The sequence below is a fragment of the Piliocolobus tephrosceles genome, chromosome 4 (genome assembly GCF_002776525.5).
Source record: "Piliocolobus tephrosceles isolate RC106 chromosome 4, ASM277652v3, whole genome shotgun sequence".
Lineage (NCBI taxonomy): Eukaryota > Metazoa > Chordata > Mammalia > Primates > Cercopithecidae > Piliocolobus > Piliocolobus tephrosceles.
The window spans coordinates 116,875,499-116,947,324 of NC_045437.1; the positions used below are offsets into that span (position 1 = coordinate 116,875,499).

The window sequence follows — 71,826 nt, forward strand, 5'->3', positions numbered from 1 at the left end:
AAAGAACTAATAAGTTGTTGGCCAAGCATGGTGGCTCATGCCTGTAACCCTAGCACTTTGGGAGGATGAGGCAGGAAGATCACTTGAGGCCAGGAGTTCAAGACCAGCTGGGCCAACATAGTAAAACCTCATCTCTATTGAAAAAAAAAAAAAAGATTGGCCAGGTATGGTGGCATGCTCCTACAATCCCAGCTACTCAGGAGGCTGAGGCAGAAGAATTGCTTGAACCTGGGAGGCAGAAGTTGTAATGAGCTGAGATTGTGCCAATGCACTCCAGCCTGGGCAATAGAGTGAGACTCTCTAAAAAAAAAAAAAAAAAAAACTAATAGCTTTTTAATACAGGTATGTCCCAAATATTGCAAAGGGCATACTTGCATTAAAAACAATTCATTATCAGCCAATCAAATTAAACTGGGCAACGTGTTTTCTCTGGCAAGCCTCAGTGGGTGAATACTTACCAGCTCATGAAACAAGCTGGACCCAGGAGCTCAGGTGATATCACGAGCCCTCCCCCACTCCCATCTCTGGGCTTTGCTTCAGTAGCCTCAGGGAGGCTTATCCCCTGTGAGGGTAAAAATAGCCATCGGCTGCCCCTGTTCCTGAGGACCGGTTACAGAAGGCTTCCTCCCTCCTTCTCTCCTTCCCACCCTGTGCCCACACGGAGCCCTATCCCTGCCTCAGGGATGACCCTCGTTTACTAAGCTGCAGCTTGCTGTTTGGGCAGCTCTTCAGAGGCCGCCTCTGATCTGGCCATCCACAGCTAGCTCTCCACACCTGAGTCACTTGCCTCCAGATTTTAGTTTCCTAATCTGTGGGGTTAGAGGACTTGACCTGCCAGGGGTCACAAACTCAAACGACACTAGAGTTTAGGCCAGGACTTTAAATAAATAGGCTCCTGGAGACAGCAGCCTCATCTAAAGGGAGCATGTACAACTCAGCTCTTGTTCTTTGCTGTCAAGCAGGAAAGTAGACCCAGGATTGCTTCAGATTCTCCCAAAGAACTCGATATCTGGATATTTAAGGAAAAAACTTTCCAATTTTGAGTGGTGGTCCCCCATTGCAATCTAGAGCTGGGCTTCTCAGAGGGGTTGCTGGAAACTGTAAGCTGTGGAATACCCCAGGGTGCTATTTAAAATGTGGGTTCTCTGGCTCCACCCAGAACCTCTGGAATCAGCACCCAGAAATCTGCCTTTTAGCAGGCACCTTCAGATGAGGCTTAAGCCCATTAAAATGTGAGAACTACAAATCCTGGATTTTCTATTTTAATAAGGTTGGCCCTTCATTGGCATCCATTACAATGGGGACAGGAGAACCTCTCCTTTAGCATTTTCTCCCCAACCATTCCGCACTCCACTCCAGTGCAACCTCAGAGCTTAGCAGGTGAAGGAACTAGGGCTTTCTGGAGCAGGAGCACCTGCCACCTGCACAACCCAGAGGGAAGGGACTTCGATCCCCATTTTATTCATAGATGAGAAACCTGAGGCTCCAAGAGGGGAGGTGACTTGCCCAAAGTCACAAAGCTATCAGTGGAGGAGTTCAAATCCCAGTCCATGAGACATCAGATCCCCCGGGGAGCTTTCCACCAAGCCAAACTGTCTCTCCCCAAGTGGAAACAGAAGAAAGGCAATCATCATGTTGAGAGAACACTATTGGTTCAGAGATCCTCTCTCCCGAAGTCAGCTGATAGCATGACTAGTGCAGAGTGGCTGATCACCTGTGATAGAGGAGGGGGAACTCAGCAGTGTCCTGAGAAGGAAACAGGGGAGGCAAGGCAACTTTGATAAAAGCAGATGGCTCCCAGGGACAGGACAAGGGCTGCAGCAAACATCAGTTCCGATGCACTCCCATGTCCATTCAGTGCCCACGGCATCTCCCAGAAACATGCTCACCACCCGGCAAGTTTGGCTTGAGTTAAGTGTTGCAACTGTGAAGTCTTAAATCACAGGGAGATCAGGCATTCGGCAGCTGGGGGGTCCCGCTGCACTTCGCTGTGGTCTCTATCCCTGGCTACCATTAGGTCAATCAGTGCATCTGGCCATGGTTTAGCGAGGTGCAGATTTGGAGTGAACATTCGCTGAGTACCTCCTGTATGCTCTGTGCTTTGCTAGGCACAAATGACTGGAATTTGGTGTGCTGTGTTCCAATAGAACACATAAGGCATGCTGCCCCCAAAGTGCTATGGGAATAGACAGGAGAGAGGTGACCTTCACATGGGAAGGATGCAGGGCAAACTTGTGAAGGAGGTGGCCTTGGAGCTGGGATGGCAAAGATGTGTTGGAACTGAGCCACACAGAAATGAGAAGTTTAGGGCATTCTCTGTGGCATAAACTGTGTGTCAAAGGCATGGAACTGATTCTAGCCCCCATCAATTCTGCCTCCTTGACACTTCCTGTCTGTCCCGGAAGCCTAGCACATCCCAAATCTCAGTTATTTACACAAATGCCTCCTGGTGTTTGCTATATTCACATACAAACTGTGCTCTTATTTGTTTCACATTTTTCTTTAAGTCGGCTCACCAATTTTTATTTTATAGAATTTATGTGAAGAAGAATCTCTCACAACAGTAATTGGAAAATAGGTTGCACTTGCTATAAATAGATGGCCACCATAAAAATAAGAACACCGAAAGCAAAAGAATGCTACTGAAATGCAGCCAGATTTCTGCTGCCCTGGAGAGATGCTGAGTCTGCAGCCTGTTCTTTCTCCGGTAAAGAGAATCACGAGTGTTAAGAGGCATTAGGGACACCCCAGCACTGTCATGAGACTCTCCTCGATCTAATCAGAAAGATAGAGAGAGGACTGAATAAGAGAACTACTTTCTTCAGTGCTCTATCTGTGTCCCTGAAGAAACTCTAGATACTGATAGTATTCCCCATCCCCTTTTTGGTTAACTGAGTCTTGGCTGAAACCTGAGACCAACTACATGTGTACCTCCATGGTTTCCCTTATACTATTGGCTTACAACTGTGACCTGGGAGACCTTAAGCTCCACGGCTCACGGTTACCTAAGGGCTGCCATGGTGGGTGAGCACTGAGCGTAATAGTAATAACAATGACCAAGGACCGCCACAACAGCAGCATCCACCAAGCACCATAGCAGGTAGCACTCACTGAGTTCCTACGGTGCTTCAGACACTGTAATCAGCCTTTGCCCGTATTACATTATTTCGTCGTCGCAATGGTGCCATGCCCATTTTTCCAGATGAGGAAACTGAAGAGAGGCACAGAATGGTCAAATATTTGCCCAGGAGCAATTCTGTCCTCCATATGTCTTGAATTCCTATACGTGACTTCATTTGTTTACTCGTTCTTTCATTCAAACATTCATTCAACAGATATGCCTTCTGTTTCCTTTGATTTCACTAGAAACAATACTGATTTCAGCTTAAAATGAAACTTGAAGTCCCTGCTGTCTCCAGCTTCCTGCAGGCTTTGACTCTCACCCCTCCGTTCCAGGCCTTCTCAGATGGCTTCCAGTTGTCCTCTGTGAGCTTTGCCATGGTGCGGCTTCCAGATCTCCCACTGGGACCCAGGCACCCATTCCTCTGGATTCTGGGAATGTTGGCTGCTGGTGACTCTTCACTGAGTCCTTCTCTGGGGTTGGCACTAGGCTGAAGAGGACTGCATGGCCTTAGGTTCTGGCCCCACCCCAGGGGGCAGCCACAGTCGTGACTGATATGTGTGGGGGAAAACAATGCAGACCCCTTGCCCCTATTCAAGCCAACTCCATGGGGTCACCTAGGCTCCTGAGCTCCCAGGGGACCAGCTGAGGCCTCAATGGCAGCTGCGTCACTGTCCAACTGCTCCCTCTGCTCAGCCTTGCCCCTGCATCCCCTCACAGGTAAGCTTCTCCTGCCTACTCCCCCAAACACCATCCATCTCAGTCTGCTTCCTGGGAAACTCAACCTAAGACCCCTTCCGAAGGCACTCATCACATTCAGAGCTGCCACCTGCTCATCTCCCAGCAGCCCTTCCCAACTGAGACCCCAGCGGAGTAAGCCTGGGAACCTCAGACCTTCACAAAGGGCCTTGTGGCACGAAAGCCCCAGGGTTACCTCAACCTCCACAAGCTCAGAAACCTTGAAGGTTGTTGGGCTTCTTTATTTATACGTTTTACTACATTAGCTAATTAGCTTTCTTCCCAGGCCCCATTACTGTTCCCTCAAGTGCATCGTGGCCTCAGCTCTAATGACAGGCAGCCACTCAGCCCAGCCAGGGAAGACATTCTCTTTCAGGCCTACAGGGATCAGTCAGGAAGGAGAGAGGAAGGAGAGGGGAGATTGGATTACGGGGTGTCAGGCAAGGGTCACTGCTCCCCCCCACCTCTTTCTGCCTTCCAGCAAGGACAGCGAGATCAGCATTTCCCTTCATGCAGTGGGGCGCCCTTCCTGAGCCAAGAGAAGAAGGTCCACGTGGTGAGTGGTCTGCCTTTGCTTGATTCTGAAATGGTCCTTCTAAAACAGAGCCCACATCTGCCCCAGACTTGACCTCTAATATTTCTTAAGTTTAATTGCAAATTACTGTCTCAGCAATTCTGTAGGCTTCCCAATCTGGCCTGAGCCCAGAGAAAAAAGCAGAAAACAAACAGAATTAGAACCTGCAGGCTGCAGAAGCAATTCGGGATGTGGACATGAGGCTCACAGTAATCATACTTAGCGTGAACCAGGCAGGAGAACTCAGCCTACAGAAGCTCCCAGGTCACCAAGTGCTGTCCCTACTTAGAACCACACTCTTAAAAATTATTAAAGACCTTAAAGTACTTTTGCTTCTATTTACTACATAAGAAATTAAAGCTGAAGAATTGCACAGATATTTATTTCTTTGGTAATTTAGAAAATGTAACAAGTCCATTCCATGTTAACATATAACATTTTTATAAAAATGAAAATGTTTTTATTTTTACACAATATTTTTACCCAATATGTTTACACAATATTTTACACTATATTTTACACAATGAAGACATTTAATAAAAAGTGCAGCATTGTGGTACATGGTTACAGACCTATTTAATATCAGGCTCACTCGAAGACAGCTGAATCTTCATATCTGCTTCTGCATTCAATCTGGTGCCACATCTTGTTTTGGTGAACACGAATAAAGAAAATCTGGCCTGACACAGATATGTACTTGGAAAAGGGGGAAGTATTTTAATAGCCTTTTCAGATAATTATGGATATTCTTCTTTGAGACTACATGAAAAGTTGACAAGTGGGTACGTGATGTTGCAGTGTAAAATCTGAAACCATGTTAGTGAACTCTTTCTACTCCGTCACTTCAAAATGCAATGGTCTGGCTTGACCTTTGAATGGGTCTTTTACCCATGCACGATTTGATAACATCATGTATTTTGTTCATTTGGAAACTATTGCTTCGCTGCCTCCCCCGCAGATCTTTCAAATATTGACACATTTCATTATACAGTATCAAAAACCATATGCCTCCATATCACCACAGATCTCATGGGAGAAGCGTAATGGGAAGTTGCCACCCTCATAGTGGCAGATAAAATTTTCCAAACTTCTAATTTTCACTTAGCTTGAATTTTATCATTGGCAACAAGTACTGTTAATTGCTTTCTTTGAAGTGCCAGGCTCATTTTGTTACTTTTCGGGAAAACATCTGCCAGAAAACCTATCTAAATAACCATGGGTTGTGCTGTGTGTTTGTGTGTGTGTGTGTGTGTGTGTGTGTGTGTGTGTGTGTGAATTCTTTCAAGTAGAATGAGTGTTCCATGAAAAAAGTGGCTATTTCAGCTCAAACAATCACATGTGTTTATCCTTGTCATTACCTTCAACCATTGTGCTTTGGTACGCAGCTGGAGTGAGAAGTGCTTTATGCATACTTTCCATTTTTTCACACAAGTTATTAAAAAGACATGCATTCAAGGGTTGAGAATTTTTTAATTAATAATTTTACTGCTTCATTTAGGAGGCTGAGGCGTGTGGATCACTTGAGGTCAGGAGTTCAAGATCAGCCTGGCCAACATGGTGAAACCCTGCCTATACTAAAAATACAAAAAAAAAAAAAATTAGCTAGGCACGGTGGGGCATTCCTGTAGTCCCAGCTACTCAGGAGGCTGGGGCACGAGAATCACTTGAACCAGGGAAGCAGAGGTTGCAGTGAGCTGAGATCGGCCACTCCCCACTCAAGCCTGGGCGACAGAGTGAGACTCCATCTCAAAAAAAAAAAAAATCAACAACAACAACAACAAAAATTTTACTGCTTCATTAAGAATATTTCTAAGTGAAACTGGCATATGTTTTAATGCGAGTAGGTGATAAGAATACAATGAGTACCTGTACACTTCGGGGTTACTCCCTTGACTCATACTAAGGTATAAGCAGTTTTACCACCGCCAGTGTAAATGACAACACAATGAAAAAAAGAAAATAATATCCCGGAGTTATGAAAATGGTTTTCTTTTTTCTTTCTTTCTTTTTTTTTTTTGAGACGGAGTCTCGCTCTGTCACCCAGGCTGGAGTGCAGTGGTGTGATCTCGGCTCACTGTAAGTTCCACCTCCCAGGTTCACGCTATTCTCCTGCCTCAGCCTCTGGTGTAGCTGGGACTACAGGCACCCGCCACCATGCCCGGCTAATTTTTTGTATTTTTAGTAGAGATGGGGTTTCACTGTGTTAGCCAGGATGGTCTCGATCTCCTGACCTCGTGATCCACCCTCCTCAGCCTCCCAAAGTGCTGGGATTTATTACAGGCGTAAGCCACAGCACCTGACCCCGAAAGTAGTTTTCACTGTGAGGCCCTCTGAAAGGATTTAGGAGGTCGTCCAGGGTTCTGCAGACCACAGTAGGAGAACTATTTAAGTGAGGGGAGTGTAGCAGTTTCTGCACTTCCAGAAACTCCCAATATGACTGAGAAGAGAGACCATAAACAGACATAATTACCATGTCTTGTGATGAGGGCCAGGTTGGAGCCATGGCAGATACAGTGACTTGTTTTCCAATGGGTAAGGTAGCAAAGGTTTCACAGTGTAGGAAATTTTTGAAATGGGTCTTGAGGATTGAGTAGAGTTCATGCAGAAAGAGAAACTGGATCTTTATATTTCTAGTTTCAGAAGGACAGGTCCTAGGAAGGCAAGGCACCAAAAAAATAAAAATAAACAGGACAGTTCATACGATTTTTTTTTTCTTTCGAGATGGAGTCTTATTCCGTTGCCTAGGCTGGAGTGCAGTGTCATGATCTCGGCTCACTGCAAGCTTTGTCTCCCAGGTTCAAGCGATTCTCCTGCCCCAGCCTCCTGAGTAGCTGGGATTACAGGCACACGCCACCACGCCAGGCTAATTTTCTTATTTTTAGTAAAGATGAGGTTTCATTATGTTGGCAGGGCTGGTCTTGAACAACTGACCTCAAGTGATCTGCCCGCTTTGGCCTCCCAAACTGCTGAGATTACAGGTGTGAGTCACTGCACCCCACCCATATGATTAATAAATAAGAATATTGGCCACCATCATGGAATACCTATTATATGCCTCACACTTTGCATACATTATATTTATCTCCAAAAACCTACTAAATGCATACAATTATTGTTTTTGTTCAGAGAAGTTAGGAAACTTCCTTAGGGACATAGAGCAAATCCATGAGGAAAATCAAGATGAAAATCAGAATTGGCTTACTCCAAAGCCCACTTTTGTTGTGTTTGCTTCCTTCCCTAGAGGAAGCCAAGAGGAAGAGCAGCCTCCTGGGCCACTACTGCTCCAAACTTTAGTTGTTCCCTGATGTTGACCAAATCAAGCCCAGTCCCCGTGACTTGGCGTTCAAGACTTCCCAATGCAACTCCACCTCCCCTTTCTAGTCCCACCTCCTGTGAATTCACAGCTTACCACACTGGAATTCTTTCCTGTTACCCAGAGGTATGACCTCCACCAGGAGTCCCTTCATCCTTTCTCCGTCCATCTTGATTTACTGCTTGAATCCAACCTATCTTTTTCAGGCTTACACATCCCTCCTTTCCAATCCTCTCCCCATAATCTCTGTCCTCAGCACTGCTTATCTGCATTGATGTCATGCATCACGGTCTGTGCACCAGACTACAGGCTCTTTGATGGCTGGGCCCACATGAATCTAAGAATATTATCTCTTGGTTCTTATTCTTGCTTTTTGAGACTCGGTGTTCCCCTCTGTAAAATGGGGATACTGGTACCCTACCTCATGGGCTTGTGGTGATGATTAAATGCATTAAGGTGTGTGCTGAGAAACCTGCCTGACACATACTGAGTGCCTAATCAGTGTGAGTCACTTTTGTTATTATCATAATAATTATTGTTAAATATCACTGGCGAAGGATGAGCCTATTCCTGCCCTGCCTCAGTTTCACAGCACACTTTCTCGCTATAAGGGCAGGCTCTGTTAGTACCACTCATTTTAAGTCTGTGAAGAAGCATGAAAATATGTTCAGATATATGTTCCTTTGGTTTGCCTGCAAATAGTTCTTGGTTTTTTTGTGTTGTGTTTTTTTTGTTTTGTTTTGTTTTGTTTTTCCACCCTGTCTGGAATGCAATGGCTTGATCATAGCTCACTGCAACCTCCACCTCCCAGGCTCAAGCCATCCTTCTGCCTCAGCCTCCGAGGTAGCTGGGACCACAGACGCGAGCCACCACAGCTGAGTAAGATTTTGTATTTTGGGTAAAGAAGGGACTTTGCCATGTTGCCCAGCTCAGGCTGGTCTTGAACGCCTGAGCTCAAGTGATTTGCCTGCCTCGGCCTCCTGAAGTATTAGGATCACAGGCATGAGCCACAGCACCCAGGCATGCCTGCAAATAGTTCTATTCCTGGGGGCTTATTTTAGTCGGGTCCCTCCGTTGTGTCCCTAACAAACCCTCACGGACCTGAGAAATGTGGAAATGCCTGAACCAGGCCCCATAGCCAGGTTCTGGGGACAGCTCAGAGCACACAGAGCCCTGAATAAAAACGCAGCGGTGTTGCCATCCTATTAGCCAAGTATCCTTCCTTTTTCAACTTCACACACCCACCCACCCTCCGTGGGCTGCTTGGATGAGGTAGCCCGTTCAATCCTGCCGGGCACCTGAAAACAGAAAGATAATCGGCACATTAAACTTTTATCTCCACGGCTGTCACTCTAATAAGCAGACAAGGAAAGCTCCTCTGTCCCCAGGCTCTGACCTGCCTGAAGCAGGCTGATGGATTGTTGTCAGGGTGCTGGGTTGCTGGGTTTGTTTGTAAGGTTAGTGAACAAAGCACCCCAGAATGCCAGCTGCCCCGGATTTGGTTACTATGCTCTTGAGCCACGATGAGCTCTTGGCAGTATGTGGATTCTAGGGAGGACGGGATGTGGTGAGTGGCCTCCAAAGGGCATTTCAAGATCAGTCCCGTGGAGGCTCCCAGCTCCTGTTTCCAAACACGCTTCCTGGCCTGCAGACATCTTGACGGCCAACTTCGTGTAAAGACTTGGTAGAGATGATTCACCGTTTCTAACATGTTTCATCATCTTTCTAAGGTTGGCAGAAAGATCTAGCCCTATACTGATGTCACCAGGGGATACCATATCTGTGACCTTGTCTCAGCCAAGGTCGCCATGGCAGCGATGCTAGCACCATCTACACACCACCACTGGGTTCAACACTTCACATGCATTGCTAGTTTTAGGCTGAGCACAGCCCTCCAGGGGAGCTCTGGATATTTATTTTACAGATGAGAGGACTGCAGCTCAGAGAGGACAGTTCACTTGTTCAACAGATACCTCTCCTGGAACCAGAAACAGAGACCAAGCCCACGGTGAACAGATTCCAGAGTGTGAACGCTTTCATCTTCTGTGTCCCCTGAAGGTTTTATTTGCCACCATGCTTAGCTGAAAAGAGCTGAGGAAAAGTCAGAGCTAATATTTCGGGTGCATCTTTATCTGTACCTTTGCTGCTTCCCCAGGCATTGCCTTGTTGAGTCCTGACAGCAGCCCTGTGAGGTAGGATTACCACCCCCACTTTTCAGGAGCGAACTTGGACGCCTGGCTCCAACTTGTCAGTTGACTCTCCCAGGTCCACGAATCTTGAGCAGAGCTGGGATCCAGGCTCAGGTCAGCATCCATGGCCTTCTACCACATGCACTGTTTCGCTGTTGTGCCTAGGACATTTGCTTCTCCCTGGAGTGCTGAGATCCCATACAAGGAGCAAGGTTGAGAGGAAAGGGAAGAAGAAAGGGCCGATATCAAAACCAGCTCAGGGTAGGGGACTGCAATAAAGGGAGAGAAGGGCAGGAAATGAGAAGGCTGGTCCCTTCCCCATGGGAACAGGGAATTAGGGGAGAGAGTTTGGTGCTATGATCATGACTGTTCTCCCTTCATCAGAATTAGAAGTACCTAGCCCTCCAATTCCAGATCTTCCCAAATTTCAGAATTTTGTTAAAGATGAACATTGTCGGGCTGGGCTCAGTGGCTCACACCTGTAATCCCAACACTTTGGGAGGCCAAGGCAGGCAGATCACAAGATCAGGAGTTCGAGACCAACCTGGCCAACATGGCGAAACCCTGTCTCTACTAAAAATACAAAAATCAGCCGGGCATGGTCGTGGGCACCTGTAATCCCAGCTACTTGGCAGGCTGAGGCAGGAGAATCTCTTGAACCCGGGAGGCAGAGGTTGCAGTGAGCCGAGATCGTGCCACTGCACTGCAGCCTGGGCAACAGAGTCAGACTCTGTCTCAAAAAAAAAAAAAAAAAAAAAAAGATGAACATTGTCTATGGAGCCTCCCTTCAGCCCATACTGAGCCTGATCTCTGCCAGCATTGAGAGCCTGTGTTTCAATCCCTCATAGCATGTACTGTGGTCTGTCTCAGGTGTCTTGGGGTAGAAAATTCCCATTCAGTAGGCGGTCTCCATTGAGATAGGAAGTTGCTAAGAGGGAGGACACTGTCCTACTCATTCCTTTCTTGTTCCTCACAGAACTCAAAAGACTGGTGAAAATAAATATGCGCTCAAATACATACTCATGGTATTGAATTGTTCGCATTTTATACAGAAAAACAGAGGCAATGGGAACTCTTGTCAATTAGATCAGCAGCTCTGGGGTTATCTGATTTTCCTTTAACATCAAATCTCCTGATCACTACTAAATCCCAAATCAAAAGCCAAGTAAATCTGGATTGATTTTAAAAGGAGGAGAAGGCAGAGAGAAAGAGAGGGAGGAAGGAGAGAGAAAGAAGGAAGAGGAAGATGAGGTGGGAGGACGGGGAGGAGGGAGAATAAGAGGAGGAGGGAAGAGATGTGAGGGATGAGGAAGAGAGTGGAGAAGATGAGGACTGGGAGGAGGGGAGGGGAGGAGGGAGATGGGGAAGAGGAGGAAGGAGGAGTGAGGAGGAGGAGGGGGTAGGAGATGTGGGGAGGGAGGAGGGAGAACTTGAGGAGAAGAAGAAGGGGGCAGTGGGGGAGATGAGGATAGGAAGGGGAGGAGGACTTTGCTCTGGAATGGGGCACCGCTTGATACTGAAAGTGGGTACAAAATCGGATTGGAGACAGAAATAGCACTCTTTTCTCCAACATGAATTCTGTGTTTCCTAATCTAAAAAGAGGTTCTGCCACGCAAACCTCCTCTTCTGTGCCTGCCTCACCACGATGCAGGTATCATTGACTCCATCAAGTGCGAAAGCCTAACTTGCTGCAGAATGAACTACATCAGAAACTCTGCCAGGTCAATCTCGACAGAAATCTGGTGACAAGGTCAAATCTTGAAGCAAAACAAAACAGACAGCCCAGGAATGTGCAGGCTGGCCATCCCTCACTTGGCACAGTGCGGGCAGTCACTGTGAGGGGCTTCTGGTGTGTGGGTGGGAGTGCTTTACTTCCAGGCAACGTCTAACAAGCAGGGTGCTTATCCCTGGGCCCCCAGTGCCCACCACAGTGCCTGACACAGAAGAAGCTCCACAAACATGTCATCTGTTTTCATGTTTGTGTTTACAAACACAGCAAACAGACCATTACATTTAACAACTTTCATTAAGTCAAGATTCGCCAGCGAGTCTCAATACCAGCCAGACAGACTTTGTCCACAACATGGTTTCCATATTGATTGATTTTGGCAGTTATTGTTAACAATGAATTTCATATAGGATACAGGCTTTCTGGGAATGCATCAGTGCCCTTCAAAATGGTGTTTTATGATTCTGATCCTAGCTGAGCCATTCATCTCTGTACCATCGGATCCGGTTTGGCCATTCCTGGATCTGGAACATATACCATGTGCTTTGTTTCTGTCTTTTCTGTCGCTTGTCATGGTTCAGAATGAAGTATTTGTAGGTTGATTTGCTCCATGTCTGTTCACCCCCCTAGAAATACTGATGTTCATGAGGGCCAGAATCATTTCTGTTTTGGGCTCCACAGAGTCCTCCATCTTTAGTGTATAACCCTAAGCTGATGTAATGTGTGGCAAATCATAGATGCTTGACAAACATTTACTGAGTGAATGTATGAAGCTGGATTCAATGCCTCCAACTTCTTAGCTCCCTTTCAATGGGAAGAATCTCAAGCTCCATAACACAGGGGGCTCTTGGCTGCCTGACCCCAAGGGTGCAGTGCTTTGTGAACTGGCTGGTCATCCTACCATGGTCTTAGGACTCCAGATTCCACCCTTCGGGTGGCTGCGGGGCCTATGGCATCTTGGCTGAGAGGGTGAACTCAGCCTGGGGGTGTGGAGGACGGGCCTGCCACGGAGCTCTCTTGATACTGCCCCCATCAGGCCCAGCCAGGGAAAAGCGTCTCTGACTCCAGTAGGTCCCCGGCTGCTACAGCAGCCTGTGCTCCATGCCAGGGCAGGTGGGTGGGGAGCAGCAGGGGCTCTACTCCTCCAGGCAGGTGTGACCCTGTGGTTGGGGAAGACATGTACTTCTGAGAAGGTGGACCACACATAATTATGCTGAGTTAGGTATCGCTGCATCACTATTCTGCAAGACCTGCCCTGTCATGCAGAGTTGCAGCATGTGCTGGGCAAAGAGAGGGCCGGATCCAGCCTCCAAGGAGTGGTTGGTGAAAGCCAACGACACCCAGCACATATTCTGGGCTCCAGCCCCAATCCTCCAGGCCGACTTCCTGCTTTTCCTGTTCCCAGCACTGTGAAACGACCTCTCCAGTGGCTCCCCAGAATTCTTAGAATACAGCCTGAATTCCTGCAAGGCCTCCCTCTGTAGCCACCCTGGTTCCCGCTGCCCCTCAGTCAGACCAGGCATGTTCCCATCTCCAAGCCTTTGCTATTGTTCCCTACCTTGGGACCCTCTTCCTGCCCTGTAGGTCTAAGTGTGCCCAGCTCCTTCTTGTTATTTAGGTCTTAGCTCAGATGTCACCTCCCAAAAGAGGCCTCCTCTGATCACCAACTTATCTGCACCCAAAATGATTTTTATCTTGATTTTGCTTGTTTGTTTGTTGCTTGCTTGCTGGCTAAGTTCCAAGTACTGAAACTGTGCTACCTTTTACTTACTCTTCTTGCCCTACCCCCTAGAACAGGGTAGCACGTGGAAGGCATTGGATAAATATTTGTATGAATGAGTGCATGAGCGAGGGCACATGCTCAGTTAATAGCGAGGGCCAACACAGCTTCCCAGGGTCCATTCAATACCAGGCCTGCCCAGCAAGGAGACTAATTCCAAGATGCATGGGGACTGAGCATTGACTATATGACAAGCACTTTACATGTAAGACTTTATTTAATCTGCCAGCCCCCCAGCGAGCCATCACCACGGGGAATCCCATTTTACAGATAACTCACTCAAGGTCTCTTGGCTAAGACATCACAGAGCTGGGACTCCAACCTCATTCCGCCTGTCCCTGGACACTGAGTGACGGCTCAAATGCCTCTCTCTCCTGCGACCCCTGCACATCACAAGATCCATCTGTAAGTCCACACCCGAACAGGGCAAAGGCAGGAAAAAGAGCTCCCTGAACGCAGCTGATCCTATCCCTTTATCCAACAGGTATCTGGCAGCCCCTTGCTCTGTGTGGGTCCCGAGGCCAAGGGCTGGAACACAGACAGCAACAAGGCTGAGCCTTGCCCTCCTGAGCTCAGAGACCCGTGTCACATTGAGCCACACCACAGTGGTCTTCTAGAACATTTTTCCTTAATTAAGGGCAATTAAAATTCCTTGGGTTTTGAGGATTTCTTAAAATTCCTTGGGGGCATGGACGATGTCTGATTTCAGGGGAGACACATGAGATGGGGAGAGGAAAGCCTGGCCAGACAGCCAGCTGGCTAGGTGGACTGGCCTCCCAGGGCTTGCCCCAGTTTGAAGTCACTTCCTCTCCCAAATTCCAAGTCTCCGGCTTTCCGGCCCCTAGCTCTGAACCCAGGCTGAGGGCCAGAGGGCACTGGCGTGGGAAAATGTGCCTGCTCAGCATTTTGTAGCAGGTCTGGGAGTAAAGGCATCAGGGCTTCTGCTGAGACACTGGAATTTTTCAGTTTAAAGCCCAAAGTTCACTTTTTCTTTCTCCCTCCTTTTCATTCATTCATTCCTGGCAAACTGCGCATTCTCTCCTCCTCCCACTGCGAATCCCATTGTCATTCCAGCAGCATTTCAACCCACTGCAGGCGAAGTGGAGGCTCGCTCTTCCAGATTTCTCTGTCGAATTGCTGGCAAGGACAAAGCCGTTAGGAGCAAGATTCGGTAACTAGCTTTTTAATTTCATGGATGGAGGTTGTCAGGACAGTACAGAGAAAATTGCCAACGATTCGGAGAGCAGCCCATGAATCTGGGGCAGAGCTGGAGAGAACAAGGGAGTGCTTCAGCCGGGGGTAAGGTGTTGGCAGCCACTTGGATGAGAAAGTTCTCTTCTTCCGAATTTCTTTGGTTCAGATCCGTGTTCATTTAAAAAGATCAATTCAGCAATTTTTCACCCTTCCTCAATAAAGTATTTTAGACAGCTGAGAAAGAAAAGGAGAAGGGGCCCTCTCGGGATCTTTCTGTAGGAGGGAACGAGCATCATTTGGTCATCAGTTGTTATGAAATAGGGTCGTTAATTTGAGCGAGAATCATCCTATTTCCAGTACATTTTTGCAGACCTGGATTACAAAACAAACTTACCTCCAGATTACAACCCTAATATCAGGTTGAAAAGATCTACATTCCAACCCCCAAGCTCAGCCACAGAGTTGCTGTGTGGCTGTGGGTTAGTGGCTCTCTGTCTCTGAACTCTGTAAATTGAATGTTGAATAAAACGTTCCCTAATATTCTCTCCCACCTCTATGCTTCTCCGTTTTTACCAAGTTCACAAAGAATTTCTTCGTACCTAAAGGCTGGGGTCTCAGGTCTCTTGGGCAGAACCTCACATGGGTCTGAATGAAGAGGAATGAACTGTGACCTCCAAGGAGCTGAGTGACAGAGTGACATTAGGAAGGGTCTCAAGATGCCACTTTACCTTGTTATGCCAGTCACGATTCCACAGCTTGATATACTCATGCAAGTTAACACTTAACAATAATAACGTGGTAAACTTGTACTGGGGGTCTTCTTTTATCCTTCCTGGAACTCTCTCAAATACATTCTCTTTCAAGTGCATTCCTAACATCCACCCTAAAAGTAAGGTCTTTTAGTCACTCTATTCTACAGATAAGGGAAGTGAGGCTCACATGCCCAAAAGGTGACCAAGTCTGACCAGAAGACCCTTGCCCCGTGCCCTTCAGCTTGCCCTGGGCTAAGATATACAAGGCCTGCCCCTGGAGAAGCAAGTTTGTGAAGAGCAAGGGAAGGCAGGTGCATCTTACCAGTTTCTGCCCTCCCTTCCAACTTCACACTGACCTCTAATGGCAGTGCTGCTCCAAGGCTCTTAGTTGCAAGCAACAAAAATGTATTCGGGGTGATTTAAGCTGAAAGGGAATTCATTGAAAGATTCTAGGTAGATCACGGAATTGACAGGAAGGCTGAAGAACTGGACTCAGGAAATAGGTAAGAAAAAGGGCGGTCACACAGCCTGAATCACAGACAAAACTCTTGCTCCAGAACCAGCCTGGTGACGTCATTGCTGCAGCTGCTACAAACACAGGGCCCCTGTCATTGCAGCTGGAGCACTGTCCCTGCTGGCCATGGCTGTGCACACAGCTGCAAAGGAGGCTGGGAAAGTGGGTGTCTGGCATTTTCTCTACCCATAGGAAGGCTCTGCCACCTAACAAACCTCGGGGGGTAAAAAGTTCCCCCCAAATAGGAAGGGCATTGAGAGTTGAGATGCCAGGCAACCAAATCACAGGCAAGTGTGCACATATCAATCAGGTTAGGCTCCGTAATGCTGTAGTAACAAAAACATCTGAAATCCGAGGACTTAAAAACAACCAAGGGTTATTTCTGGGTCACGCCTACATGTCCAGCAAGTGGCTCCATTCCAGGACATTCTTAACTCAGACTTCAGGCTGCTGGAGCCACCTGATTTCAAATCTTTCCCACAGTCACCACGACAGAGGGAAGGGGTGATTTGAGCAGCAATTACCGGCTCCCGACCAGAAGTGACATACATCACTTCCACGCATGGCTCACTGACCAGACCTAGTAACACGGCCCTGCCTTGGGGCCAGCAAGTGCTGTCTTGCCTCGGATCTGGAGGGCAGAGAGCTGGGAAAATCTGGCAAGTAGTGTTGACAATGCCCAGGGTCCACTGAATGGGGCCTGCCAATCAAAGCCCACCTGGAAAGGGAGCAGAAGACAGAGCCCTGAAATGGAGGCAGGAGAGCGGAGCTTCATTCCTGGTTGGGCCCCTGAGAACTGTACATGTATCTAGCAGCACCTGGGAGCTAGACGAAACCCTTACTTTGGGGTGTGGCCACAGAAGACACTCTGCTCAAACTGCAAGTGGCAGCATCAGATGTTGGAAGCGCAGCCCACGAATGAAGCAATGGAGGGCCCAGAGTGAGGGGAGCTGGGAGCCAAGCCCAGCCTCTTGGAGCTCAGGCAGGCAGCCCTTTTCCTGCCCACCAGCTCCTGAGCCATGGCACTGTCTCCTAGGGAAGATGGGTGCTTCACCGTAGCCCCAGGCTCCCTCTGGAAAAAAATCCTCTTCTTGTAACTGTCTGACAGGCAGCAGGAGCCAGGATGCCTAGAGTGTCCACAGGCTTCTTGGGCTCACACTTTGTTTTGGTTGCAGAGAGATGACATGGCAGGGTGTGTCCCCAGGAAGATCCGGGGGAAGCGAGGCACCATGAGCTGGATAGTGAGTGGGTAGAAGGCTAACTATGGGTCCCTTGGGACATGGAATGTCCTCTAAGAACAAGGTTGAAAGTGCAATTTGCGACTTGCTTGTTTGTTTTTAATGTGGCTGAAACATCAGTCCCTCCTCTGATTCCTTCAGAAAGTCAATCAGTACCAAATAATAAAGGTGCCGAGATTCATATAAAAGCCCCTAAATTAAAAAGAATACAGCAGAGGCAGGAATTCCAATGCAGAGGTGAAGAATTTGAAGAAATCGTGGAGGGGGTCGGGATCGGCCTTCTGCAGGACCTAGGATGGCCGTGGGGAGAGGTAGGTTGGGAGGCAGTGAGCAGGCTAAGCCAGATCCCAGGGAGCAGTGATGCCCTAGCCAACACCCGCCCCATGAGATGATCCCTGCAGCCTCCTCTCTGGTCTCCCTGCCTCCAATGTCACCTCATCCACTCACACTTCTGTGCTAGCCCAGAAGAATCTTTGTAAATGTTGTATACCATGCTGCTCCTGCCCTATTGAAAAGCATTGTCTTTACCCCAAGGTAAAAGTCAATCTCTGAAATTGCAGCATTTGAGGTCCCAGGCTACTTCATCAAGCCCATCTCCTGCTGGATCTCGCCCTATCTCAAACACATGCTCCGCAACCTCCACAGAGCTCATGGGACTGGCCCCGCCTTTTCAGAATATATTCATGTCCTTCAAGCCTCTGAGCTTTTGCTCAAACTGTTCCCTCTGCCCGGGACCCTGAGCCACTCCTTCCTCCACCTACTTACCCGGGAAAGGCTCTCAGCTGCAACAGAAATGAATTCTGGCAACTTTAAGCAGTAACGGTAACCAGGAGAGAATATGGGTGACTCTCAAGATCCCTGGGAAGGCTAGAGATCCAGGCTGAGACACTACAGGGATAGGATCCGCACCCGCATCACACCACTGGACAGCCTGTGGAGACGTCACTGCCCTGATGCTGAGGCAGACACGACATCAGGTGCCTCCCATGCTGCCCACGCGGCTATTACACATCTGTGTGGGACTCCGCCCTGGCCCCTGGGAGGGCTGGCTACGTTAAACAACAGCCACCTGTGCCCTGAGAAAGCTTTCTGAACTCAGGAGTCATAAAATCTATATGCATGTCCCTCCTCACCCCTGCATGGTCCCTCCCCTGTACAGCAAATCACCACAGTTGAGTCCCTTTCCTTTCCAGGATCATCATGGGAGCACGGGTCTAGGGCCTGGCCCTTACCAGGCATTGTCTCATATAATTCTCACAGCATCCCTATGATGTAAGTTCCGTTATTGTCCTCATGTCACACACAAGGAAAGAAGCTCCAAGAAGAGAGATAACCTCTCCTGGTGGTGGGGCCAGGATTCTACCCCTGACCTGTCTCCAAAGGCCACAATTCTCCTGATATGTTATAGCAGGAGGAACCCAGCCTTTAGGTATCAGGCAGGCTTGTTTGAACCCTGGCTTCAACACCAGGGAACTGATGTCCCCTCTCTGCCCCTTAGTCTTCTCATCTGTAAAATGGGAATAACATCTGTCTGCCTTGCAGAGCTTTTGTCTCAACTAGAGGTGGTGGGGGTAAGGAGGATAAGGACCAGATACGTAGAAGGTGCGTAATCAGTATTACTTCCCTTCCCCTGGCTGGCACCATCTGCTGTTCTGCCTCTCCCCGTCCCCTGAATCTCTAGGATTTCAGCTGCTTTTTCAGAAAGCTCCAGCACATGTTGGGGCCCGCTCAGCCCTCAGAAACGAAAGGGATTCCCACGAACATCAGCTCAGATACTTCTGCTTGCCTCTGACAGAGCCTGGCCACAGAGAGGTGGTACCTAAGCCACACCCACCCACACCTGAGCCACACCCAGACACCCAGAGCTAGGCCTCCCTGTGCTCTCCTGGCACAGGATATGGGAAGTCGGTGGATGAGACTGGATGGCAGGAGAGCTATTCTCCTGGGCCTCACGGTCCAGAGTCCTCAGATTTAGATATTCTCTCCAAATAACGCTAAACATGCAATTGCAGAGAAATACTGGCAGGAGCAAAGGAGACGTTTGTCCAGAGCTTTAAACTCTGTCCCATCATTATGCCCCAGGGTGTGCAGCACACATAAATTTATACAGATAACACATGTTGGCTGGGTGCAGTGGCTCACATCTGTAATCCCAGTACTTTGGGAGGGTGAGGCAGGTGGACCACGAGGTCAGGAGATCAAGACCATCCTGGCCAATATAGTGAAACCTCGTCTCTGCTAAAAATACAAAAATTAGTCAGGCGTGGTGGTGTGTGCCAGTAGTCCTAGCTACTCAGGAGGCTGAAGCAGGAGAATCATTTGAACCCGGGAAGCGAAGTTGCAGTGAGCCGAGATCGTGCCACTGCACTCCAACCTGGGCGACAGAGTGAGACTCTTTTAAAATATATATATATATATATATATATTCTTCATTATCTTAGAAGTAGCACAATCACTCATCACACTGTATTGTGTGCATGGCAGCAGTGGAATTGTTAGACTGTTCAGTGTTGTCTCTTACAGACCTACTGCTCTTCTGATCACCCTGTTTCAACTCCTTTCTTTTACAGGCCAGAGGTGCAAAGACCAGAGAGGATACATTGCCAACAAAGGTCGTAGAGCTTGACCTTTGTGTTCAAGTAAATCTTTACCAAAGGTATTCAGTTTTAGGCAGAAGTGGCCAGCCAGAAACAAGCAGGCAGGATGGGAGTAGGAGTTGAGGAGAAAATGATTTTGAGAAACCCACGTGTGGAAAATAAGATCTCTTTCGGCTCCGTTGATGGATCTGATGTTTCTACCCAGAGAGACAACAGTTCCCCACCCTGGTCCACTCTCAGAACCCCCTTGAAAACGTGCCTAAAAATGTAAACGGCCACGGCCCGTCTCTATAGATCCATTCTGTGGGTTTGGCAGGATGACTGAGCACCTGTATGTTTTAACGAGGTCCTCAGGGAATTTCAATAAACAACAAAGTTAAAGAAGGACTGACCTAAGCTGTCTCAAGGAGACATAGAGTAAACTAGGTTGACTTATAGTCACTCATAGAAATTATCTGAAGGCACAGGGCCCTGGGGAAGAAATTTGATTCACTTGCGCATTTATTCACTCATTAGTTTCCATATTTGGTCATTCCAAAAGTGACGGCTTTAGTGGAGGAACGTGCTCAGGATTGTATCAGGCAGGATAGGCTAGGCTATGCCACAGTCACAAACAACTCTAAATCTCAGTGGCTTGAAACAAACAGTCTCTTTCTCACTCACGTTACATGTCGGGTTATCTGGGACCTCTGCTCCGTGTCACCTCGCTTTGAGGCCCAGGATGATGGATTAGCCATCATCTCAAATTTTCCTGGTTACCATGGCAGGTGGAAAGAGAGCTCTGGGAGGTCTCATGTTGGTATGAAAATGGCCTGGCCTAGAAGTGACACAAGTCACTTCTGCTCACAACTCTTTGGCCAGAACTAGTAACATGGCCCCAGCTAACCCTTAGGGTGTTGGTTCTTGAGTGCTGAACCTCCCTGCAGGAAGAAGGAAGGATGCTACAGCAGGAAGGGGTGTTGCTTCTATCAGCAAGGCAAAGCTTTCCCAGAAACCCTCAGTTTCTCTCTCCGCAGCCAGAACTGGGCCCTATGGTCACTCTTAGCAATAAGGAAATCACAGATGTACATACTTCAGCCAGACGTGTTGCAGCCCCAAACAAAATTGGGTCCTGTTTATAAATTAGGGGAAATGGATATTGGGTAGGCAACTAGAAGTGACTGGGGGCAGAGGGAGTGTTGCTAGAGAACACAAAGTGTGAAGACAGAGGTAGTGGATGGATCCAGACCCAGCAGCAGTAGCATGCAGGATTTGGCCATGAACTTGGCTCCACTGAGTCCACCAATTTAGAGACTGGCTGAGTCGATCCCTGTGTCCTCATAAGATTGAAACTATCAAACTAATACATTTATTAGTGTTAACTCTAGATACACATTAGCCAAGATTTCTGCCCAATAATAGGCTACAATTAAATACATCAGGAAGTTGTATCAAGACCACATTATTAGTTATTAGCTATTGAGGGCCTACTCTGTGTCAGGTTCTACACACATAGTGTCTCTAATTTTTGTGGCAGTTCTTCAAGGTAGGTATTACTATCCCCACTTTACAGATGAGCAAATGGAGGCTCAGACAGGCTAATGGATTGCCCTAGGTCACACAGCCAATAAGCAGAGCTGCTGGATCCAAACGTAAACCAAACTCCAAAGGTCTCACCTTTTTCTTTGTATTACATCAGGTCACCTCTTTCACTATACAACCCTTATTAATAATACTTTGACATGACAATGTATTAAAAACACGGTGGCGTAAAATCTTGTCCAAGATGCATATTTGGTTGGGGAGACTGTAGTAGTGTTGCTTGGTGCTGGGGATTCGTGTTTACTAAAGCCCTGTTTTTTCAAATGTGTATCGGATCCAATCTATCATTAGAGATGCTGGAAAACATCAAAAGGAAACAAACGAAAAAAAAGAAGCAGGGATCAGCCGGGCGCAGTGGCTCAAGCCTGTAATCCCAGCACTTTGGGAGGCCAAGACGGGCGGATCACGAGGTCCGGAGATCCAGACCATCCTGGCTAACACAGTGAAACCCCGTCTCTACTAAAAAATACAAAAAACTAGCCGGGCGTGGTGGTGGGCGCCTGTAGTCCCAGCTACTCGGGAGGCCGAGGCAGGAGAATGGCATAAACCCAGGAGGCAGAGCTTGCAGTGAGCTGAGATCCAGCCACTGCACTCCAGCCTGGGCGACAGAGCAAGACTCCGTCTCAAAAAAAAAAAAAAGAAGCAGGGATCAGATGGTGCAGATGTAGCCAAAATGCTACAGACAAGGCAATCTCAAGAAACTCTGGAGGCTGTTAATGAAGAAATGAACAGCTGTTCGGACTAAGAATTGGCAAGACTCCTCGGATGAATATAGACAGATAAGAAGAAAAAGAGCCACCTCATGATCACAAATAAGGACCAATAACTAGTCTACCCCAAGCAAGTGTGCTGTCTAAATGCAGCCCTGGACTCAGGCTTAGGGCTCTGGAATGCTCCCACTTCAGGACTAGGATCTTCGATGAGAAGGTTGGAAGGTTACCAAGGTAACGCCCAGATCATCTTCTAACCTTGGGCCTGCTCCAAGCCCCAGACTCTTGTTCCAGTTTTGTCATATATTATGGACAGATCCCTAGACTGTACTTGACCCCTCTGAATATTGACTATATTCTGACATTTGGTCCAGGGCAGTGTCAAAAGTCTTAAATGGTCTTATCCTATACCTAGAAGAGTAAATTTCCCATTCACGCATCCTTCCTTTTTTTTTTTTTTTTTAATTTATCCATCATGTATTTGTGGAGAGCCTGATATCCCAGGTCCTGTTCTTGTCGCTAGGGATGCAATGATGGTTGAAACAGACAATCCCTGCCTTTGTGGAATTTAGAGGCCAAGAGGAGAAATAGAAGCTAATTAAATAACCTCCTGACCCAAATGTAAATTCATGATGATAATATGCTATTAAACATTTGCTAAAGACCAAGAATTGTGCTAAAATGGATTGCCAAAATGGCACTTAAGCCTCTCGACTGTTCTGGGGAAACTAAGGTTCAGAGAGGTGATTCAGCTTTGCCAGCTGATGCAAAAAGTCCACACATTTGACTACTTTCTTCTATCTCCCTTGGCAAACGATAGATCTCATTTCTTTTCCAGTTTCTGTGAGGTCTAGATTTGGGCTTGTGGAAGTTCTACTTTTTCACGTAGCCTTTGACAAAACAATATTCCAGCACCTAAAATGTGTAATTCTTTGGTGTTGGGTAACTTAATACAGACAAGTTTTAACGCTGAGAAGCAACAATTTGCTACATGAAGGATATCTGAAAACCAGATTACTACCTACGCCAAAGTTAAAACCATATTCCACACAGACATTTCCGAATGTTTTGGATTATTCATACAGCAATGGCGCTCTCTGATGACTGCTGGTGTGTATTACATGTCTCTTGACTGGGGAAGAATACATTTTGGATGTCGTGGAGGCCTCCTATTCCACGGTTTGGATAAATAATAAGCCTCCCTTTGGCTTGATCAGCTTCACTCCTCATCCCCTTCCCCTTTTATCCCTCACCATTTACTTCAATTCCAGAGGGAAGGTCATGGATACAGAATGCAGCCTCTTGTCAACGTTCAGAGACCCAGCAACCAGGACACAGGTCCCCATGACAGACAGTGAAATTGTCACAGTGTGAACCATGTGCAGACAATCTCCAGGATCACTTACCCATTTAAGTCATGACAGATTCATCCATCATCTCCTGCTAGAATCCTCCTCCTTTTCTGAAGAGTATGGCTACACATAATCCTACCCACGCACTCTGTGACGCTATCCCACAGCTTTAGGAAACAGACAGGAATTTATACATTCTCTTTGAGCTAAGAACTATTGTGCTAAGAGCTGGAGACATAGTGATGAACAAGTCATGGTCCCCATTCTAAATCTTACACTCTATCAGGGGACACAGGTGGCCAATTTGTCTGTAACTCATTCACTTCCAATTATAATAATTGCTACAGAAAAAGACCTCATTGGATCTAGGGGTCAGAAGAATTTTCCCTGAGGAAGGAGAGTAAGGTGTGGGGTGCCAAAAATGGAGAAGGGACTAGTCAGAGTGATCAGCGGCTTGTAGAAGAAAGAACCTGGAGCTGAGGCAGCCTGAACTGGGCTTCTCCTGGGGCTGAAGGTGAGTCATCAGTGTGGAGTCAACCAGTAGAAACAGATGTTAGGTAATCTCAAAGATGGTGAGCTATCAAGAGAGAATGTTTGTCATTAACTGACCCATTGTGAATGATTGAGCTGGTGTTGGAGGATGAGTATAATCCAACACCTGAATGTTTCTTTGGAGGGTTAAACTCTCTTGGCCAGGTGTAGTGGCTCACACCTGTAATCCCAGCACTTTGGGAGGCCGAGTCGGGTAGATCACTTGAGGTCAGGAATTCGAGACCAGCCTGGCCAACATGGGAACCCCCCCCACCTCTACTAAAAATACTAAAATTAGCCAGGCGTGGTGGCATGAGCCTGTAATCCCAGTTACTCGGGAGGCTGAGGCAGAAGAATCGCTTGAACCCAGGAGGTGGAGGCTGCAGTGAGTCAAGATCGCACCACTGCACTCCAGCCTGGGCGATACAGTGAGATTGCGTCTCAAAAAAAAAAAAAAAAATTTAAACTGTCCTGAGTACTAAATATTGGTGTGGAGAACATCCTGGATCTTTGCCAATTCTGCATCATCCCAGGAGCCAAGGATATTGCAGAATTTGATATTTACATCCCCTCTACTCCTTGTGTAGGATGAGGAAATAACAATAGCAGACATAATTGCTGAGGTTGGGAGGGGCAGTTGAGCTAACAATAGGCAAAAAATGAAGGGAAGAGAGGATAATGGTGGCAGCTATGGGATTCCAATGGTGAATTGTGGCCACTTAAAGAAACTCAGGATATAAAGCCTTACCTATTGCAGGATACCAACTAGCTCTCAGGATACCTCAGCTAAACATGCGAGATTTAGATCCTCAAAACCTGGGTTCAAATCCTACTCTTCTACCTCTAGTTATGTGACTAGGTTAACAAACTTTCTTCTGCCTCCATTTCTACGTCTGTAAATAGCAATAATGGTAATATGTGCCTGCTTTTTAGATTATTGTGTAGCAGTGCGTGTAAAGTGCCTAGTATCACGCCTGGTACTTTTTAATTATTCAATATTGGCTTATTATTATTGACAATATTTAATATTTGGGAGAAAATCCGCACACATATAAGAGAGACTTAAGGAAAATTTTATTTTCTTCTTCACACTTTTCCGTTATTTTCCTATTTTCTAAAATGAGTATGCATTGCTATTAAAACCAAAAGGAGGGAACCCCACAAATTTCTGAACAATAGAAGTTTGACTGTTTCTACTTTTCCGGAATTTCCCGGAACATGTTGTTCAAGGAGGACATGAGGGTGCATGCTAAAAGCACGGATTGCTAGGTCTCGACCCGTAAATACTGGGTCAAAATCCTTAAGAAATAATTCTGGTAATCTATACTTTCAATCAGCTCCACAGATGACTGTTATAATCAGGTACTGCTGGGACGTGTTGATTGAATGGGAACTCAGCAGAGAGCGGCCTGGGAAGGCCAAGCGGGTTGCAGCGATCACGAGGCCCGCGCCTACAATTCCCATATTGCCCCGCGAAATCGCGACGAGCAAGCCGGAGCCCTGCCGGGAGTTGTAGTTTCCCTCGCCAGGCCGCTGCCTATAAAGAACGCTGGAGATGGCTACAGAAAACTTCCCGCCCCACAATGCAAAGGCCAACGGCGACGCCATCTGGGGCGCGCCTGGAATCGAGCAGGCAGTGTCTGCCGCGTCTACCACAACCTCTGCTGTCTCAGAGCTGGCCTTCGCCGCCACCGCCCCCACCACCGCCCCCGCCGCCATCGCCACCGCCACCGCCGCCACCACCACCGTCACCTCCGCCGCTGCCTCCTTGGGGCCGTCCTTCTTCACCGCCCCCTTCGCCACCTCTACACTTTCAAGGCCTTCTGTCCTGGAGAAGAAGCTATAGTCGGTCTCCCTTGTGGGCCCGGGGCACAGCCATGGCGGACGGCGGCGGCGGCGGGGGAACGGGCGCGGTGGGCGGTGGCGGAGCGGGCCAGGCCTCTGCCGGGGCAGCGACTGGCGCTACTGGGGCCAGCGGGGGCGGTGGCCCCATCAACCCGGCCTCGCTGCCTCCCGGCGACCCGCAGCTCATCGCTCTCATCGTGGAGCAGCTCAAGAGCCGGGGCCTTTTTGACAGCTTCCGCCGGGACTGCCTGGCCGACGTGGACACCAAGGTAGCTGCGGCCGCCTGGGCGTAGGGGAGTGGGGCTGCACGTGAGGCCGCTGGGTTGTAGCTTTGATTTTGGAAAGCCGAGAGCAAAACAAAAGATAGCTTAAAAATCTCAGCAGTGAAGTCTTACACCGCTTGGGGCAGTACGGAGAGCTTTCAGAGCGATGCACACGTGGGTTCCCGCCTGGTCATTTAGTAGCTGTGATTTTACCCAGTCGCTTCTCCGAACTTGGGGTTTCGATGTGGATTTTAGAGCCTAGACCCTGTCATTCCCAAGATGGAACTCCTCTAAGGCCCTTAGTAACAAACTTCGAAACCAAGTAGTTAAGCAAGCGTGCTTTAGAATTTCCACCTGTTCCGTACTCACCACTGAGAAGCTGGCATGAAACACAATGATTTGAACACACAGCCTTCACCATTTTATAACTGTTTATTCCTTTTCTCTAGCTCAGTGTTTTGCAGACTTTAGTACGGCGTTGAATTAAGATAAATTGTAGAAACAGCACCCTTATTTTGCACTTCATCATTGATTAAAGGAGATTTGGTGCCTAGTTTAGATCCTAATGCCATAGGTCAGTCCCACCGATAAAACACTATTTCACTTTACCTACTTGTCAAAGTGGTTTGGATTCAGTGAAATAATGGGTGTTAAGTATCAGACATACAGTAGTTGCTGGAATGGTCGTTTTCTCCCTTTTCAAAACTTGCCTAACCACGACTATGGTTGTAAGTTAGGAGACTCTTGTCACTGGACTCCGACAGGGTAGTGATTTCTCCTACCAAAGCCTGTCATGGAAACATTTTGCTTACCTCACAGCAAGATTGTGAGCTTAGAATTAAACCTTAAGATAGGGAAAAACCCTAGTCTGTTTCTTCGTTGAACGTTTATTGGCCTCTAGTCGCCAAGCTGTGTGATTACAGGAATAAGTCACTACCCCATCCTCAAAGCTTATAGTCTAGGATAGAAAACGGACCTGTAAACCAGGTGGTAAATAGGTATGTAGAGAGAGAAAGTGGTATACACTGTTACTTCTCCAAGATGAAAGTCCCAGCTAGAAGTGCTGTCCTTGAAACAAAGTAATTTAATACATATACATCCCAGATATGTATTGACAGAGCTTTCACCTTTCCTAGGACAAATTCTCCATTCATATTTCTTATATTACCGTTAGGTTTTGTGTGTGATTTTAGAACAAAAACGACTACAGTAGCCCGCCCCATCCAAGGTTTTGCTTTCTGCACTTTCATTTACCCAATTGTTGCGGTACGGAAGTACTTGTGTTCAGGTAACGCTTATTTTCATAATGGCCCTCAAAGAAATTCATGCGTAGTGTATATAGGGTTCAGTACTACCTGAGGTTTCAGGCACCCACTGGGGGTCTTGGAACGGATCCCCTGAGGGGAAGGGGACTATTGTCTTGAGCGGCTATTGAGGGAGAGTGGTTGGAACCTTCCCATGTACGGCTCCTTAGCTGTTCCTTCTATTACAGGTTGTTTTAATTCTTGAAGATGATGTTTTTTCAGGCATATGTTATCTGAGACCTTCGTTGCTTTAGCCCAATGGTTCTCAAAGTGTGGTGCTTGGATTAACACCAGCATCACCTGAGAACTTGTTAGACATGCACATATTAGGCCCCACCCCAGACTGCTGAAGTAATTAGGGGAAATTGAACAGATGTCTGTAATTTACTTTGCAGTGCATCCAAAAACAAATAGAACTGGTAAGTGAACAGGTGGAGGGGTTGGTAGTACAGTAAAACGTTGAGTGGGCTCATGAGTTCCTTTGACTTCTTGAATTGAGATTATTCTGTATCGCCTGGGTTTGTTACATGTTTTGGTGGTGATGTTCACTGTCCTTTGTCCTTTTTCAGTAAACAGTTTGTATCATCTCAAACCAGGTGAGTTCTTTTGAGTAGAAGGTGTGGTATCAGGATTTATGCTTACAAGGAACAAAAATAATCCTAACTGCTTTATGCAAAGGGGAGAATCTATTGCCTCATGGAATCCAAGGAAGGATTGAATGAACAGACTCTCCCAGAGGGTAGGCATGCATTTGGAACCAGATATTCCCCACTCATTCTGTCTTTCATCTCTGTTGATACCTGTTTTACTGTTGCTTCAGAGTGGAGTCATCCATTTGGTTACTAGCATCTCTTGATTACATTTTACAGCTTCTTCCTCTCGAGAGACTGTCAGCTCCAATTTGGGAAATCCCAGGGAATGTCTGCATTGTCTTAGCATGGCTCAGGCACCGACTCCTGTGGCACCCTCTGCCCTACCCGCGTGAAAAGAGGAAGACAGTTACTAGAAAGAAGGCGTTACTAGGCAGATAGCACATAGTATCTGTGAATTTTACTCCTCTGCCCCCATTTCCTTGCCTGTCTCTTTTCCAGGTTTAGTGGAGTCTTTGAGTTTGCTTTCTCAGCCTTTCGGAAGAGGCCAGTCATGGAATTGAGGCCTGCTGTTTCCTTTATCAGCTTCATTTCCCTGTTAGCAAACTTTGCCACAGTAATGCTGCATAGCAAACTGAATCTCAGCAGCTTATAATCAGCACGGTTCGCATGTTCACAGGGCAGCCGGTCGGCCAAAGTTCAGCTGAGTTAGGAAGGCTTCAGCTGGTGGCTTGGCTGCAGGCTGCCCAGGTGTGGGTCCAGGCTGTGGATTGATATCAGGCCTGCTGCATGTAGAGTTACTTAAAAGTAAATGGAATAATATAAGTAAAGCCCACCTGGCATTGTGCCCACCCACCATCAAGTGAGCACTTGTGTTAACCATTAATTCCTGACTGCCACACTGCATGGTAATCTTCATGCACAATGGAAGTGTATTTAGGCTTGATAACATTTCTGTGAAAAGCAATGTTCTGAGAGACTAAGTTCAAAAATTTGGTGCATGCAACTTCTGACCTTGCCTCCTCTTTTTAACATTTTAGCCAGCTTACCAAAACCTGAGGCAGAAAGTGGATAATTTTGTGTCAACACATCTGGACAAGCAGGAATGGAATCCTACAATGAACAAAAACCAATTGCGAAATGGTCTGAGGCAGAGTGTGGTTCAGTAAGTAAGCAGAATTTAAAGCTTTTGAAAAGGCAGTAATCACAAGTGTGATGCACAAGAAGGTTGAGGTCTCTGTTTAGTCAAGATTGATGGAACTTTATATCAAGTATCACTTAGGAGTTGCAGCAGTCTGCTCCTTTATTACAGTTAAGGTTAAAGTAAGCAAAGTACTCAATTGAAATTCCAGTTTCTGCAGCCTGTGAAGGCCTCTTGTGTGCATCTCTGCTGGGTGCATCAAAAGACATTCCAAATTATGAGACATATTCCCTGCTCTTTGAAGTTTCAGTGTCGTTTAAACATATATGTGAGTTTTATACCAAGATATCAGGGTTTGGATCTTGGGCAAGAGGAACTGGATCTTTATTCTCACAGGTGAATGTAAGTTAAATTCTTTGAGTCCACCAGGGCTGCCACCTCTAAAGTGCAATGGTGGCAGCTTTCAGGAAGGCATAGTCTTAATAAAGTATTGTACATCACAGTAACAAACTGAACCTTAGTTAATGAAGATGCTATTGATAGCTTATCTGAGTGACTTTTCACTGTCACTGGGCACAAAAGTGGAGGAGGGTCATGGAATCTGGTCATAACATTCATGAGCTAACAGTTACAGAAATGGAAGAACACATTAGTGATTGCCTGGGGTTAGGGATGGGAGGAGGGGGCGAGTGTGACTTGAAAGTGGTAGCACGAGGGGAACTTGTGATGGTGCAGTTAAGTATCTGAGTTGTGCTGTGCTTATGTGCAGCAACTCATAAAGTTGCATGGAGCTACACACACAAGTAAGTGCAAGTGTAACTGAAGTCTAAATAAGGTCTGAATTGGACCAGTGTCATTTTCCTGGTTTTGATATTGCACTGTAGTTATGCAAGGTGCTAACATTAGAGCTGGCTGGGTGAAGGGTGCATGTGGAACTCCCTGGACACTTCACAACTTCTGTGAATCTGCAGTGATTTTTAGATTTTTAAAGTTTTTAAGTGTTTTACTAACAGGCTAGTACTTCCAATATGGCTGAATGCTGGGAAAAAGCCTGATAGCAGAAGACGCCCAGCGCCTTGTCATTCTGGGGTCAGTACCAAGTGCCTTTCCCTTTCTTCAGAGAGCAGACTGGTGGCACCAGACTCTTTCAGAAAGAAGGGGACAGTAGCTGCCCCTTACTGAGCAACTCTTTATTACACGTCTGGCACTGGTCTTTACATATATCACTCATCCTCACAAAAAACCTGTTTCACAGCTGAAGTCACTTGTATTTACCCTATCTTGAGTAAATCAAAACACTGAACATTTTTAAATACTTGGAAAGTTGCCGTAAATGTAGAATGAAGGCTGTTAACATTGCTGTTGATTTCCATAATGAGCATGGATGTCATTCTAGAGGGATGCATGTGGCACTTTTTGCATTTTAGTAGGAATTGTAATACCGAAAAGTGCACAGAAATACAGCAAAACAGATAATGAGAACATCCCTTGATCACCCAGGATGAGAAATAGACTCATACCCTCCCAAAATAGCCTAGCCCCAGACATACCTTCCTCCTTTCAGAAGTTTGCCGTATTCCTGACTTTTATGCTAATCATTTCTCATTTCTTCTCTTCATAGCTTTTACCACCTCTGTGAAGGTTTTTTTTTTTTTTTTTTTTTTCCTGCTTTTTGATTTGACTTCGAATGTGTTTAACCTGAAAACATGAACTTGGCTTTAATACTGGGACATTTCTCCACAATTCTTGCTAGCATTTTGAATTTGAGGCAAAATCTACTGGAGTTTTGAAACGCAGACTTTCTGCTTGCCCCCGGGTGCTCTTCCCAGATGGCCACTGCAGGCCTTCAGAGCATTGGCTCACTGGCCTGGCTGTTCTGGCCCAGATGCTGTAACCCAGTGCCACAGCCTAGAGGGCTTAACAGGAAATTAGCCTGTACTATTGAACTGAATTATGACGAATAACTCTTTTAACTATACAATATTTGTTCATTCCATCTTCTACGTTAGGCTCCTGACAAGATTTTATGTTTTCCTCAAAAGCTAAGAATCTCCAGGAAAGTAAGCTGCACTCCCTTGGTACTTGGTTTCCCCTGATGGGGGGTTTTGGTCAGTTGGGGATGCTTTAACAAAGCGCCGTAGACTAGGTGGCTTGTAAACAATGGAAATGTACTTCTCACCATTCTGGAGGCTACAAGTCCAAGACCAAGATGGCAGCATGGTCAGGTTCAGGGGAAGGCCTTCTTCCAGGCAGCAGACTGCCTACTACTTCTTGTTCTTATGTGGTGTAAAGAGAGCTAGCTAACTTCCGGGGTCCCTTTTGTAAGGGCATAAATTGCATTCATGGAGGCTCTGTCCTCATGACCCATTCCCCTCCCAAAGGCCCTACCTCCAAATGCCATCACATTAAGGATTAGATTTCAACATAGGAAGTTTGGGGGACACAGGCATTTAGTTCATAATATCAAACTTTTACATCTAGTAAAGACCCCTGTGAATCCGACTCAGGAAGTGATTTGGTAAAGTTGGAAAGGTATTGGCTTGTGACTGAGGAGAGGCGGCTTTGCTTTATAACTGACCCGTAGCCTGATGCTAAGTTTGCTGTATTTAACGATGCTCATTACTAAGGGCAGATACTGTCTAATGCCTGGTCTACCTGAAAATGTGCCCTTCAGTGCTCTAATGGTGATGTATTTACATCTAGGCTTCCTGTCGATGAGCTGTTAGTTACCGTTGAATCCGGGAAGCACTTTACACACTAATCATCTTTCCCAGTTCAGGGCCTGTTTCTCGTCTTTGTCATGATGCACATTTACTCATGTCTTTCCTTTGCTGTGCCCTGATAGACCATTTGCCCAGTTGCTGCCTGGCCTATTTTTGCCCAAGGGCTTAAATGGCCTCCGAAGTCTCAAGTCTATGGGAAAATAAGTAAAACCTGCCCACATGCTTGTGATGGTATTGGAATATTTCAATCCTTTGAGAAGAACACTTCACTTTGAACCTTACCGGCTGTTTTCCAGACTGTCCAAATATGATTTGTTTCTTCTCACCATCATTTCCAGTACCCTGTCCCAACTGTTTGAATACAGACATTGATATGCGCTGATTTTTGCTCTACTTCAGAAAGGATTGGGGATGTAATTTAGCCCTCTAGAGCTGGGAACTAATTTGTTTCTTGTCTATTTCTTGTTTGCTTCCGAGTTGCTTATTATGTGTTATAGGTAGCAGCCGCAGCTGAAGGCCATGGTGAGTTGCTGGTGATGTAAATACTCCCAGCCCTGACTGATCTGCCTTGTTTAAGATGTGAGGATTAGTAAACAGGTTGCCGCTGGAGCTTCTGCTTAGGCTATCAAGAGAATAAATGTTGAAGGAAATGGAGTGAAATTCAGGGCTCACTGGCTTTGACAGTACAAGGAAGCTTTTCAGTGCCACATGTGTCAGATTCTTTCTTGCCATGCTGTCATTTGTTTGTTGTTTGGGGGCAGCCCACTTAGTTTTGTTTTCCTCCTTTGTACAAGTTTGGGTGATTGTGGATAAGATTGTGCAGTAGGAGTAACAGCTGCTGGTTGAGAATTGCCCCTCGAAAGTGAAAATAGCTTGAGCTGTATGTGGTAAGTGGATTGACCTCTAAACTCCCTAGAAGGGCTGTAGCTTTGAAGGTGGATATTTATTGGGCTCCCACATGACACTTATTGGGGCTAAAGATGAATCCCGAAGGAACTAAATAACAGAATGATCTGTTTGTCTCCACAAGGTCAGGGATGTTGGAAGCTGGAGTAGACAGGATTATTTCTCAGGTGGTGGATCCAAAACTTAACCACATCTTCAGACCACAAATAGAACGAGCAATTCATGAGTTCCTGGCGGCCCAGAAAAAAGCAGCTGTGCCAGCACCCCCTCCAGAGCCTGAAGGCCAGGACCCTCCAGCTCCATCTCAGGACACTTCCTAAGGTCCAGTATCCTATCTTCTGTCCAGGAGCATGCATCTCTGGCTTGTAGATACGTAAAATGGATAGGAATGGGGTAGGCCATAATTGAGGATCATTCAGAAAGTTATTTACTGCAGATGGACTTCACCTACTGTTAGTCATTTTTTACTGAGAACTAATCAGAAATTAGACTGATTTTCTGTTCCACCAGAGCTAAATATGTAAGCTATGAATAGATGCTTCATTAGAAATCAACTGGGATGATTGGTGTGCATAAGGGAGATTCAAATGAGAGTCTTATTTTGCTGAAATGTTTAAATGAGTCTCTCCCCTGGACATGAGTTAACTTGGGCTTGCGATTTTATTTAAAATCAAGCAGTGCCTTCTGAAGTGGTATCCTAAATGGGATTCAGAGTCCGCTTTGAGTGCGACTCAATTTCTGTGAATTCAGAAGGAATTTGTTTACCACTATCGATTACCATGGGATTCTTCTGTTAGGAACACTCCCCCTTTTAAAATTAAATTTGGAATTAAATGCAATTTTTAAAAAGCTCTAGATGTACAAAAGAATGCTTTTTGCAGGTTTTGGGAGACATTAGTATGAGCAGTGATGAAGTTAGCAGTGGACTCTTAGCCATTGTTGGTGACCGTCGGGGTGTATTTTATCCCTTCATTCTGATGTTGGTGTTCTGTTTTTAAGATTCTCTGGGATGCCTATTCTTAATCAGTAAGTGAGGTGAATTGACTAGGGCATTTTGAGCGTCAGTGATGAACAACGCAAGAGCATCGGGATAGTCTTTTTGTGCCTCTATCGAGAGAAGCCCTTGAGTCCTATATGGAGTGTAAAACATTCATTTTAAGTCTTTTTAATTGTAAATTTCTTTAGGAACATAAAAATGAATATAGTCTCTTATCAATAACATTTGGATATGATTATCTTTCCTTTTTAGAATATACCTGACACCTTTTGAAAGCTAATTTCTGGTGAAGAAGTGGATTGGGTTATGTAAGAATGCAACTTCAGACCGAAGATAGGCCAAGGTCGTCACTGATCTCAAGATTTCAACCCTGACTACGGGCAGTGACCAGATTGAAAGGGGAGCAAGTTCGGCAGTGGGAAAGTTGACCATGTCGCCCCCTGCATTGTGCTGCCATTTGGCCAGCCTGTCCAAGGGCATGACACCAAGTAGACACTACAGAGAGAAACACTACAGCGACCCAGGGTTGTCGTGAAACAGACTTTCAGACTTGAACATGGAGACTGCGCGTGGACTTTAGGGTTTGTGTGGTGGAGTAAACGGAAGCTACAGTGAGAACATAGCCAGTCCCAAAGACAATTTCAGAGAACAGTGACAGTAAAGTTTAGCTGGGAGTTGTCTTTGACAGTGTTTATTTGATACTGTCTCTCAGAGTTTGCAAACCAGATTGTACAAGTCATTAGCATCAGATAGCTTTAAAGTTGTGACCTTCTTGTACATGAATCTTCTAGCCAGTTTCCTTTCCTTTGTAATAGGTAATAAGACATGAAATCCTAGAATGTATGAGAAGTTCAGACATTAAGCATAAGGAAACTCGTTTGCAGGCTGTCTGTCCAGGACTGCTTCCTGTCCTAGAGGGACCAGTGAGTCTTAGGTATGTTTATTTTATCCTCACATTTGTGTTTTTTTTAGAAGTGAATGGTCAATAAATGGCTTATCTTTCATAATAAAATCATTTGATACTCTTACTTCGAAGCTTCAGCTGAAGCTTAGACCTCAGGTCTGTGAAGGGCAACCTTTGTGCTCTGCCTCTGTGCCATTTCTGTGCACCACGCATGATCTACTGGCAGTGAACATTGGTACATAGAACTTAGAACTATGAAACTAGTAGGTGTGGCTAGAAGTGGGCTGCTTCTCTCCTCCCTGAGCCATTACTGACACTAGTCTTTAGTTGAGGTAGTGCATGGTGTGTGTGTCAGTGTTTGTCAACCTTGAGTGTGCAGAAGGAGCACCTGGGGATTTGGGGAAAATGCATTTTCCGGTTAAGACGTTCTGGGGTGGGACCTAGGAGTGTTTCTGACAAGCTGCCAGGTGATGCTGATGCTGCCAGGCCTCTGAACATACTGTGTGTAATAAGCCTTGGATAATATATCCAAGATTATGTCAAACTAAGAGTCTGTGGCTCTTGGTTGAGTCTACTACTGCATATTACTGCTAATCTGATCAAAATTTTAACCAATTCAGTTGGTTCTCTGTTAAGACAAAGGCTCCACCTCCACCTTTACCATGAATACCCCTATATTAGGACTGTAGTGCCATATTCAGCAAGATGTTTGGTAGCATGTGCCCTCATTTTAAAGCAAACTGGCCACACGTTTAAGGCAGGCGCAAGTTATATCTGAAGTGTGGTCTGCTCCCACCTGGTAGGTGCAGTTCCATTTCAAGCTGCCTTACAGTTGCAGGAGTCAACAAAGTTCTTAACCCCAGAGAATGGGCCCTCCAGTCCTCTCTACTACGAGGCAGACATGGAGTGGCCAGAATTACCAGTCCTGTGCTGGCAGAAAAGCTGCTCGAACTACCTGGAGTGCCCTTTCAGGACTGCATAGCTTTAATGGGAAATTCTTCTCTGTGAGGCATCCTTCTGGGAGGGAGATCTCCACGCAGCTGCTTTGTGTTGACCCTCCCAACATCTTGCCTATCCCGCACTGACCTCAACTAGCAACAAAAAGGGCAAAAGCCCAAAGAAAGCTTCACCTTTTCTGCCCCCAAATACTCAATTAACTGCATTTTATATATGTTTTTGGAAGACAGTTTTTGGTTCATCTCAGTTCTCTTGCTTTGCTTTTTCTATTACTGGAGATGGCTGGGCCAGTTGATGAGAAACACCCTACTTTTCACAGAATGTTAAATGTGCCAAATACCAAAGAGTTTCTATTGTTTTTTTGTTTTAAGTCATTGTGTTATATCTACCAAGAGTCACCTAGATTAGACATTATTTCATTTGAAAAAAAAAATGGAGCAGAACATGAGATTATAGAAGTAACTGAGCACATCATTACTGTTGGGATAGACAATGGACTTTTTGGCTTTTAGCAACACTGAAAGGGAAGACGTGCCTAGATTGGTTTGGGTAACCATATTCAGATTGGCGTACACAAGAAGGTGAGTCAAGACAACAGCACTAGAAGGGTTGGGGGAAAGAAAGCCAGCCTCTTCCTCCTTAGGAACTGGTCCCCAGGTAAGCATCTTTGCATCCTCAACTGAGCTCTCATGCTTTAATTGTGTTCGTGATGCATAATCTAGAAAAACTCTGTATATTCTGAGATCCTGAGGAAGACGAGACCACCAAAAACTTCCATCTCTTAAACACACCCTTGGTTAATTCATTCCTAAACAAGAAATTAGCTGTCACTGACCTCAAGCCAGTTAGGCCTCTCTCTCTCTAGTTGGAAAAACCGCTGCTATTTGCAAAAGCCCAGTAAAACACAGAGCTAATACATGAACAAATATTACCAACACTTGCAAGCCAATTGCAGTCATGAGTATCTTCAGAGCCCCATCATGTAAGGTGGGGGTCAGCTGAGGCAGGAAGACGGGTATCATTTTGAAGCCTAGTTCTTTTCTCTGGGACGGCATCTGTGATTGCTACGGAGATCCTTGCTTCTGGCACGTTTCCAGTTACTAACTTAGATGTTTGGTATTGCCTACTCACCTCAACCCAGTCCTGATTGTTTTATCTTTTGGCCTTTAGTGAGGTTTGTGGCTTCTGTAGCAAAATTTAAGGAATGGTTTTATCCTGTTTCCATCATTTGCCTTAGCCTCTATTTACTCATCAGATGGGTGGAGGGTCAAGGTGTCACCCACTAGCACAGTGAACTGAATAAGTGCTAACAGATCCATTATAACAGTGGTTCTGAACAGATAATCCCCAACCAGCAGCATCAGCATCACCCTGGGACTTGTTAGAAATGTGGCCCCCACCCCAGACGTGGAGATGTGGAGGGCCCTAAAAATCACGTTTGCTTAGGAAACATTTTAATTCACAGTTGTGTGTGTGTCTAACAGCTCCTGAAGGGCAAGACTAGTATGTCATTTAAAAAGTCTCCCATAGTCCCTTGGAAGTTCCCAGAAGAGGAGAATCAAATATGGGTGCGTGCTAGAAGTCTATTTTAGCCTTTCTGACTGCCAAATATATGGTGTATTTTCCCCACAAAAGTACTCCTCCTGCTCCATGGAAGATCCCAAAGTACCATCTAGTCACTGCGTCCAACCCAAGGTTCAGGACATCTCTACAGTGGGGACTAGGCAGCTCCTCTGTTAGACCTAAGAATTAAAACTCAGGTTGTCTGCCCAACATCCCACCTGATAAGCAACAGGAATAATTAGAACAGGGAAGAATGAGAAACCTTGCCGTTTCTGCCCCATAGCAATTCCAGAATCCCAGTGGGCAGCCGCTGTGAGGCCACTTCACCTAGGCTGGCAGATGTTGCTTGTTGAGGACTGGGTTCCATTCTTTAGCAGGGGTCTCCCCATTCCATTGTTCTCTGTGGCCTCTTCACCCTCTGCTAGGTTCTTTCTTTTTCCATTATCCTCCGTTTCCATCCTCCTCTTCGGCCACACCCAGGAGAGATATTCAAGAATCTGTTAGAGGTTGTGCAGCCTTCTCAATCCTCATCCTCTAGGAGATTGGAGACCCAAGGAACATTTTTAATTTTGAACAGAGACTTCTGGAACCTGGGCTCGTGAGTTTGTTTTGTTTTTATCAGAATGAGCTTCAAAAATGTAGCAGGAATTTTACCTGATTGATTCCAATCAGTAACATGGGCCAGAAGCCACAATCAGTTCTTTTTTGTGACTCGGTTCTCAAATCTGCTGTATTTCTTCACTCCCTTACCCTTATGCTTCTCTAGATTTACACTTTAAATCTAGAGTCTAGATTTACACCTGTGGGGCCTCTGTGCAAAAAAAAAAAAAAAAAAAAAAAAAGCCAGACTTTTTTCTCCTGAGCCATTTTGTCCAGCTGGAAAGTTTGCTTTGGTGCCACCTCCTTAATCATCACACTGAGGCCTTTGTCATGCCACTGTTCTCTGCATTTGTTTCTTGTTGTTTGGAGCCAAGTTAGTTTACTTATTCAGCATTATAGGTTCTCAAATATCTGGACTGTCCCTTAATTTCTGCTGACAAACTGGAAAACTTGTCTGCAGGCTCATTTCTTTCTCGTAAGATCTTTCCAAATACAGTCAACCACCCATACCATTGGCATTCTGCTTTCCACCTCTTCCCTTACAGCCACTGGTTCATTAGGTGTGTAACATGCCCTGAGTTACTGCTGCCCAGTACATACCCCTTCTACTATGTTGGTTTATTTGCATTTTTGCAGCTTGCAACTAAAAAATGTCCTGACCTATTGTCGCAGCATTTGTTTGATTTACCCATTAGTGATTCTCCAGTTGGTAGATGTTTTCTTCAGCTGACAGATCAGGTTTGTACTTCTGCTGTTTTTAAAATTAAACTTTTTACATGTGAATAACTGAAGATGCACATGTAGTTTTTTAAAAAATAATAGACTGTATAAACATTGATATTTACCCGATTTCCCCAATGGTAATGTTTTGCAAAAAGGTGGTACAATATCACAACCAAGGTTGCTTTATTTAAAAACTGATGGCCTCTGCCTTTATTTCTGGCTATTTGCACATCAAGAAGTCTTTTGTGAGTTTGCCAGTGCTATTATTGAACCTACTTTTGTGTTAAGGTTGGTCAGGACGTTTTGTTTTGATTTTGTGTGTGTAATGGTTTGTTCGTGCCATATGTAATATATGGCACAAGTGTGCCAAGCAGTGCACTTTGCCATAGGACTATAGCAGTGGCCAGGACAGACGTGGCCCTTCCCCTAATAGTGGATACATCTCACTGGTTTCTGTGAAGCTAAGGGAAATACTGTTTGAAGTGTCAAAATGCCACAGAGCAGACAGGAAGATCAAGGGAGAAATTCCTTGAATTTATCAACAAGGGCAAGAGCAGTTTGAATGGAGAGCCGGGGGCTACTGCAAGGTGGCAGTAGGCTGAAGGGTGTGAGAGAGAAGGGGAAAGGGAGGGGTCCCTCTGGCAATTTGATTATTGTGAAAGTTGTCAGAGTCAAAATAGAGTCACTTATGTCAAAAACCCATACATAGCCAGGCGCAGTGGCTCACGCCTGTAACCCCAGCACTTTGGGAGGCCAAGGTGGGTGGATTGCCTGAGCTTGGAAGTTCGAAACCAGCCTAGACAACATGGCGAAATCCCATCTCTACTAAAAATAAAAAGAATTAGCCAGGCGTGGTGGCAGGTGCCTGTAATCCCAGCTACTCGGGAGTCTGAGGCAGGAGAATTACTTGAATCCGGGAGGCAGAGGTTGCAGTGAGCCGAGATCGCACTACTGTACTCCAGCCTGGGGTGACAGAGTGAGACTCTGTCTCAAAAAAGAAAAAAAAAAAAAGCCATACACACACAGAGCTGGGGAAGGCCATGAAGGGAGAGGTTCTCATGCAGGAATGCCTGATAACAAAAATTATCACAAGACTGCAAAAACCACAGCTTTGCACAGAGGCCACTGCAACCTTACAACCACACAAATTCTGCGAGGACAAGTGCCCAGCAACCGCCTGTCCAACCTTGGACTGACGCCACCCTTGTTTTTGGTCCGTGTTGTTGTAGCCAAAGATAATTATCTCAATGATGCGATCCTCATTGTTTCTTTAAAAACCTTTTTCTTTACCTGCCCGAATACGCACATAGTTTACTATGGCATGCATATTCCTGTTGCAATGTCCTGCATCATGTTGTTGTTTTTCTCTTTTAGATAGACTGTTGTTTAGGTTGACACTATACATTTATTTAAATAGATAAGCTTGCAGTAGGAACACAGTCAAAGGGTTCAAATGGGTTTAGCAGTGAGAAGTTTCCCAACAGTGTCCCTCCAGTCTCTCAGATGCCCTCCCCAGAAGCTGTTACCAGTTCCATCCTTGTCTCCAAAGACATCAACGCTTGTAAATTTTTACATATGCCTTTAGCCAGGCCACACTTCACCTCTCTGTCTCTGGTGGAGGTTCCCAGAGAGGAGAGGATGGCAAGTCCAGACTTTGGGTGGCCAGTGGTTCTTAAAAATAGGAAGGGAGGGCACTGGGGAAAGCAACAGCAGCCTTGCAGAGCTATGGAGTCCGTGATGAGCTATGATAGGAAGAGGAGTTCACCCAACGTGAGTGCGTGCCGTGTGCCGTCCTCCCCAGCCCCTGCACTCCAGGGCTGCCTGCGTGAATTCTCGCTCTGCACCACAGAGACAGAGCTGTCATCCCCACTGACAAGCACTCGTCAGTGACAAGTATTAAAGCTGAGAGTCCAAGCCAGGTTCACTTCAAAGTGGCTTTGAAAATTGGGGGGACACCCCCCAATTTTTAAAAAATTATACACATCACAAAGTTTACCTCAACTATTTTTATCTATACAGTTCAGTGGTATTAAGTACACTCACATTTCTAAGCAACAATTTAACACCATCCATCTCCAGAACTTTTTATCTTCCCCATCTAAAACTCTGTACCTTTTACACAATAACTTCCCATCCCCTTCTCCCTCCAGCCACTGGCAACGACCACCACTGTGCTTCCTGTTGCTATGAGTTTGATTACTCTAGGCACCTCATATGAAGTGGAATCATACAGTATTTGTCTTTTGTGATTGGCTTGTTGCAGTCAGCAAAATGTCCTCAAGGTTCATCCGTGTTGTGGCAAGTGTCAGAATTTCCTTCCCTTTTAAGGCTGAATATATTCCATTGTATGTATGTATCATATTTTGTAAAGCTAGCTTTTAACCGCAACTGTGATCTAAGATGCCCAACTGTTAGTAGACGCTTAATAACTTTTTAAAAGCTTTTTTCTTTGAAATGATTTCAAACTTACAGAAAAGTTGTAATACAAATAAAAGTAACTCTTTCCTGAGCCATTTGAAAGCAGTTGCCGACCCAACACTCCATCACGCCCAGTACAAAAACAAGGATGGCCTCAACACAGCCACAACAAAAGCATCAGGAAAGCAACATGAGGGTGTTGCTACCATCTGATCCTCAGACCTTATTTCCGTTTTGCCAGTTGTCTCAACTACATCCTTTTTAACAAAATGATCCAGTTACATTTAGTTGTCATATGTCTTTTGTCTCCTTCAATCTGGAACAATTCCTGGGGAATTTTTTTAAGAGTATAGGCCAGGTCTTTTGTAGAATATCCCTCAAGTTGGGCTTGCCTGAGGATTCCTCATGATCCAATGCAAACTCTGGACCTTAGGCAGGAATATCCTGGATGTGATGCTGTGCTCTTCTCACTGCGTCCTGGCAGGTGCATGATTTCATCCTTTGCTGGTGAGGTTAACTTTGATCAGGTGATTCACGTAGGTAACGCTTTTGTCCCTGTGTAATTAATTAGTGTTATGTAGGGAGGGACTTTAAGCCTTTGCAAGTATCATGTTCCTCATTAAACATTCACACTCCTCGATATTTCTTGGTTGGGTAAAGTATTACTATGATAGTGGCCAAATGGTAATTTCCCAATTCCATCATTCCTTCTACATTTATTAGTTGGCATCCTACTGTAAGTAAAAGCTTTCTCTTGTCTCCATGTATATGTGTACATAAGTATGTATGCGTGTATTTATTTCGAGACAGAATCTCATTCTGTCACCCAGGCTGGAGTGCAATGGTGCATTCTCAGCTCATTGCAATCTCTGCCTCCTGGGTTCAAGTGATTCTTGTGCCTCAGCCTTCTGAATAGCTGGGACCACAGTCGTGTGCCACCACATCTGGCTAATTTTTGTTTTGTTTTGTTTTGTTTTTTTGGTAGAAACGAGGTTTCACCGTGTTGGCCAGGCTGGTCCTGAACTCCTGACCTCAGGTGATCCACCCACCTCAACCTCCCAAAGTGCTGGGATTACAGGCGTGAGCCACCGCACCCAGGCTTCCGTGTATTTATTCACCTATTTCTGTCAGTACGGACCTATGGATTCCTATTTTATCCAGTAGGTTCTAATATCTGGTGTTACCATTTTTCTTTTGATGCCCAAATTGTCCCAGATCTGGCCACTGGATGGACAGACCCTCCTTCCAGCTGGGGTTTGCCTCATTTTACATCTCTCCATCAGTCTTGAGCTCTTGCTTACCTTCTGGCATGACAGAGTGCTGCAGGCTGATCTTCTCCTTTCTCTGCCCCAGCCCCAGGAGCTGCTCTTGCTCCAGGGAGCTTTGGTTCCTTTGACTGGTGGTTAAAAATCAAATCTGGGTGCTGGATGTGCCATTGTTCCCAGGTCCTCTTGAGGTTCGTTCTAATTGCCTTCCATCCTTTAATTCTCTTTTTTCCCAGCAGTCTCTCGTCATCCTCAATACATTTACATTGGATCAGTCACCTCTATACAAAGCCAGTCTCTGGTTACCACTACCCCAAGCCACAAAGATGTCCCTTCACCCCGTATGAGCTCTGACACCCCATGCTGGTCCACTGCTGGCCTCCATCTCCATGGACATTACCTTGCCCAGCCCTGCCTGGTGTCAGAAGCCAAGGGTAAGCCCTTGATTTGATCACTACTTAAAGTCCTGCAGTATGAGCTGCAGAATCAGCTGGAATCAGCACCATGTGACAGGTGACAGGAGGCTCAGCTGACTTAAGGCTTGGCCACAGAGGAAACAGTGGGCCACCACCTGGACAGGGTAGAACAGCAGAAAGAGGGGAGTGTGTGCAGCCAGGCTCATCACACTGTCTTCTGGTCCTTCTGCCCCTTCTGCTTTAGAGGGCCCCTGTTGTGGCTTATTGTCAGCCACTCGGCAGGACCCTGCCTGTCTCTGATGCCTGCCCAGGGCTTACTCCTCATACACCAACTTAGACCGTCTCGAACATACCCACCAAATTTGGTGAAAGTCCGTGCAACCATTTTCACAAGCTGTGGAAACACACAGAAACATATTTGTATTCCAGAAGTTATTAATAAGCTAAGATTTTACTGGTTTCCATTCTCAACACAAATCTCTCCATAAACACTTGGGCCAGGGGTGATGAAAACACAGGGCACATTATTGGATGAAGCCCCCATAAAGGGAGCATTGTAATACGGCACTCTGCTTTTCCTCGTTCAGTCTGTGCTGGGAACGGCTTGTGGTTTGCAGTTGTAAAATAGGACTCATTTGACTTGGAGACCCAGGACCACTCTGTCCTGCCTTGGCCCAGCTTCACTGCCTCCCCACAAGTCCCCAAGGAAGATGTTTGCACAGGAGATGCTGGTAAAGTGGCTCTTTATTATCAGTTGAGACGTTGGCCCCAAACCCTGACACACAAGTCCAGGGGGCAGGCGGGACCACACAGGGTGTGTTTGCCCAAGCCGGTTCCAGGATGACGTGGCCTTGAACCAAAGCCAGCTTTAAGAAGGCAGCTCGGCCTGTGAATCCCGCCTAGACCCAAGTCTCAGAACTTACCCCTCTGGTGAGATGCAAGGCCTCTCCCACTTAGGGGAGAAGCAGAGAGCAAGAAAGATGGGCAACAGGAGAGGGACATGGTGCCCGGGCCCAGAGTGGAGCCAAGCTGAGGCCTGGAGCACGTCAGGTGGTGGAGGAGGACAAAAGGAGATGGAGAAGGCCTTTCCAGAACCAGTAGAGCTTATTCACACCACTTGTCTCCTAAGAGAGAGGAGGATACTTCCTCCCTAGCCCCCTGAGGGAGCAGGGCCAGCTCTTGTGCCCACCCTTATCTCACAAGATGGTCATCAAGAGGGGCTGCCCAGGAATGTTGAGCCTGTGCATGACACTGCCAGCACTGTGGCCCAGCCAGGGCCCTGGGATGTGACCGACCAGGGCTCCCTACCAAGGCTCATTCTCGCAAAAGCAAGTAGGGATCTCCGTGTGATCCATTCCTGGGGGTGTCGAGGGGAGGTGGGAGCTCGCCTTTCACAACGTGTTGAGGAAAGAGGAGGTGCATGGTTCCCAGTGGCTGCTTTGAGGAAGGTGTTTAGTTGTCCTCTTTGGGGATTGACTGTGGACTTGTGGCCCATCTGTGAGGAGGAAAACAGCCACATCCTTGAGGGATCAGGTCTTTCCTGCTCAACCTCTGCCTCTTTCATCCTGCATCTTTGCTTGTTCCCTGGGCTCTGAGACATGATGGTGCTCTCATGGCCAAGCTCCTTGGGAATAGAAGAGGGAAGGGAAGGGAAGGGCAGGGGAGGGGAGGGGAGGGGAGTTGTAAGGAAGGAAGGAGGAAGGGAGAGGAGGGGAAGGGAGGGGAGGGGAGGAGGAGGACGTAGGATAAGGTATTGGAATGGAACGGAATGGGGAGGAAACAGCAGATAACAGGGACCTGTACAAAACCAGCATCACTTTCTCATCTCTCTCCACCATTTATGAAATGAGATGCTGCTGCCAAGCACTGGCATGTACAGGGCACAGAATAAGCCCAGGAGTACCAGGAGTTGTTGCTGACTCCTTTGACCGTCGTGACACCCCCAGATGCAGAGCAGCCATCATCACCCATTTCACAGGTGGATTAACTGAAGCCCAGAACTGAGATGCTACCTGGCCAAAGTTGCCCAGCTAGCCGAGGCGTGGCACAGCCAGAGCAAGAGCTTGTTCCCTGCGGGAAGTCACAGGAACCCAACTCAGGACATGGACTTTATCTTACAGGGAACTAGAGCAGGATCCAAAAGATGTGGGAAAAGGGGAAAGAGAGCTGGAAAATACTGAGCATGGACACACCAGGGACAGGGAAGAGAGAAGAAACAGGAGAGCTGGGGGAAAAGGAGGTTGGAGGCAGGCTTACCTGTTGGAAAGGGTGCACCTGGACATTGGTGGAATGCCAAGGCCCCTCAGCCATTTGGAAGGTGTGCAGAAGGCAGGGAGGCAGCGGCTGCCTATCTCTGGAGTGAAACCCCCTGCGCTTTTATCCTAGGTGAACCCCTCAGCAGCCAGGTGACCTTGGGCAAGTTCTTTGGACTCTCTGAGCCTTTACTTCCTCATCTGTAAAATGAGGGAGATGGTGTACCTGCTTCATGGGGCTGCTGTGGGAATTAGCGAGATGATGTCACTCACATGCACAGCCAGAGTCACCACCCAACCAACAATGGCAGTTATCATTGATGCGAAGAGTGAGGCTGAGCCTATGGCAGGGGCGAAGGCGCAGCCTTCTTTCTGTCCTCACGTGCACTGAGCAGTGCACTCCATGTTGTCATGCCAGCAGAGGAACCAGCAAGATTCTCTCTCTACCAAAAGAGCCTCTTGGCCTGACGGCCAGGCTCCTTCCCTCATAAGATGGAGGAGCTGGGTGATGTGTCCTCGCTCTGTCACTTCCTACCATACACAAGTCATGAGTCCTCTCTGAACCTCAGTATCCTCATCTGTAAAATGGGCTGCTTTGAGGATTATAGCAAATCCTTAAACAAACAGTATTGGTATTAATTTTAATCAGGGAGGCAAAATAATCAAAGTGGAGATGGCCCAGACTCTGATCTCAGACAGATCAGGGCCGAAAAACCCCAGTTCCCCCACGAAGCAGCTGAGCAGCCACAGGCAAGTGTCTCAGCCTCTGTTTCCTAACCCTTACGGAATAAATAACCGAGATGGATGTGAAGCCCTTAGTTCAGTCTGGGATGTAGTAAGGACTTTTAAAAATGGTTGCTGTTGTCATTACTGCCTGTCTGTTTCACTCAGCGGGAGCCAGCCGCTGGCCCGACCTTGCTTCCTATCTCATCATTCTCATGTCCCTAACTTTCCAGCCCAGTGCGGCCTGAAAGCTGTCTTTGTGGGGCAGCCACCCAAGCCCAACCGCAGCGTTTGTCCCCTCAGTGCCACTGCTATAAACAGGACTGAGGCAGTGTAAGTAAACACCCCCTCCCTGGTGGCCCTGGAGGCCACCTGCCTTGCAGGAGGTCAGTTGGAGGGGGCAGCTGGTTTGATGGAAACAACAAGAGAACCAGGGAAAGGGCGGACCACCAAAGACCCTCTGCCAGCAGAACCACAGTGGGGGTGCTGAAGCCAGAGGGCACGTAGCCTGCACCCCTGCTTCTGGCTCCCCCACCCCGCTGAGCCTGGCCGTCATCCCACCCTGGGTTCTTTGCTCTTCTTCCAATTTGGCAGTGACCTCCCCAGAGTGAGTACCTGCCTCTTGGCACTCCCGGCGTGCCTGTCCCCCAGATGAGGTCACAACGCAGCATTGGCAATGGGATGACCAGGCACCTCACGTGCACTTTCGCCTTTAATACGCCATCCCATGTGATCACAGATCACAGACAAAGAAACAGAATCTCCAGGAGGTGAATGGTTAGCCCCAAATCTCAGAGCTGGTAAGACACAGGGCTGGGATTGGAATCCAACTCCGGCTCCAAACCTCAGCTCTCACCCCTGCTTCTCACTGGAAAATCAATTCTGCCAGCCCCAGAGCCAACCCTTGGAGCTTCCCAGGCTCTAGTTTACCCCTCTTTGACCAACACCCCCAGTGAAATAGAGCATGTTTATGGAATGACTGTATGAATGGATATAGAAACAAGAATTTGAACGGGAAAATACTCTCTGAAGGAAATGGATTGAGCACGTATCAGTACTGTGCACGCTGCTTTGCAAACACTCATTCATTTCACCTCCAAACCACCCAATGGGGCCAGTGTTCTGATTTTCATTTTACAGTGGAAGAAACAGGGACTAGAGATTAAGAAATGAAATGTGCCCAAAGGTCACACTTCGGAGGCTGATGGGGGTGGGGCAGGGCTGGAATGCTGGCGCCTCACTCTGCCATTGTCAGGAGCATAGGATGAGACCACTTGAGTACAGGCCCCAGGTGCCTTCCACTCTGTGCAGCTGGCACCCCTTGCAGACCTGGCCCAGCATTGGTGACCACAAGTTTGGCCACTGAATTAACACACAGGTAGATAAAGTGATGACCTCTTAGGCTTCTTGAACTTCCAGAAGCATAGTACAGGTGTTAAAAGCATAGGCCCTGGAGCCACATTGCCTGGATTTACAATCCTGGCAGCCCCTACCAGCTGTGTGTTCTTGAGTGAGTTACTTCATTCTTCTGTCCCCCAGTTTTCTCACCTGTAATATGGGGTTATAGTAGTACCTGCCTCATAAGGTTGATAGTAAGATCCAATGAGTAGTCAGTATTCCTAATACCTTAAAACATTTCCTGGCATAAAATAAGTGTCAATAAGTGTTTGTTAAATTAAAATCTCTCTTACATATTTATCTATTTAAGAATTTATAACTCAACTCTATAGCTGTCTCAATTTGTTTTTGAAACAAGTCATGATTGAGTGTACCTTTAAAATTAGGCATTTATCTAAGCTAGTAGCTGACCAAGCTGATACAAGCATGGTCTCTTGGTTGCTTCTGGATTTGGATACATTTGCACAAACTCTTCATTTGTATTTTATTTTACATAGGAGATAGACATCAGGACTCTATCATGAACATTTGGTGGGGCAGGGGGTGTCCCCAGTTAGTCTTGGCCTGTGAGTCAAAGCTTTGCTGTATTTCTCTTTAAGGTGAAACAACATGAAAGGAATAATTTTAAATGCCAAAGCTTTTAATGTTCTGTGTTGCTAGGGAAAAACATAGAGCAGAGTTTTTCAGAAGCCCTAGGGTGAAGACAAAAATGGAAGTGACCAGTAGGTGCTAGAAAGATGCCATTCCCAGGAGGAAGTTCAGAGCATGGTTGGGGTGTGGGGCGGCCCGGGGAGCTGTCCCACCACGAGAACAGGGGAAGAACCTGCAGACCTTGCCACGGGAGCCAGCAGAAACCCAAGGCAGCACCTGCTCATTGATCCCACACAGGCACATCATCTATACCTCTGGGATCCCAGCCCTGGTGTCACTAGGTGCCACCCCAGCCTCTAAGGAACTCAAGATCAGATGCAGAAATGAAATAGCACAGCAACACCTCATGGACACACTATGGCCCTGCCTCCACTTCTGCCATAAAAGGATGAAGAAGATGTTCTCAACCAGGATCCTCTGAGGGAGAAGAGATTTTAAAAAAATTGAAAAAATCATTTTGTTAGAATGATTGGGCTGGAAGGTAATATCCTAAGAACATGTGCACATAAAAACAGAAATGACAAAATGGCACAGGGACTGAGAAATAAGGAGACAAGGAAGGGGAGGTGTCTTTTCCCATGGGGAAGGGAAGGAGAGTGAGGACTGCCTTGGAAATGGTGGCCAGGGAAGTAAGAGCACCCTAGAGCCCTGCAGGGAAAGACCAGAGGGACAGCCTGCTGGGAGATGGTCAAGGAGAATATGGGGACAGAACTTTCAGAAACGACACCTTTAGGCTGTATGTTGTGGGGCATATGCAATGCAACCCCAGACCTCTGGCCCATTTCCTAAAACCTGAGTAAAGTCCACACTGATCACCACTGCTTTTGTGTGAGTAGATGGTTTTGAGGGCACTCAAGAGAGGCTGGGTTTTATTTTAAAAAAGTAATTGTTGCCACATGCCAGGCATTATATTCTTTGTGCTTTCCATGGACTGACACATTTAATCCTCACCACAGTCCTAGGAGGCTAGTCCTATCATTATCCCCATTTCCAGGTGAGGAAAGTCAGGCACCAAGAGGGAAATATCCTACCCAAGGCTCACAGTGAGTGGATGTCAGAGCTGTGATTTCAAACCTGGGCAAAAAGGATCCCTGCCCCAGGCTGCTCACATTAGAGGGCCTGATACTGTCCCCCTCTGGACATGACTCTTGACAGGCAGCAAGGGCCAATGGATCCCATTTCCTCCATCCTAACTGGGTACTGGGTACCCCAGAATTCTCTACCCAGATGGATCTGTCAGGTAGGATCAGGGTGACCCTATCAAAGTATGTTGGGAGGGATGGACATAAAGTGCTGCACAGAGAAACTCACTGTCTCAGTCTGCCTGGGCTGCTGTAACAAAATACCATGGACTGGGTGGCTTAAACAACAGACATTTACCTTCTCTCAGTTCTGTGGGAACTGAGAAGCCCAATGTCAGGGCGCCATGGCTGGGTTCTGATGAGGGCTCTCTTCCTGGCTTGCAGACAGCTGCCTCCTCACTGTGTCCACACATGGGGGAGAGAGAGAGCACACACAAGTTCTCTGGCATCTCTTATTAGGACCTCAATCCTACAGCATCAGGACCCTACCCTTATGACCTCATTTAACCTAAATTACATCCAGAAAGTCCCTATGTCCAAATACAGGGATAAGAGGTTCAATATATGAAGGGCCACAAACATTCTGTCTATAATACTTGCCTCTAAAACACATAAGTGTCTAGGTCGGTGGTCACTGATTTAGGCTCAAAACCTAATAGCTGATGGAGGTGGTGGCCCTAGAACTATCATAGCTGAAGCTGAAAGCTACTTAGGGTCTCATTGAGGGGAATAATGTCTGAACATGAACCAAGGGAGCCAACTTTGGACCCCAAATGTGGGACACCACTGCAGAAACAACAGATACAAAAGAGTGAAGATCTCAACAAAGCAGTCTGAATGTCCGTGGAGCTGTGCAGGACTGGTGTTCAACAGGGCCACCTTGTGGTGAAGAGAAGCAGGCTCAATGGAAGGTTGCAGTTTTTCTCTACATCCGGTATTTCAGAAATAAGACTAGTAAGGTCCCAGGGGATATTGGAAAATTCAAAAGCAAGATATTAAACTTTATAATAACAGTGTGTGAGGGGGAGAGAGGACTCAGTGATTAATTAGAGTAAAATAGCCTTGGGTAGGATGTTTCCTTCTTGGTGCCTGACTTTCCTAATAAAATTAGATTTCATACTCCAAGCTATAGGTCAGACCAGTTGTACAGGAAATGAATGTATCTGCAGAGCTGTTAAGCTCCTTAGTGATAAAAGCTTTTCAGCTGTTCAGATTGGCTGATCTTAATGTATCCGCAGCACATAAAAGCATAGGCACACCTAAATATCCACAAACTAGAAGGCAAGACTTGAGGGTTCTCTCACAAATGAAAATGCCTCAAATACTTTCTAAAAAGTGAAAAAATTTAAGGTCTACCTGTGGTAAATTATGATGTTTGGGTTTGCAGGAAAATCGGGATTTTTTAAAACCATCTCAATACTCTGTTGAATTGTGCACTTTAAAAAATAGTAGTAGAAATGGAGAACAGGTTAGCTTTTTAAGAATCAAGAGCAGGAGGTCTGTGTCAAAAGAGGAAATCTATCCTTCCCGATTTACTATTTGGTTTTTGCAATCTGCTATTTTTCAGGCATTTTGCATATACCACTTCACGTCATCTCTGCCTACAGTTAGAGAAATTGACGGAGAGGTTACAGTGATAGATCTGGGATTCCAATCCAGCCTTGTCTGACTGCAAAACCACAGCTGCCTTGGCGCCACTCTGCCTGTCTCTCTGTAAAGGAGGGAGGCCTGCAGCAAGCATGAGTGACAGGTGCCAACTGCATGCTGATTTCACGTGTCTCCTAGGAGAGCCATGGCTCTCGGACCCACTTGTCTGATACTTCTCAATTCAGAATTCAGGAATGCAGGGATCTCAGCTCTAAATCTGTCTACAGACAATCATCAGAGAATATTTTCTGTCCAGTTTGAAAGGATGTGTGCACAGGGCATGTGACCTCAGCAAGAAACTCGCCTCTCAGTGCATCTGTAGAGAGCTCAAGGACAGAATGACCCAGAAGGCAAGGTCCCCTGTGGCCTGCGTGCCGGTGTGTGGGCGGCAGCTCCGGGTCCGGGACAGCTCTGAGGAAGGATGGTGATGTGACTTTAACAAATGAAACCTCAGTCTCCCCTTCTGGAAACAGACTTCAATCCTCAGGGGACACCAACTCAGTTGGCAGGGACTGCTCAACCTTGGCTGTAGTCTCCCTGAACTTGTGAAACATTCACCACAAATGGGCTCCACAGTCAAAAGGACAGACACTTAAGTGCCCATAAAGTTCCCCAGGGGCCAAACAAACTTTGGCAATTGCAGCATTTTATTAGATGGCTTGCTCTCTGCGGTAAAAATAACCTTTTTATTTCGTAGCCAGATCTTGTTTTTCCCAAACTGCTTTTGCCTTTCATTAAAGATCCCAAACTAGAAGAGTTCTTTCTTCCCTCCCAGAGTGGAAAAATTCTTGGTGGTTTTTCCCCAGAGCTGGGACCTGTTCACAAGTCCCAAGGGCTCCATATCTCCTGACCAGGTGATGCTGGGGCATTCGCTGGGGAACATGTTCTTGAGGACTTCCCTTCAGGAGGTCTGGGCACACAGCTCAGCGCTGGCCACTCATTCAGAGAGAGGAAGGAGGAGGAGAGACACTCTTGAAACAGATGATTTTGCTGTGGTCTTGTAACCATTTGACTCTTTTTAAAAATAGTCTGCTCAGAAAAAAAGAAGGAAAACTTTTCCACTATTGTTTAGGAGGCTCACCAATATATAATTTCAAGATTCTGGGGCATGTTAATGGGATCTGAGGTACAGTTGAGATAGCCTGGGGCAGTGATGTCAGTGGGCTGCCCAACTTTCACTGTGTTGGTGAGCAAGCAGGAGGGAAGACACAGCCACCACCTGCATGCGCCCTAGCTTGTGAGCTCTCTTTCCTCTTTCCTCTTTTCCTTCTAGATTTATACCATCCCTTCATTTCCCTAAAGGGTAGAAGAGCAATTCCAAGCTTGGAGACATTTCTCCCCCCTGCCATCCCCATTGCCCCCTGCTTTGGTTTGTAACAGATTTTAAATGAATGATTCAAATAGCTCATGCAGAAGAATTCCAAATAATCATGGAGCTACTTAATGTAGCCATCTTCAACCAGGAGGAACATGACTCCCACTCCTTAAATATTGGCCACGTATAGTGACTTCCTTCCAAAGAGTACATATAGAAAGGGGGGCAAAGAGTCACTTTACAATGGAGAAACCTGACAGACACTACCTCAGCCAGGTGATCAAGGTCAACATCAATGGTGATAAGTCATGCTGATAGTCTGTACCCTTGATAGAATGTGATGTGAATGAAACTTAACCTCTGTGATTCTCTGCCCCCAAACCTATTACCCTAGTCTAATCACAAGAAAAATAGCAGACACGTTCTAGTCAAGGGACATGCTACAAAATATCTGGCGAATTCTCCAACACTGTCAAGGTCATCAAAACAAGGAAAGTCCAAGAAACTGTCACAACCAAGAGAAGCCCAAGGAGACATGGTGACAAAATGTGGTGTGGAATCTAGATGGGATCCTGAAACAGAAAAAGGACATGAGGGGAATACTCAGGAATTCTGAATTAACATTAGTTCCTAACATGTACCAACGTTCGTTCATTAATGGTGACACATGTACAATAATAATACAAGATTTTAATAGTGGGACATGTGGGAAGGCATCTGTATTATCTTTGCAATTATTCTGTAAATTGAAACTTTGCAAATTATTTTTTTTTAATCAATGGTTTGATTTCATCTTTGCCTTGCTGCTTTCATTCCTTGCATCCCCTGGGTTTTTTGTTGTTGTTGTTGTTGTTATTGTTGTTTTTTTGTTTGTTTATTTTTGAGACAGAGTCTCACTCTCTTGCCCAGGTTGGAGTGCGGTGGTGTGATCTTGGCTGACTGCAATCTCCACCTCCCAGGTTCAAGCAATTCTTGTGTCTCAGCCTCCCAAGTAGCTGGGATTACAGGCGCCCACCATTATGCCCAGCTAATTTTTTTTTTTTATTTTTAGTAGAGATGGGGTTTACCAGTTTTGGCCAAGCTGGTCCCAAACTCCTGACCTTTTGATTCGCTCAACTCAATCTCCCAAACTGCTGGGATTACAGACATGAGCCACTGTGCCTGGCTGCGTACCCTTCTTACCAGCCTTGGCATCTTGATGATGATAAGCTTATTTTGCTCTCCCACTTTAGGGGTATTTACGTAAGGCGTGAGGTAGGGGTCTAACTTTATTCTTTTGGATGTGGATATCTAGCTATCTCAACACCATATGTTGAAAATACTCTTCTTTCTACATTTAATTATCTTAGCAAGTTTGTAAAAAATCAGTTGACTATAAATTTGGGGGTTTATTTCTGGAGTCTCAGTTATATTCAGTTGATCTGTATGTCTGCCCTTATGACATATTACCCTGTCTTGATTGCTATAGCTTTGTAGTAAGTTTTGAAATCAAGAAATATGAGTCTTCCAATCTTGTCCTTATTTTTCAAAATTATTGCAACTAATTGAGGTCCCTGGCATTTCCATATGAATTTTAGGATCAGTTTGTCAATTTCTGCAAAGAAGCTAACTGAGATTTTGATAGTGATTATTTTGAATCAATAGATCAGTTTTGGGAATATCACTATCTGTATTAGTTTGCAAGGGTAGCCATAATGAAGTATCACAAACTGGTTGACTTAAACAACAAAATATTATTCTTTTTAAAATATTATTATTTAAAATATTATTCTTATTTAAAGTTCTGGAGCCTAGAATTGCCAAGTCAAGGTGTTGGTACAATTGAGCAATGTGAGGGAGAATCTGTTCCATGCCGTTCTCCTTTATCTTTTGATGCTTTACTGGCAGTATTTGGTGTTCCTTGGCTTTTAGATGTATCAACCCAATCTCTGCCTTCATCTTTGCATGGTATTCTCCCTGCGTGCATTGTCTGTCTATGTGTCTGAGTTTCCCCTTTCACCAGTTATACTGGATTAGAGCCCACTTTAATGACCTCATCTTCACTTGATCAGCTGCAAAGATCCTATATCCAATAAGATTACCTTCACAGGTACTAGGGGTTAAGACTGACTTCAACATCTTTTTGGGGATCACAATTCAATCCATGGTACCATGTTAGCAATATTAAGCCTTCCAATCCATGAACATGAGATGTCTTTCCATTTTTTTAGGTCTTGTTTAATTCAATCAACAATGTTTTATACCTTTCAGAGTATAAGTTTTTCATTTCTTTTGTTAAGTATGTTTTTGGTGTTTTATTGTTTTTGATGCTATTATTGCAAATTGAAGGTTTTTAAATTTTGTTTTTCTTTTACTCATTACTGCTGTATCAAAATACAATTAATTTTTGTATTTTAATGTTGTATCCTGCAACCTTGTTGAGCTCATTTATTAGTTCTAATAGTTTTCTAGTGCATTCCTTAGTTTTTTTTTAATCTGCAAATATGGATAGCTTACTTCTATTCTGATGTGGATGCCTTTTATTTCCTTTTCTTTCCTATTAATTTTCTTTTGTCTTGACATCTATATCAAATTTTCTTTTTCTTCATGTGGTACGCATTTGTGTAAGCCATCCCAAATTATTTTTGGAACAAGATAGGATCTAAATTAACACACTTAAAAAATAGAGCTTATGCTCTACTAATATAGTCTTTTTTCTCTCAACTAATTCAGAGGTATTGAATTTTGACAATTTTTTTCTGTGAAGAAATTTTAGGGAAAAAATTCCTGATGTTCTAGTAATTTAATTATCTAAAAAATGCTGATAGCAACCATTATTCTTCAAAATGTTGCTTTGGAGGAAGGATAATATATAAGTAGATTTCACCCTGGAAAAAAAAAAAAACACTAAAAGTTTAAATATATATTATATTAGCATCAGGTTATCATATTATCATCAAGAAGGCTGCAGAAACTCCAAGTCCATGAAGTGTTCTGTGGCACAAGGTGAGTGTAAGTTTATTGTTTAACTTTAATCTTTGCCTTTCCCCAGAGACAAGACTGTGTCTTACTTTATCTCTATCCCTGATGCTGGTACTATGCCTGGAATATAATGGGTATTTATCAAATATTGATCAATTTTAATTCAATTGAGCCACTTTTGCTATCTCTTGCTTAGTAATTATATTTTGACATATTTTTAATCTGAAATTATTTTAACTCTGACAACATATTAATATTTCTACATCAATTTTAATGGTGGCTAAATTGACAATACCACAGGGTATATGTGGCATTGCTGGGCTGTGGGACTAATAGATAAAAGGATCAATTATCTCCTGCTGCTTGTCAGCTCTGCAGTACCTACTCTGGTTATTCTCAAAGACTGCTCTGCCTCTCCACCATGGGACTTGGACTGCATGAATTGCACTGGGGACTTTCTTTCTTGCCCAGAGGAGTGGCAGAAGGGCCCAGTTCCTGGGACCCTGGTGCAAGTAGCAGACTGCCCTTTACACTTCTATGCTACCAAGCCTCATCACTGCTCAGCATGAGGCCTCTCATTATTTACTGCCTTTTCTTCCCATTCTGACTCTCTATTGCTTGACAACAAAGTACCCCGATATGGTTTGGCTTTTTTCCCCACCCAAATCTCATCTTCAGTTGTAGCTCCCACAATTCCCACCTGTCATGAGAGGGACTCATTGGGAGGTAATTGGATCATGGGGGTGGGTCTTTCTTGTGCTGTTCTCATGATAGTGAATAAGTCTTATAAGGTCTGATGGTTTTATAAAGAGGAGTTCCCCTGCACAAGCTCTCTCTCTTTGCCTGCCGCCATCCATGTAAGATGTGAGTTGCTCCTCCTTGCCTTCCACCATGATCATGAGGCCTCCCCAGCCATGTGGAACTGTAAGTCCATTAAACCTCTTTCTTTTGTAAACTGCCCAGTCTCAGATATTCTTTATCTGTAGCGTGAAAAGGGACTAAAATAGTAAATTGGTACCGGTGAAGTGAGGTGCTGCTGAAAAGGTACCTGAAAACATGGAAGCAACTTTGGAACTGGGTAACAGGCAGAGATTGGAACAGTTTGGAGGGCTCAGAAGAAGACAGGAAAATATGGGAAAGTTTGGAACTTCCTAGAGACTTGTCGAATGGCTTTGACCAAAATGCTAATCATGACATGGACAATAAATCCAGGCTGAGGTGGTCTTAGACGGAGATGAGGAACTTGTTGGGAACTGGAGCAAAGGTGATTCTTGTTATGTTTTAGCAAAGAGACTGGTGACATTTTGACCCTACCATAGAGATTTGTGGAACTTTGAACTTGAGAGAGATGATTTAGGGTATCTGGCAGAAGAAACTTCTAAGCAGCAAAGCATTCAAGAGGTGCTTGGGTGCTGTTAAAGGCATTCAGTTTTAAAAGGGAAACAGAGCATAAAAGTTTGGAAAATTTACAGCCTGACAATGCAATAGAAAATAAAATTCCATTTTCTGAGGAGAAATTCAAGTTGGCTGCAGAAATTTATTTGCATAAGTAACTAACAGGACCTGAATGTTAATCACCAAGAAAATAGAGAAAATGTCTCTAGGGCATATCAGAGACCTTTGTGGCAGCCCCTCTCATCACAAGCCCAGAGGTTTAAGAGGAAAAAATGGTTTTGTGGGCCAGACCCAGGCCAGGATCCCTCTGCTGTGTGCAGTCTAGGGACTTGATGCCCTGTGTCCCAGCTGATCCAGCCATGACTAAAAGGGCCAAGGTACAGCTCAGGCTGTTGCTTCAGCAGGTGGAAGCCCCAAGCCTTGGCAGCTTCTATGTGGTGTTGAGCCTGTAGGTGCACAGAAGTCAAGAACTGAGGTTTGGGAACCTCTGCCTAGATTTCAGGGGATGTGTGGAAATGCCTCCAGGTAGAAGTTTGCTGAAGAGGTGGGGCTCTTATGGAGAACCTCTGCTAGGGCACTGCAGAAGGGAAATGTGGGGTCAGAGCCCCACACAGAGTCCCTACTGGGTCTCCGCCTAGTAGAGCTGTGAGAAGAGGGCCATGGTCCTCCAGACCCCAGAATGGTAGATCTATCAACAGCTTGCACCATACTCCTGGAAAGGCTGCAGGCACTCAACAACAGCCCATGGAAGCAGCCAGGAGGAAGGCTATACCCTGCAAAGCCACAGGGACAGAGCTGCCCAAGACCATGGGAACTCACCTCTTACATCAGCATGACCTGGATGTGAGACATGAAGTCAAAGGAGATCATTTTGGAACTTTAGGATTTGACTGCCCCACTGGATTTCAGACTTGCATGGAGCCTGTAGCCCCTTTGTTTTGGCCAATTTCTCCCATTTGAAATGGCTGTATTTACCCAAAGCCTGTACCCTCATTGTATCTAGGAAGTAACTAATTTGTTTTTGATTTTACAGGCTTATAGGTGGAAGGGACTTGCCTTTTCTCAGATGAGACTTTAGACTGTGGACTTTTGAGTTAACGATGAAATGAGTTAAGACTTTGGGGGACTGTTGGGAAGTCATGATTGGTTTTGAAATGTGAGGACGTGAGATTTGGGAGGGTCCAGGGGCAGAGTGATATGGTTTAGCTGTGTCCCCACTCAAATCTCATCTTGAATTGTAATTCCCACAATTCACACATGTCATAAGAGGTACCCAGTGGGAGGTAATTGAATCATGGGGGTGGGTCTTTCTTGTGCTGTTCTCATGATAGTGAATAAGTCTTATGAGATCTGATGGTTTTTATAAAGAGGAGTTCCCCTGCACAAGCTCTCTGTTTGCCTACCGTCATCCATGTAAGATGTGACTTGCTCCTCCTCACCTTCCACCATGATTATGCGACCTCCCCAGCCACGTGAAACTATAAATCCATTAAATCTCTTTTTCTTCCCAGTCTCAGGTATGCCTTTATCAGCAGCATGAAAACAGGCTAATATATACCCCCAAAGTTAGATACTTTATCATATTACAATTGTGTGGATTTGGGATTTGCATGACTCAGCTGGTTGATTCTCTTGATGAATGTGGCGCCAACTGAGGTCACTCCATGGTAATCATCCTGTAGGTGTGCTGGGTTGGTCTAGAGATCCCAGGATGGCTTCACTTACATGTCTGGTGACATTGGCTGGTGGGGGCTGGCTGCAAGGCTGGGCTTAGCTGGGACCACCAGCCAGAGCTCCTGAACATGGCTTCTCCAAGCTGGTGGTATTAGGGCAGTTGATTACATGGCAGTTTCAAGCTCCCAGAGAGAGTGTCCTAAGAGAGGCGAGGTGAACTGCCACCCCGTTAAGGCCCAGGCCCAGAAACTGACAAGCACCACTTCTGCTGTATGCTATTGGTCAAGCAGTCACCCCACCTCACCTCTCCATACAGGTAGCATCAAGGAATTTGGGACCATCTTCAATCCACTACAATCCCCATTCTCCAATTGCAGTCCCTTCCCCCACAGGCAACCTTTATGTGCTCTGACATTCATCCTTGAATTTGAACATAGTATCTAACGTAAGTTACCTAAATCTGTGTAGACATTTCCTCCCTTGCTTCTGACTGATAGATGCTTCTCCAAGGTGTGCACCCACCACATTTACTTCTATCTTCCCCAGAGATGGGCACCTGAATGGCCAACGTCCCTGCCAGACGGCTCTCCAGAGTGGCTGCACCTTCTCATACTCCCTTGCAAAGAACAAGGGTTCCTCTAACCCCCAAACTCCAGCCAACACTTGGCATTAGCTGACTTTCTAATTTTTGCTAAACTGATAAGTGTACAGAGTAAAGTTTCACGTTTAACTTTTAAAACAAGGTGGGGGGAATATAGAGGAAAAAGGATAGGAAGGAAAGCGGTTAGGAGGGAAGGAAAATGGCAGCTGGCTAAGTAGAAATAATTGGAAAGTCAAGTTTTCTGGACTGCACAGTACCCTACGGAATCCTAGAGGCCATCAGAGCAGCTGCAGGTCACCTTGTGGAAAAGTGCAAAATACAGTTAGACATTTGGAATTTGGCTTTCTGGCAGCCTGGCTGGAAGGTGTTGATTCCACAGGGCCAAGGCTGGCTGTGCCTGCCTCACTCTGGGTCCTGGAAGCTGAGGGTGGGTGAACCAGCCTCCAGTTCCCAGGTTCTAATGCTCACGAGATTTTGCTCCTCCTATTTATCTCTCAGTCCTTTTCTGGCGGCCAGAGAGTCCACCTTTAGCAGGGACCTGTACAGTATTGTTTTAATCTTCAGCTCTCTCTGTTTCCTCTCTGTTCCCTTCCTCCCTTCCTCTTCTCCTCCACCACACAGAACAGATGTGGAAAAAGCCAGGCCTTTAGGAACATCTGCTGAGACACCAGCTGCCTTGCTCCCAGGCTAAGGAAACTGTGACCCCTCGATTATTGGGTTTCATCTAAGGACCTCAGTTCTCTGGCCAGAATATTTGCATCGAAGTCAGCGAGGTCTTCTAGCTATTTAAGAGAATTTGCTAAATCCCTGAAGATTTGTACATATAGAAAGAAGGGAGAGGTGCTATTTTTAAAACATTGGCTGCAGTTGGAGCTGGCTTGCCCAGAAGTGCAGACTTCCCAATGCTTCCCAGGGAGCGTGCATCACTCTCAGAAATAACCTGTACACATAGGAGAGGTATAGGAAAAATGAGCTGAATTGTTCTGATTAAGAAAGGAACTGCAATTTGGAACTTGATCAGCAGCTGCATGCTGACTGCTAGAGGAAGAAGGGTTTGTTTCTGTTTTTCTTTGTTTTTTTGGGGGGGGAGGGGACAAAGTGATTTCTAAAAGAGAGTGAGAGGGCCCAGAAGTATAAATAAGGCAGAGGGAATTGGAGGAGGAAACAGGCCAGTGATAAATTCCTCCTAGCAGGAGTTCCCCGCCCAGATGGGGACTTCAGTGTAGAATCATTTACTTTGGGGATGACACCTCTTGTTAACTGCAGACCTGCAGGAAACATCTGCTAAACTTGACAGCTGTGTGCTGCTGGTGGTCATTGAAAGACCAGCATTAACTTGACAGGCAGAAAGAAAAAGACAGTCCCAGGGGGAAGAAAGGAATGAGATGGAGTGCTCAGTGTGAACAGGAAATCAGAGCCAGGGATGACCAGTAAAATACAAGCCCTGGGGGAATCTAGAAACATCTTGGAAAGGGCCCAAGGCTTTTCCATAACACGTGGACTGGGAGGCTCTCGGGAAGGACCCCAGACTGGTGAACTTGGCAGTACGCAAGCTGAAGGCATCTGGTATACACATGAGTGGGTGCACACACACACATACACACACACATGCACACATGCACACACCCCAGATCCCCTAGAGTAGTGGTCCTCAATCTTGGCTGCACATTTGAATTGTCTGGGGGCTTTAAAAATGCCAGAGCCTACCCTCACCCCAGTGCCACCAAACCAATGACATCAGAATCTGTGGGAATCAGACCCGCACATCAGGTTTTCAAAGCTCCCAGGGCTGAACAGCATTGTTCTACAGCCTGACAGCTCCAGCTGCCTGGAGAGCAGATGTCATTTACAGTCTCCTGCAACCAAAGACTCACCGGAACCATCGTGCCCTTCCATCACACACCGTACCCAGGCCTTCTCCCTTCCTTTCTCACCACCTCCCCTAGCCCCTTCCCAACAGGTCTCCTCCCATAGTCACAAGGTAAGACACAGGCGCCCAGTGGAATTTAAGCCTGAGAGAAACCACAAATCATTTTGTTTAATGTAAGTATAAGCTGTGTAAAATTAGTAGATACCATGCAACATACTCATACTAAAAGTTACTTGTGATTTCTCTAAAATTCAAATTTAAGCAGGCGTCCTGTGATTTTAGTTGCTAAATCTGACAACCCTAGATAGAGGACAACTTGAAAACAAATAGAAAGTTTTCTTCCTCGACAAGGGACAGAGATTTGGCACCACCACTAGCACCAGACCCAGAGTCAAAGCCCAAGGCTCCTGGGCTGAGCCCCTGGGAGAATCAGGAAAGCTTTTCGCCTTCCCCACACGTCCTGCAGGCGCGCAGTACTGCGAGTTATCACCACCAGAGGGCGCACTCTGAGCAGGCGGGAGGAGCTAGCAAGGACAAGACCCCAACCCACGGAGCATTGGTGTTCAACTGGTGGGATCCAGGGACATTTCTTCCTCTTCTAAACTAAATGATCTCGAAGACACCTGAGATTCAGTGAGAGAGAAGGGTGAGCCCAGGGTAGAATGGTGAGACTCAAAACCTGGCAGGTTTCTTTTACAGTGATTTATTGCTTTGATTTTTTTTTTAATTGCACAAATAAAACAGTCAAACCATTCAGAATTAAAACGTGGAAGTTTTCCTTTTAATGTCCCCATTCCACCTGCCTCGCATGTGTGTCATGGATCTTCCTATTTCTACTTGTATGCACGTGTGTGTGTGTGTGTGCATGTGTGTGTAATTTGGGTTTGTTGGTTAAATTCTTTACACAAATCCCATCTGAATATGTATGTAGATAGATAATTTCTAGAAATTTCTTTTTTCATCTAATAAATTTTCATGTAATAAATAACTTTTGAGGAGGATCACTCTGTGATGTATGCAATATTAATTTCATTTAATCTTCACAATGACCCTGTGAGGTAGGGGCTAGTGTTATCATGCATTATACAGATGGAGAAACTGTGACACAGAAAGGCTAAGTGAGTTGCACAAGATCACACAGCACGTAAGTGGCAAAGCTGGGATTTAAACCTAGGCCATATGGCTTTGGAGCACGAATGCTTAATCACTGTTCTGCATTACTTGACTTTAACCATTGCGTCACAGTCTAGCCTAGAGATGGACCGTAGTATATTTATAACCACTCCCCTTTTGATCCATATGCAGGCTGTGTCCAGGGTTCCACTAGTATGAAAAAGGATTCAGAGGAGAGCTTTATGCAGCAGCCAGAGGGGTTCTTGCAGGGTAGCGGCCCAGCTGTGGGGTATGCGCAGGTTACATTCCGACAAATACTGTTAGATTTTATTCCCAAGAGGTTGAAACATTCCCATTCCCAGCAGTTGCGTTAGGGTGCCCATCCTCCTTGGTGCCATCGAGGGCATGCAGGCAGAAGGAACAGACTGTGGAGAGGTGCAGGGATATGGTTTGGGGAATGGCAAGAAGTCCAGTGAGGCTGAAGGTTGGGTTGTGAATGTAATCTATTTTATGCTCTGCAAATTTGATACACAATACCACGACATTTCATTGTAGTTTTTGTTTGCATTTCCTCAATTGCCAGGAAACAAAATCATCTTTTTGTATGTTTTTGAGCCATTTGTGTTTTTTCTTCTGTAAACTTTATGTTCATATTTTTGCACTTTCCCAAAGGGATGTTTATCTTCTTGGTTTGTAGGTGCTCTAATATTATGGGATGTTAGTCTTTTGTCAGTTACATTAGCTACAAATATTATCTCATGGTGTGTTGCTCTTACAAACTCAAGTTTTAATGATAGTAACCTGGATTGTCAAATGCGATAACAGGCTTTCTCAGTCACAGCTGTGGAACGTGTAACAGAGACAACCTCTCTGAAGGGCAGCTTGATAATAGATACCAAATGTGCTTTAAATCGTGTACACTTGCTGATTCTGGTATTCTATATCCGTCCTAAGGAAAGATCAGGGATATAGACAGCAAGTTAGCTCCAAAGATGGTCATTCCAGTTTTGTTAATGATGTAACAATTTGAGAACTTTTACATATCCAGTAATAGGGCACTGGAAAAATCAATTACATCTTAATCATTGGCAGGAATATAATGTTACCATTTAAAAAGATGCAATAAAACTGTGTTTTTGACTGTACTAGTAAATGAAAAAATTGATAGCATGAAAGATTTTGTCCAGTATTATTCCATTTTTGTAAAAATGTTTAAAGTTCAGGCTGATAAGATATGCCCCAAAATGTTGATAATAATTTTTCTCTGAATGGGGCTACTATGGGGTAGTCTTTACTGTCTTATTTTTGCTACTCTAAATTTTTTAAAAATTTCTACAAATAACATGAATTACTTTTATAATAAATATATATTTGTAAAATTATATGTACATATGTATATATGTGTGCACTTACATATATATACACACACACATATACATATATTTATACCTAATTTTTTCTTTTGACTATTGGTGGTAGAGAGCTACCAGATGGTCCACAGGTCTTCAATGAACCTTACCTCCTGCTATTCATGCTTTTGTGTCCTCTTTTCTGAAACTGAATCAGAGCTGGTCAGTGTTACCAATAGAACACTGCAGAAGTGATGGTGTGTCACATCCAAGGCTAAGTCATAAGGGCATTGTGATTTCCACCTTTGCTCTTGAATCACTTGCTCTGGGGAAGCCAGCTACCATGTCGTGGGGCTGCTCAAGTAGCCTTGTGGAGAGGCCCACATGGAGAGAAAACAAGGCCTTTGCTGCAGCCAGCACCAGCTTGCCAACCATCTGAGTCAGTCACCTTGGAAGTGGATCCTCCAGCCTTCAGATGACCGCTGTCCCAGCTCATATCTAGACTGCAACCTCATGAAAGACCTGGATCCAGAACACCCAGCTAAGCTGTTCCTGAATTCCCGACTCACAGAGACTGTGAAAGATAATGCATGTTTGTGTCTGTTTTAAGTCACTAGGTTTTGGCTGTTATGTAACAGTAGATAGCTGATATAAAGTTTAGTACCAGAAGTGGGGTGCTGATGGAACATAAACCTACCAATGTGGGAGTGTCTTTGGAACTGAGCAGAGGGCAGAAGCTGAAACAACTTTGAAGAAAGTGTCAGAGAAAGCCTAAAGGGCATTGGAGAGGCCAGTAGTGGGAGGAGGATGTTGGTGAGGGTTTATAGGAAAGTGAGAACAAAGCATTCTCACTTTCAAGAAAGGTGATTCTTGTTATGGAGAGGCAGAAATTAAGCAACACTGCAGCAAGATGGAAAGCTCATAAATTGAATGATCTAGCTAAGGAGATTTTTAGGCAAGCCCAGGTATTAGGCTCTTCCACTAAGAGTATCTTGCTACAAACACAAAAGAATCAGAAAATGCAGCCCTGCCCTCGGCCTCTGGGCAACATCTCACTCAGCAGCATGAACTGTGCCCACTGGCCTCCTTGGAAGTGCCTGATGCAGAAGGTGGAGTATTGTTGTGCTTGCTGGTTCCCAGGATGGGTCTCAGAAAGCTTGGAACTGAGGTGGAATCATGTTCATGTTCCTCCCAGAGTATAGAGCAGTTAGACTCTCGGTACCTTTCTGGAGAGAGAGGGGGGTGAAGAGTGCTCAAAGGAATAATTGAATCAATGCTCCCAACACTCTCCCCTGCCCATGGGAAGTCAGGTTGCACAGAGGCTAATCTGAAAACTCAGTCACAATGCTCCCTGGACCAGATCACAGGGATACTTTGGGGTGCCTGTGCTCTTCAGCAGGTGGGTCTGGACAAAGGCTGCACACTGCAGGTTCCTCCCATGTTTTTCTTCCTAAGGATGAAACCACTCACATGCCATGCTACTCACACACATGACACTCACACGCATGCCATCTCTCCTGGGGGTACCTGACAGTCTGAGCTTTAAAGTAATTTACCTTTATTTACCTGTAATAAACATTCGTCCTGCTTTCTTCTTGTCCAGCGCTCCGAACATCTTTTCTTTGGGGAGCTCCTGCCTCCTAAGTCCCTGTCTAGAGGAGCCAGAAACTCTATTTCTCAGAAAGGAGGGTACAGGCATGTGACCAAACTCACCAGATAGATGTACCTGCACCAGACTCAGATTCAGAGCCAGGGGCTCCAGGATGAAGCAAGGTCCCGTGGGATCCACCCTGGTGGAGAGGCAGCAGAGGCTCCAGGGTAACATTGGAAGCCCCTCTGTGGTTGCCCTGCTCAGGGCAGGCGGCAGTGTTGTTTCCTGGAGCTGCTCTGCAGTGGGTGGCACATTTGGGCCATATTCCAGAGCCCAGTTTCCAGGTCATTCAAGAGATGCTGGGGCCCCCAAGTAACCAGTGATAAATCCCATTTCTGCTTAAACTCAATACAAGTGGTTTCTGTTGTTTGCAACCAAGCCTGCCTGAGGCCTTCCATTGGCGCTGCACCTTTGCAAGGGAGACACTTGGTGTGATATATAACAGCAACTTTGGGATGAATTCCACCCTACCAGACAAAGCTGGGAGCAGAATAATCCCAGATACCTCTTCGAGTCAATGGACCACTAACTATGGCAATGCATTTTTTAAATGCACTTTTTATATCACTTGGAATGCCCTGACCTCCCCACGTCCTCCTGTGTCTCACGTGGGTCCACCCTCCACATCATGGCCGCTGTGATCTTTCTCCACAATGATCTGGTGTGACACCTGTGCTGGGTTCCTCTGTCCCCACCCCATCTTCCTTCTCCCTGCTGTGCCCACCCAGCCATGCCGTATGGACAATCACTCTTGCTCTCTGGCTTCAAGTGGGATTTGGCCAACAGAAGCATGGGCGGGCCCTCAGAGGGCAGGAAGAATGGACTTGGACATCTGCTAACCCCGCTCCTTCCCTGCCAGGTTGCCACAGGTAGGCTGCGTCCCTTTACTGCAGACTCATATGTGCCTTCTCCACACAGCCACCCTCTCTGGGTTCTGACAGCCGTTCCCTGGCCTCCTCTTTTCGGGGTTAGGGGTAGACACAGCTCCCCAAAGAGGCAGTAGCACCTCACAGCTGTGTCAGTCCCAGGCATGCTCCATGCCCTGTTGGCTTCCCTAACCCCATCCACCCCTTTGCAGACAGCATCTTTATCAACCTGCACTTCAGTTACCCATCTGAGTGTGTCATCTGTGTCCTGCTGGGGCCCTGGCTGAGACAACAGCCTTCACTCGATGTTTAGGTTTCAGGCAAGACCCACTTCCTTCCGGACCAAGCTGAGCTTTCAAGGCCCTATGGGATCTGGCCCCTGCCAGCCTTTCCCGCTCATCTGTCCTTCCCTGACTATGCCAGGCTTTCCCCTTCCTGCCTTTGCCACCCCACCAAGGCCCTCACCCTCACTCTTCCTGCCTGCTGCCCCAGAGCCGTCTGCTCTAGGCAGCTGTGCAGGCCGAGTAATGCCCACCACAAAGATGTCCACGTCCCAATCCCTGGAACCCAGGAATGCTACGTTCTGTGACAAAAGGAACGGTGTGGGTAAGGATGTGGAGATGGCGAGATTGTCCTGGATCATCCAGATGGGCCTTAAATGTCATCACAAGTATCCTTAACGAGGGAGGCTGAGGGTCATTTGAGTACAACAGGGAAGGCGGTGTGATGTTGGATGCAGAGGTTGCAGGGGTGCATTTTGAAGATGGAGAAGGGGGCTACAGGCAAGGAATGCAGGCAGCCTCCCAATGAACAGGGCCAGGAAGCAGACTCTGCCCTGGAGCCTCCAGAAGAGACCGGCTCAGATGACACCTATAGCCAGGGAAACTGATTTCACACTGCCCACCTTCAGTGTCGTAAGAGAATACATTCATGTTGCTTTAAGCCACTAAGGTTGTGGTAATCTGTTACAACAGCCATGAGAAACTAATCAGATGCCTTTCCCAATCCCAGGCTGGGCAGGCGGTCCCCTCTGGGTTTCTGCCACCCGTACTCACTCCAAGTGGCACCTGTCATTCTGTGTCAGACCTGCAGTTTACCTGTTGGTCTTCCCACCAGAGACCCAGGCAGGGGTTGTGCCTTTTCACGTCTGTTTCACCAGCACCTGCAGAGAGCCCAGCACGCGGTGTGGCATAAATGAAAGGTTGAAAGACAAATTGCATAGCTGGCATTGTCACTCACCAACTGAAATTCCACAAAGCAGGGATGCTCACTTACGATTTTCAGGAATCTAGTAAACTCCTCCTGGTGACCCACCGGACACCAAAGTGGGCTCCTCGGACACTGGTGGTTGGTTTTCTACGATGCTCCACTGGGACTGAGTCGGAGCTGGACTCCTGTCCTCCTGTGACCGAATTAATTCCTCTGATACAGCCCCCATCCTCAGGGTCGCAGGGAGCGTGACATTTGGGAAGTGCCTCATATAGCATGGAAAGTGGAGCAAAGGGCCTGGGGGTGTACACGCCACCGCTTTCTCTTCTCTCTGCCCCATTTTCTCCTTTCTATTCCCCTCTCCCCATTGACATTCAGGGACAGAGACTGCAGCTTTGTCCCTGCCCAGAGCACCCCTATCACATGCTGGCTGAGGCTGCAGGCTGTACAGCCTTCTCTGCACCCTCTGCTCTCTCGGTCCCAGCACGGGGACTGGGCAGGAGGCCCACAGCTGCTCAAGGAGCTGGGGTAAACTCACAGAGCGGCTCTTCCGCCCTCCCTGCACTCCTTTCCTGAACACCTGTCCTGCCCATCCCCCCTCTCCTGACATCCAAGTCCCCAGTTCCGCCACCCCACTCAACTCCAGAGACCCCAGCCAACACTTCCACCAAGGATGGGGCTGGAACCTGCAGGGCTACCCCTTAAGGCCCTCTGGTCCGGCTTCCACACCCATAGGTCACCAGAGGACTTGAAGGCTTGAACCGCATCCCTCCACAGGACTCCTCACTGAGATTCCAGCGGGGCCACCCTCTCCGGTCCCTTGCACTAGCCTGGGAAGTCTTTGAGCACAGCCACCAGCAACTTCTTCTTCATGTTCCCAGGGCCTGGAAAGGCGCCTTGCATATAAATTTGCTGAAATGTATCAGGGTAGGGGCTGCGGGCACTGTTCAACCCTTAGCAAGGTGGCTGGGGGACCTGAGGTCACAGGGCAGGAACCGTCCTCACGCAGAGTTTCTGTTTCCTTCTGTGTAGAATATGGCTAGGGAGGAGTCCTGCTTCGAAGGATTGAGAAGATATTGAAATAAGAGCTCCCAAGGCAAATTGAGAAGTGGGGAACGTGCTTGCATTGAGAAAAATGAGAGACAGACCCTATCGGAGGCACCTCCCCTGTGATTAGAAGAGGAACCTCTGGGCAAGGCAGAGGAAAGACATTTGTGCTTCCATAGTTTGTAGTGGGAATCAGCCAAAAAATGCTAAAAAGGATGATATTATCGAGACAGTTGGTGAAATCTGAATACGGTATGCAGAGGAGAGAATACTACTGCATCCATGTTAATTTTCCTGATTTGAACAACTGTACTGGATTATGGAAGATAATGACTTGTTTTTAGGAAAGATCCATGGAACTATTATAAAGGGGCATTATACTTCAAATGGCTCGGATCTTAAAAGTATGTATTTAGACACAGAGCAAAAATTATAAAGCAAATGTGGCAAATTGTTAACAACTGAGGAATCCTGCTAAAAGGTATATATTAATAGAAAGTTTTTGTGCCATCCTTGCAACTTTTCAAGTAAGTTTGAAATTGTTTCAAAATGAAAGTTCTTCAAAAACACTTAAAAGCATTTGCAGTATGTTCATTCATTCTGTTTGAATCTTGTTCCGTGAGAATACATTCATGTGTTACTAGAGTTTTGCATGTTTTTTTGTCTGTCTGTTTGTTTGTTTCTCAAGACAGGGTCTTGCTCTGTCTCCCAGGCTGGACTGAAATGGCGTGATCTCTGCTAACTGCAACCTCTGCCTTGCGGGTTCAAGCGATTCTCCTGCCTCAGCCTCCTGAGTAGCTGGGATTACAGGTGCGCACCACCACGACCAGCTAATTTTTTGTATTTTTAGTAGATACGGCGTTTCACCATGTTGGCCAGGCTGGTCTTGAACTCCTGACTTTGTGATTCGCCTGCCTCGGCCTCCCAAAGTGCTGGGATTACAGTCGTGATCCACTGTGCCCGGCCGAGTGTTGCATATTTTTAATGATTGAACGGACACAGCATGATGGTTAATTTTATGTGTCAACTTGATTGGGCTCAGGGATGCTCAGGAGCTGGCAACGTGGGAATACATCCAGCATTAAAATAAATGCAATTAAAATAAAAAAATAATAATAATAAAACCCACATTATTTCTAGGTGTATCTATGAGGGTGTTTCTGGAAGGAGTTAGCAGGTGGATCCGTGGGCTGACTGAGTCAAGATCGCCCTCCCTAGTGTGCCAGCCAGGCATCCTGCAATCTGCCGAGGGCCTGAAGAGACCAAAAGGCAGAGGAAAGGTGAACGCCACTGTCTCTGCTTGAGCTGGGCCGTCCACCTTCTCCTGCCCCCAGACATCGGCTCCTCTGGTTCTTGGCCTTTGGGCTTGGACTGACCTACTCCACTGGCTTCCCTGATCTGCTTGCAAACAGCAGGTCGTGGGACTTCACAGTATCTGCAATCGTGTGAGCCAGTCTCTCATAACAAACGTCTTTCTATCCATCTATGCATGGCCTATTGGCCTGCAGAGCCCCAAGTAATCTACACAGTAGGCGAAACCTTGTGAGCTGAAAATCACAAACTGTTAAATATTCCCATATTTGTCATGCAACTCATTATTAATACGATTGTTATAATTATTGTTGTTGACATTGTCAATAGTTTGAGTAGTTCTCGACTGGCAGAGGGTGGACCGTCTTCTTGGTGGCCTGGCAGTTCATTTTCCCGCCTCTGCATCCTGGATCCCGGCCCCAGGGCTGCTCCCGGAAGGAGCCAAGGCCTAAGGAACTCTCGACGGTCCATAGCTGGCGTTCGGCAGTGACCTCCTCTCTCCACTAGAGGGCGCGCGCAACGCCTCTTCCACGCCGCCAGGCTCCACGGAGTCCGAGCAGCAGGCGCTGAGCCGCAAGACATCCACATACCTGGGCTGCAGGGAACCTGGCAACTGCAGTGAAGACGGTCTGGGGTCTCTGGAACCCAACTCAATTATCTGCTCCCTTTTATTGCCCCGCATAGTTGGCTGTTAGCTTGAGGATGGCATTGAAACTGCATACAATTCAATAATTAATTCCAGACTGGATCTGAGGAAGCACAGGTAAGTTAACCAATGCAGACTGCGGACTCCACACCACCAAGGAGGGCTGCCCAGAGGTGGCAATGGGCAGCCCATAGCCCAGGTTTTGCCCCCAGATATCCTTTGTTCAGCCTTCATGGTGCCCGAAAAATAGAATTCAGAGAGTTTAACATTGAAAGATTTTTAAACTTGGGAGAGTTCATATAACACCCAGATTTCTGGGGGGTTTTTTTCCTATAAAATGAGGTAAAAGACACCCACATCCCCCCATGGCAACACCTCCCTCTCGCTAGAGCTGTGGAGCCAGCCATTGCTCCCCTTGGACTGGGCATACACTTTCCAGCTCACCACAGTCCTCACCCTGGCACCACCTCGCTGTGTTATGTCTCCTGCCTGGACCTGCAGGCATCTGGCTTTGCCACCTAGACCACAGGAAAGCCTGAATTATCCAGATGCCCTGAGAATGGGCCAGTTCTCTTCAATTACATTTTCTGGTCAACTGCCATTTTTAAGAAAAATCCTTGAGATTGCAAAGCTTTCTGGGAATAAATTTTTAAAAAATTATGTAAAATGTTGCCATGCCTCCCTGTCATCATTGCAACCACTGTGGAAAAGGAGGCACACGCTTGAGGCTGTGTGACCTTAAACAGTCACCCAACCTTTCTGTGCTTGTTCTCTTGCCTGTAAAATGGGAACTTTAACAGCCTCATCAAATGCTTTGAGAATAAGGAAGACACTCCATGTCAAAGCACTTAGCAGAACCCTTGGCACATAGCAAGAGCCAAATAAGCTTTTACTATTATTAGTAGCAATTACAGGTTGAGCATCCCTAGTCTGAAAATCCAAAGCCTGAAACACTTTCAGATAAGGTACCCTCAGCCTGTTATTAATCACATAGGGTAGCTGAGTACACAGGGAAACTAGGCCATCGTTCTCAAACTTGGTGCACATCAGAGTCAGCTGAAGGTCACGTGGGCACAGATTGCTGGGCCCCCTCAGAGGTTCTGATTCAGTAGGCATGGGCGGAGCCTAAGAATGTGCGTTTTTATCAAGTGCACAGGTGACTGTTGACACGCTGTTCCACCTGTGCACACTGACTGTCTTGGTCCGTGCTGTATTGCTAGAAAGTGATACCCAAGCCTGGGTAATTTACCAAGAAAAAAGCTTTCTTCAGCTCATGATTCTGATGTCTGGAGAAGCTCACAGTTGGGCATCTGTATCTGGTGAAGGCCACAGGTTGCTTCCATTCATGGAGGAAGGTGAAGGGGAGTCGGTGTGCAGAGATAACGTAGTGAGAGAGGAAGTGAGTCAGGAGCTGGATGCCAGGCTGAGGATGCTCTTGTTTAGATCTGGCTGGATCCTCTTTCTCTTCCAGCATCCAGATTCAACTGAACCTAACCTTCTTCCCTCTGCCTCCTCCCTGGGTTTCCCAGAGCTCTTGCTGCTAATTGTAGAGGATTCTGAGCATCAACAGTGTCTCCCTGTGCTCATTTTAAAATCACAGATACTCAACTATCGATTTCTAAATAAGCTCTGTTTTCCTGCAATAGTCTTTGCAATATGCCTACCCAGATCTATTAGAATTGCCTGAAAGACTGCTTTTCTGTATTTGTGAGGCCTTGTTGCTCTTGCACCCTCTCTGTGAGCTCCTGGAAATTACTCCAGGTTCTCATTAAGTATGATCAAGGATGCTCTTTTAAACGAGAATAACCAGATAAGGCGTCCCTTTGCCCTTTCCTCCTTCCTCCATTCTACAGCCAGGAATGCATAAGAGACAGCTGGAGCTCTAGCAGCCGTCTTGAGCCACGAGGCACACTAGAGGATGAAAGCAAAGGCTAAGCATGGTGAAGCAGAAATCGTGAAGGAACACGATGCCCCAGTGACCCTGGAGCCATGACACCAGCCCTGGACTAACTACTTGTGGAACCATTTTAAATGAGAGAAAAATCAGCACAACTGTGTACATCTGCTGCTCTTTTAGGCACTGCAATTTGTTTTGCTTGTTTTCAAACCTCTCATAAATGGAATCACGCTGTGTGCCCTTTTTTATGTCTGGCTTCTTTCACTCATTCTCATGTTTGTGGATTCTTCATGTTGCTGCATATAGTTCTTGATGGACACATGGGTTGTTTCCAGCTTGAAGTTATTATAAACAATGCTGCCTTGAATATTTTCACACATGTTCCTCGATGCACAGATGTACACATTTCTTCTGGGAATATACCTAAGAATAAATAGCCAGATCATGGGACAGGCATAGGTAGGTGCAACCTTAGTAGATACTGCATAGAAGTTTCCAAAGTTTAGTCATTTGACATTCCCACTTGCACAGTATGAGAATTCCCCTTGCTCCACTTCCTTGCCAACACTTAGTATTGTTTGCCTGTTTTATTTTAGCCATTCTGGAAACCATGTTGTGGTATCACCTTATGGTCATTGGC

General features: G+C 46.2%; 1 protein-coding gene across 2 annotated transcripts; it reads left to right on the forward strand.

Moving 5' to 3' along the window:
- Positions 1 to 25,537: 25,537 nt before the first annotated feature.
- On the forward strand, positions 25,538 to 37,948 carry BOD1 (biorientation of chromosomes in cell division 1). Of its 2 annotated transcripts, XM_023218959.2 has the most exons (4): positions 25,538 to 26,027; positions 28,956 to 29,080; positions 32,810 to 33,006; positions 33,935 to 37,948. In XM_023218959.2, exons 1-3 carry the CDS (start codon positions 25,791 to 25,793, stop codon positions 33,003 to 33,005), a joined length of 558 nt encoding a protein of 185 aa, XP_023074727.1. In that variant the 5' UTR covers positions 25,538 to 25,790; the 3' UTR covers position 33,006; positions 33,935 to 37,948. The 2 variants fall into 2 exon arrangements, with proteins under 2 accessions (XP_023074727.1, XP_023074728.1); XM_023218960.2 differs by lacking the exon at positions 32,810 to 33,006.
- Positions 37,949 to 71,826: the final 33,878 nt, after the last annotated feature.

Bases quoted from the DNA above. Each gene is read 5' to 3' on its own strand.
- BOD1 (XM_023218959.2), top strand. From the start codon at position 25,791: ATGGCGGACGGCGGCGGCGGCGGGGGAACGGGCGCGGTGGGCGGTGGC. The intron at 26,028-28,955 runs GTAGCTGCGGCC...TTAACATTTTAG, and splicing joins TGGCCGACGTGGACACCAAG to CCAGCTTACCAAAACCTGAG. The intron at 29,081-32,809 runs GTAAGTAAGCAG...TGTCTCCACAAG, and splicing joins CTGAGGCAGAGTGTGGTTCA to GTCAGGGATGTTGGAAGCTG.